The sequence below is a fragment of the Armigeres subalbatus genome, chromosome 1 (genome assembly GCF_024139115.2).
Source record: "Armigeres subalbatus isolate Guangzhou_Male chromosome 1, GZ_Asu_2, whole genome shotgun sequence".
NCBI lineage: Eukaryota > Metazoa > Arthropoda > Insecta > Diptera > Culicidae > Armigeres > Armigeres subalbatus.
Window position 1 is genome coordinate 80,243,018 of NC_085139.1, and position 72,089 is coordinate 80,315,106.

Genomic DNA, 72,089 nt, shown 5'->3' on the forward strand with positions numbered 1-72,089 from the left:
GACCAAATGTCATTCGACTAAATGTCATTCGACGAAATGTCTTTCGACGAAATGGTATAGATTCTACACAATTCAGGAATGTTGCTTCGTGTCATAAATATCAATCAAATAAGTCATACGCATGTTAGACCGGGAATGGGGTAAGAAACCCTATCACAATCTTGTTGACTTTATACTGAGACTAAAGAAAAAATTAGAAGGGTTGTGTACGAGACACGCGCATAGACGTTGGACAACGAAAGGACGTCGTTGCGATGTTTCTGTCGTAGCTAAGCGACTGTGCTTTGTACACTGAAGAAAATTCTTCTCGGATCAGTTTTCTTTTGTTGTAGAAAGTAGGTTTCGAAAAGAACCGATTTATTTTGAATAATGCGTCTCAAAACAGCAGCAAAACCAAACGAGAATCTGATTTCACTCGACTACTATTGATGCCATCCATGTCAATTAATTTTTGAAGCGCCTCCCTCCGACGCGCGCTCGTGATTCTGCTACCGACGGAAACATTCCGCTGTCGCCCTAGGATCTGTCGCCAAGCGATTATTTAGAGCAGTGATCCCCAAAGTGCGGCCCGCGAAGGATTTCAGAGAATACACTACATGTGGCCCATTGTTAGGCTTTATATGACCAAAGAAGCTTTTCATTGTGCACTATATTTCGTTGCATTCGGGTATTCTGTCAAGATTGCACCGTTGTTAATAAATGAAGCATGAATAGTGTTATCATCATGATTAATTAAATTGATCACTACATCAATATTATGTAGGCCAAGCCCGAAAACAAATATGCTTCATTTTTATTGCCCTGGGCTATACAAATAGCAAATGTGTGTTTTTTCTTAGTTAATGTGTTAAGTGTTGAACTTCATGAAAGATTAATGCTGCCTGTACACTGCTCCGGAAGAAGAAAGCTTCTACTCTTAAAAATAAGTTATTGTTCGACAAAATTCAACTGGAAAATTGCTGGATTATTAACTCCAGAAAACACGCTGACTATCACTTGTCATACCAACGTACTTTAAGCTAATATAGAATTTTTTTTAATTTTTTTTCCTATCTCCGATATTGTTGAAGAAAAGGTTTCAGAAATTGATCAATCAATTGATAGGAAAGCACAAAAGCAAGGCTCGGAATGCAGATTTATTTGATTTTTATTAAACACTGCTGGCATGATTACCTGGCTTCAAAAACACTTTGAAAACATGTTGTCGTTATTGGGAGCAAAATAAAATTTCCATAAAGAATTTTCCTTAAATAAAATTGCCAAAATATTTATTTTGTGTAAAATTTTGTAATTGTTCAAAACTATTAATTCATGGAAATTTTGTATTTTTTTCCATGGAATATTTAGATTTTTTCTATGGAAAATTCTTTTTTCATAATTTTTGCTTTTAAAAATGTTAATTTATTTTTGCTTTGTGGAAAATTCTCAATTGTTTGTGGAAATTTTATATTTATTTATTGCTCATACCCTGATTTCTTTATTGGCAATTATCTTATTTTTAATGGATTTTTTTTATTTTCTAGGAGGAATTTTTATTTAAGTCGTTGTCATTTGCCCGACAACCTATAGTGAACAATATATCCTTAAAAATAAATAAAAAAGGTCATATGATCATTTGGAAACAAACAGCTCAGAATATTTTCTGCTAACTGAACCGAAAAGATGGTGGTGCAAAAGAATTTTCTGGTATATCAAGTCTGAAAGAGCAGAAACGATCAGTCAGCTACGGCGATAAAACCTGCAGAATTGAATGTCCTTCCAAGTATGTTATTCGAAAAAGATTTACGGGAATAAAATATTTTGTTAAAATTTTATTTTATTTATAAAAATCATGTACTAAAATTCAATTTGAAATAAAAAAAAACAAATATTGTGAATATACTGCGGCGGCGGCCCGCTTCAACAGTACGAAATTACAATGCGGCCCTCAATAGTGAGTATGCTGGGGACCACTGATTTAGAGGTAGAGACATTATTGAAAATAATCGGTTCTTCTCAGGACCAACATTCTATACAAGGGAAGGTTGAGCTGAGACGAATTTTGTTCAAAGTGCATATCATTCCAATGTTATGGAAAGACTAATTTCATCAAACTTAGACGTACATATTCATGATTGAATTAGAAGCGGAAGTATAGATTAGATAGTTCTGTTAGAATATGGCAGGCATGACGAATGTTTTATAACAGTGGATTTGGAAGCGAACGAATGGCAATATTTGTGATGACATAAATCTTACGACCTTCCTTCTACCAAACTCCCGTATAAAGAGGGAAAGAAGAGTACCAGTGTGAATGCCGATATCTCTCCACTGGCTACAGGAAAACTGTTTTCCGCGCACCTGAGCTATTTTGTTCGCAACATTTAGACTATCAGTTGCTTGTTTCGTTACTATGGCGTCTGTGATGATCATGGCAGCGCTGGTGGATCATATTTCTGCATGCGAATGAACTTTTGCACCCTCTCGCTCTGATGCGCGCTTGTAATTCTACTACCGATGGAAACTTTCTGCGTTACCAAGCGATAATTAGTAGCACTTTGAAGAAAATATCCCTCGGTTTAACCTTTTCGTCTATAAAATTGTGGTTCTGGAAAGAACAATACAAAATCAAATAACAAAACAAAACCAAATTCGTCCCGGCATAACCTTCCCTTGTATAGTATGTTGGTAGTGAGAAGAAACGATTGATTTCCAATAATGCGCCTTGCTGACGCCGATGATAGTCACTAGATAGTTAGCCGCAGAACCGCAACAGATGCAGAAGCCACCGCCATCGACTCTGCGACCGCCATTGTTCTGTCCGCTCTCCGTGACCACTCACCGTGGATCCTCGAACAGAAATGACGCGCAAGCGCGAAACACGAGTCTATTTATACCCGGAGAAAATTTAAAGGTGGGTCAAAAGGCCCGTAGCTTACATCATTCTGATGTTCGTGTTGGGAATGCATGAACGGGTTGGTTGTTTCTAATATTTTTCCGGGTAGGACAGGGATTGAAATTTTCAATAGTTTATCGGAAATAATCAAAAGTTTCAATGAAACTGACAATGAGAGCTTCCGAGTCGATAAATCTGCAAAATTCATCGAAAGATAAAAGCTCTATTGATGTTCAAAATCTTACATGATTTCCTGACGGTTCCCACCATACTGGAATTTGTTCAAAAATACTACTAAACAACAGTAGGAGTATATTTGCATTTTTAAGATTACTTTTTAACCCTGTGATTCCTGTAATATTTGTGTGTGCGCAATATTGTCACCACTAAAATCGCAATGATAACAAAGAAGGAACATATTAAGATTAACAGCTATCGGAATAAACCCTGGAGGGAAGAAAAAAATTGCGTGGTCAGAACATTAACCACTTTCCCCACTACAAATTATGTGTGAGTAGTTTTAGCTCACTTCGCGCTTTTTTTTTCACAGTGAGAAATGAGAAATGAGGAGTTAGAAGTGAGGCGTCAAACTTCTCACTCCTAATTTATCACTTCTCGCTGTAAAAAGTGAGAAGCGCGAAGTAAGTAGTGAGACGTCTCACTGCTCACTACGCGCTCCTCATTTTTTACTATGAGAAGTGAGAAATGAGGAATGAGAATTGAGACGTCTCTCTTCTTACTCCTAATTTTTCACTTTTCAAAGGACCTATTCGGTCAAATGTCCTATTCGGCCAAATGATAATGACAATAAGCCCCGCCTGTTCATGCTATCATTATCAAATGGATAATGGATCCATAAACAGACTTCTGGATTTGAAATCCAGTGCGTATATTTTTTTTTCAAATGAAATCATAGTATAAATATAATAAAACAATATCACCAAGTTAATCCTTTTTCGATGAGTGACCTTTGTTGGTTTTAGCATATAAGGCCATGGGGACCTCCATCCCATAGGTGGCCAGGGTGTGGTTTTCGCCAAGTTAACAGCGTCTCTGAATGTAGTAGTTTTTCACATTTCAATCACTCCGAATCTCAACGATCCGTTTTTCACGCAGAAATGAACCAAAGCAGCTGAAAGTTTCTTGATTCGCACAAGTCACTTTAAACATATTTTAGAATCCTAAATTTAATTACTGGAAATTTTACACTACAGACAAAACAAATAATAAGGATGCTCATTATTCCTCTGGGAACTGCCATCAGCCGAAATTGAAAAAAATCTGGCAGTGAAAATTTTGGCATCCGCCCGTCGCGCGTGGCACACTACGATTTTTTATAAGCTAAGGACTAAAGAGAGGTGTCACAAAAACACTGAGGATGTAACAATGGACAAACGTCAAAAACGAAACACGAATCCATATAGGTGACAGCTTGTTGAAAAACTATGTAAAACACATATTCATAACCCCACACTCACGTTGAGATTGAACAAGAGTAGCCAAAGACAAGACACAGAGTACACTGTAAAAAACGCATAATGTGAATCCATATAGATGACAGACACAAAGTACATTGTAAAAAAACGCATAATGCGAATCCATACAGGTGACAATTTTGTTGAAAAACTAAGTAAAACACGTATCCATAACCCCACTCTTATTTAACCTCACGTTGAGGGAAAAATATATTAAGCTTGTTTAGTGGAATGTATTAAACCGTCTAAGACGAATTAAGTACTGTCCATTTAATTCCACCAGTTAATTTTCGTTATCTTTGCAGATACGTATTTCGACCACAACTGTGTGGTCGTCTTCAGTGTCTTGTACTTGACTCGACTTCCGACTTAAGTCGAGTCAAGTACAAGACACTGAAGACGACCACACAGTTGTGGTCGAAATACGTATCTGCAAAGATAACGAAAATTAACTAGTGGAATTAAATGGAGAGTACTTAATTCGTCTTAGACAGTTGAAGAGTAGCCGATTATCTCGGAGAAGCAAAAAGTCAGCTACGCCATAGCTCCGGTTAGCGCAGCGAGGGCTAAATACTGTGAAGGGGCCCTGGTGCTTCACAGGCTCCGTTTGCGGTTAGGTTCTGTTTTAGACCCCCCTAACCATTCATTCGTAGGCACGGTAAGCATAAAGCCGCATCACACCGAGAATTAGGGGTCACCTGTATAGTGGACTTTTACCACTGGAACAGGCAATCCGTAATGTTTTTCTCAGCCAGATAACAAGCTGCCGACACCACACGGCTGTCTAGGCTGTTCGTGGAGAGAAGTTGACATTGACTTCAACTCTAAATGTGGCCGAACAGACCCTTCCGGCCAAATGATCCTTTCGGCCAAATGACCCTTTCGGCCAAATGACCTTTCGATCAAATGACCCATTCGGCCAAACGACCCTTTCTGTCGAATGACTCTTTCGGCCAAATGACTTTCGGTCTAGTTACATTCGGCCAAACAACTTTCGGCCTAGTGGCATTCGGCAGAATGGATTTCGGTTGAATGGGTTTCGGACAAACGACCCTTCTCCGATTTTATTAATGCAAAAATTAACTTTTCGCCAAACCTCAAATGACAGCTCCAGCGGTATTAGGTATATAGTATTAGTGTGAACATTAAAATATATTTTTTACAATCCAATGGTGTGGTAAATACTGTAAAGTATGTACAATTCCAATTTTCGAGTGGATTTTTACATTTACCTCCTTTTTTCACTTCCCGCGGTGTACCTTAGCTTAAGAATTTTGAGTACCTCCAGAGCTACAGAAGGTCCCAAACATTCTTAGAAATCTAGAGATATTAAGGAATAATTCTAAACTAAAGGAGATTTTTCTCGAAATTCTTAAACATATTCGAAATTCTTCAACATATTCGCCAGTCTATATTTTTTATCCTGATGCATCGAAGGGATGTGCGAGTTTTTGATATCCTGATACCTAATACATATTACAACATGATTACATCATCAGAATTCTCCAATTCAGGAAATTTATAATTCTGATGGTGCGTTTAAGTTGATTTCAAATTCTTGCTTTAGTCCACAGTTTTGAAGATAAGCGTGTTAATCATATGTTTTCAGTAATACAGTGAACTCTCCCTTACTCGATATTGAAGCGACCATCGAGTTAGGGAGGTATCGAAATAGAGAACACATATATATTTTTCTTCCAAAATATCGAACACTGTTCATATTTTCTTTAAATTTCGTTTATTTGGTAAGCTTAGGCGTGTATAACACTTTACGGAGCCATGGTTCTATATGATATGTACAATCAGAATCATTTTATTATGAAGTTAGTAACAAAGGGGTAGAAGCCATCGTACTCGTGGTGATTCGAGGTTAGGTTTACAATGTTCAAGGATGGAAGGGGATTATGATTCGGAAATCAGGGAATCATCATAATTAAAGAATGTCAGCTGCTCATTTGGATATTTGGCGTCAGGCACGACTTTTCATAAATGTAGAAATATGACTTAGGTTCATTTGACAGAATACCAGTGCCGTTTGATCGAATAGTTTATATTGATTTCTTTATTAATTGAAGTGATGATGATGATGATGGTCCCACCACAAACCCCTACAAAGGTTTGAGCTAGGCAAGTTATCTTTTAGATAAATAATCAACATAAACATATTCGCCAAATAACAAAAAAAAAAGATCCGATTACACTGTCCATCGCTATACAGTAAAAAAAAACTGCAGTGAACTGAACACCAGTAGGTCTACAGAAATGCAAAACTTGTGATACCTTTCGCACAGATTTCAAAAGTTTCGCCGGGAACCGCTTTATAATTGATTACATCATAACAACAAAACGGCATTTTACAGCTCGGAAGTATCTTTCAGCATTTAATCTGACTTTCTACAACAAAACGCCCAAACTTGTGATACCTCTCCGTCGATATCAAAAGCTCGGCTTTGATCACGTATAAAGACAATCTATCAGCTAGCCAAGACCAGCCATTTATTTCCACTCATTACTAGTAATTCAAAATTCACTTTCATCTATCGCACAAACAGCTAAAAAATGTCAATGATTGGAATAAATAATAAACAACATATATCTATATTGCGTGCGCAAGGCTCAAACTTTTGTAGACTACACAAAAAAAATTCAATTCAAAATGACATCAACAATATAAAATCCTTCATTGAGGAATGACTTGTTAGACATAAATAGTGAAAAGTGAGAATGGAGAAGTGAGAAATGAAATGTTCGAAGTAAGCACTTTCCATCTCGCTTTTCACTTTCCACTACTTGCCCTTCTTACTTCTCAGTTCTAATTTCACTCTTCTCACTTCGCATTTCTTTCTTAGAATTTCTGACTTCTCACTTTTCACCATTCACTTCGCACTTCTCCATTTCTATTTTAACTTCGCATTTCTTACTTCGAATTTCTCACTTCTCACTTTTCAGTTTTCGCTTTTTTTTCAATTCTCATTTTTCACCTTTCACTTCTCACTTCTCAAACTTTCCATTTCTAACTTCTGACCTCTCACTTTTCACTTCTCAATTCTTACTTCCCCTTCACATTTCTTTCTTCTCACTTCTCACTTTTTACCATTAACTTTTCGCTTTTTGCATTTCGTTTCTCACTTTTTATTTCTCACAAACAATTCTTCGAATTTGTCACTTCTCAAATCATCTTTTTAACTTCTCACTTCTTACTTCTTACTTCTCACTTCTGACTTCTTACTTTTCACTTCTTATTTTTCACTTCTCACTCAACAGTTCTCACTTCTCAAATTTCTTACTTCTAACTTTTAGCTTCTAACTTCTCAATTCTTACTTCTCACTTTTCAATTCTCATTTCATATCTCTTACTTCTCACTTTTCACAAATTACTTTTCACTTTTTACTTCTCTTTTCTCATTTTTCATTTCTCACTTCTCCCTTCATACACTTCGAAATTTGTCACTCTCACTTCTTACCTTTCGTTTCTCACTTCTTGCTTTTTACTTTTCATTTTTACTTTTAACTTCTCATTTTTCACTTTTCACTTCTCAATTCTTGCTTCTCACTTCTCACTTTTCACTCCTCCCTTTTACTTGTTACTTTTGAATATTTACTTCCTATTTTCTATTATGAGATGTGCGAAATGTCTCATTCCTCACTTCTCCCAGTACATTTCATGTTATTCCTACTACTCATTACTTACAATATAAATTTTTTAACTTTTCGACCAAACGGCATCCGGCCAAATGGCCCGATATCGTATATATTGGGCATGGGAACTGATTCTGACAACATAGAGTTAGCAAGGTTAAAATGTTTTGGAAAATCTTCGACTTAAAGAATATCGAGTAAGGGAGATATCGACTTACAGAGGTAACCCAGTAGGCAAAATGCAAGAGCTTTGAATTTTATCGATTAAGAGAAAATATCAAAAAGTTACAGAACATCGAGTTAGAGAAAGTTTACTATATAAAGTTTTTTGTTTGTTTTTGGAACTAGGTAAAAAACCACGACCACGATAAACCACATAGGGGCACGGGGGGTTGAAAATCTTTAAAAACCTAATCACGTGGTTTTTGAATTCCCCCTTACGTTAAGGTCACTCCTGACGGAATCCAAGATTAAAAGTGCTCGCGTTTTCGGGGGCACACCACTCGATTCAGCGGCGGCGCACAACTGTCATTTTTGTTGATTTAGTTGCCTTATAACGAGGTTGTCTTTGACCTGTACCAGGCCAAAACGGTGTTATCCAAAATTTGGTACAGGAGTCCTATATAGTGAAATTGTCGAGTGCTAGTGAAAGATGTCATAAATTTCAATTTTGATTTTGGTCTTAAAAGTTTTAAAACCACATTGAACCTTTTTTTGGGGAAAATTTTTGTAATGCTCTAATGTAAGCTCTTTTAGTGGAATGTTATCAAATGTCATAAGACGAGTTTAGTGCTTCCCATTTAATCTTTGCAGATAAGTATTTCGACCTCAACTATGAGGCCGGCTTCAGTGTCTCATATGTGACTCAACTTCGAGACGAGACGGCCTTACAGTTGAGGTCGAGATACGTATCTGCAAAGATTACACAACGTGGTGTAATTAAATGAAAAGTACTAATCACGTCTTATGTTTTTTTTTTAATTTTCTTCATTACTCTTTTCAGTAACTTGGCATCAAACTTGCGCGAAACTTGCGGTTATCCAAGGGCTGACTCATTAGATTAGCACCATCGTAAACTAGCACCCATCATTGCCGCGTCATTCATCCAATCTAAAGTGTGAGGTCGAAGTGCTCCAGCCAGCAAGGACATGGGATCATACACGCATCATCCTGGGCAATATCCCACAACTAAATTGTACAGCCTCATATTATCCTCCGCACCAGACGACCCAAGCTGATCTGTGCTAAGCCAAGTCCGATCATAATCGAATCACACGCACGTTCTCCGTTCGCCCAAACCGTACGATACCGAGTCCCATCCAGTAACTAACCAACGTGCATCCATTTTCTACGAAGGCGGCGGTGTGTGTGTGTGTGGATCATCTTTTTTTCCGGACGCAAAACCACCCACCGTGCCATCATGGCCATGGCACAATTGCACTGCAATGGACGGATTCGAGTAATGACTACGCTTTTTCACTTTTTCCATTCATTCATATCGTTTGGCCCCGGCCGATCAGTGTGACTTGCACACACCCCTTCCATGTCGGGTATTCGCCATGCTTGCATAGCAGAGGCACCAGTAACGAGACGCTATTCAGAGAAGTGCCTCCTGTTGAGATTGCTTCCGATGCCATGCGTACCGCTTTAAAGATCAAACTAAAGAGGTTGGAATAGATGGAAATCGTGAAGAAGTATTATAATTATCAAACCTGCAGTGCTTTCATTAAGCAAAGAAAAATATTCATATTTTTCATATTTCTCGGGTACTTATTCAAAAGGACGTATGTGATTTTGTAAACAAAGATTCAAACGTCGATTTGTCCAATCTGACGACACTTCCAAGCAAACAATCACCATATCCAGATAGTGGAAGCCTTCGGCTACCTGTTGGTGGTGTTGGTTTGTATGGGAGTGTTATCAGATTGGACAAATCGATGTTTGAATCTTTGTTTACAAAATCACATACGTCCTTTTGAATAAGTACCTGAGATTTAGAACTAATCCCTTGATACCTTAAAATAATCCACCTAGTGGTGCCTTTTCGTCATTTTTTGTTGTTTCGATAGTTTGATTGAAGAATCTTAATAATGTCTTATCGATTTCTGGAATGAAATTGGTTTAAATAAAATCCTAAAATGTTTCACTGTATGTAACATTTTTTGTTTTCTCAATTATACATACACACTACACAAATTATTGTGATCGCTAACCGTGTATTATGATTCTTTAATGATACTAAAAGCACCCCAATCGATAATACTAGTCGTTGTAAAAGTATTTAATTGTGTATCATTGTGGTTATTCGATGCTCTGCGGCTCCTTGCTTTGTCTTCTTACGCGATTGACATTACATGCAACAGCCGGAATTCAATCGGCAGCGATATGGTGGTAAGTCTAAGCGACACTATCATTTCCCGAATTCAGTTGGAAATAGACCCAATTCAATAAAAAAAACGAACGGCGATGCATTTTCCACTGCTCCGGGTAATTTGACGATGTTGATGTGCACTGGAGAAGAACAAATCGGAGAAAGAAAATCCTTGTTGTCGCCGTCCACGAGCGGTTCCACTTGGTGACAAAGACCAAGCCTTGGTCTCCAAGCGCGAGTGCGACATAGACAGCGACGCTACTATAGTGAGTGAATGAATATGTGATAAGTATTTCCCTTTATTTGCACTTTGAATGCAGCTGCTATCAGCAAAAGCATTCTTTATGCCGACAGTCGGCTTCATCGTCGCGCTTTTGAAAGCGCGAGAAACTGAGATTGCGATGGCCTTCTGCACGCTGGGAAAATTGTGGATAGTGAGTCAAGCTGCTGCTGTTGCGTTCAGCTGAAAAGCGCTTGAGAATCAGAACTTTTTACTGGAAACTGGAACCATACACTCGTAGTGCAACGAAAGTCGTGATAAATGTCACTTGTCGAAGTTTCTTCTTCCAATATGTGTCCAGAAGCGCATTCGGTACCGATATTGAGGAAAGGATATTGCTTCGTGCGATAGCTTCAATTTCCATTTAATGTCATGCCTTTACTGATTGGTATGGTATTGGAACGGTGGTTATCGAAGTGCACAGTGAGACAAATTTCACTGAACTGAACGTTTTTCATCACGATCACAAAAAATTCAAATTTCAACTGATTTCCATCTTTTGACACGAAAGGTTCCTAGAATAAGCCCCTGGGGTGATTCATTCTATTTTATCTCTCTAGTGCCTCACTCAAGTATCACATCTACTACAATCAGTGGTGGTGAGAAGACGGAGCATGGAGTTGATTTCGTAATTATTGGTAAGCAGCAGCGTCGAATCATTAGATGCAGGCCGGTAAGTGATCACATCTGCTGGTTGAGAATTAAGGGCTATTTCTTCAACTACAGCTTAATCAATGCATTCTCATCAATCAATGAAAACCCGATGGCGTGAAGGACGAGTTCTATGAGCGCCTAAAAAAGATCAAATTCGTCACGCACCCTGTGAGTACCTGTTGGCTGGCCGAAAACGGGGCAGTTCAAACGGTGTTGGTCCCAAGGTGGAAATGGAAAGGATGCTATTTGAGGTTATCGACGAATTCATATATCCTCGAAACACTCGTTACATGTGATCAAGGATGTTATCGATCATTTAGTAATTTAGGTTCGATCATTTAGTAGTTTGTTAATAACTCACTCCATGTGCTGAATTTTAAAATTTGTTGTTTGGTTGACTTCTATTGCGAAGGTTTTTCTACAATTTTGCTATTAGACATAGTAAACAAAATGATGTAATATTTATTTATTTATTTAATGATCTATATAGTAACATAAATAACCTTTAAAGGTTTTCAAAGTATATGATACCATAACTATAACTAATTGCAGAATGCCATTGTACTCTAACTACTAAACTAAAAATGATGTAATTCTATTTTTAAACGAATGAAAATGTCTTTCAAGCCTACAATTTGACGGTAACTCGTTCCATAATTTGACCGCGCGGTGATGAAATGAATCCTTCAAGTAATTTGTGTAGTATCTCGAAACAATCAGTGACGGTGTTCTTGCTGAACGCGTATAAGTGAAAAAGTTTTCGAGATATTTAGGAGGGTTGTTAAGTATTTTAAACGTTTGTGTGCATGTTCTAATCTTAAGATGGTTAGAAAAACTGCATCCAAGAAGTAGATTGGCGTAATTTGATATGTGGTCAAACTTTCTTAAATTGAATACATATCTTGTAATAGTGTTAAATACTAGTGTCAGTTTTCTGAGGTTCCTTTGAGAAACAAGCCCAAATAGTACATCTCCGTAATCCAAAAGTGGTATAATTTGAGATCTAGCCATTTTTAGTCTAATATGTTGAGGGTGTAATGTCTTAATATTACTAAGTTATGGAGAGCGTTGTATACTTTACCACACACAGCATTAACTTGAGCATTCCAATTCATATTGCAATCAATGATAATTCCAAGGTTTTTAACTGTTTCAGAATATTCAATAATGTTATCCCCAACTTTTACCATCGGGGCATCTCGCACACACATACGTTTTGTACGGAAAATAATAGATTGGGTTTTCTTGGTGTTTAGTGTTAGTCCAAAATTATCACACCATCTGACCACATTATTAATGTCGATGTTCATTTTCCTAACTATTTCCGGAAGATCACTATGTTTGCCCGAAATATACAACTGGCAATCATCAGCGTATAAATGGAACTTACAAAATGATAGTGCAAGGGGTAGATCATTTATGTACATCGAGAATAGCAGGGGACCCAGTATAGACCCTTGAGGTACACCACATGATACCGATATTTTCTTAGACCGTTTGTTGTTAAATTCAACGAATTGGTGTCTTTCTGTTAAGTAGGAAAACATGAGGTTTACTGAAGGTTGATCCAGTTTAAAGTTTTGAAAAAGCTTATCACAAAGTAAGTGATGGTTAATTGAGTCAAATGCCTTACTAAAGTCTAATAACACCATTAAAGTTGCCATTTTGTTATCAAGCGCCTCTCGAATATCATTTTCAATTCTAATCAAGGCTGTAACTGTACTGCAAGTTTTGCGATATCCTGATTGAAGTGTACATAGCAAATTATGTTGCGTTAAATATTCATTAAGCTGATTAGAGAGAATGGATTCAAATACTTTCGATAAAGCGCAAAGAATACTTATAGGTCGATAGTCTTTCTCTGATTTAGGATTGTCCGTTTTTTCTATTGGTATTACCTTTGCAGTTTTCCAATCACTAGGACATCCGGAGCTAGTTATGCTAAAATTGAAAATATTGGTAATGTAGGGAAGAATAACCAGCAAAGACATTTTCAAGATTCTTAAAGAAAATTGATCATCTCCAATAGAATCACATGAAGCTTTAGCACCTAGAACCTCGTCATTGGTTACAGATTTAAATGAAAACGAGATTGAGATACTGAGTCATTCAGTGAGTCGTTGAATGTATGTGGCACGCAGTGTGAAGTGAAATGGCGATTTAGAGTTTCAGCACAGATATCTCCTCCACCTACTTTTGAATGTGTTTGTTTAGGTCCAAGTCTTTTAATATTTTTCCATAGTTGTAGGTCGCCGTGAAGATTAAATGTAAAGTATTCAAGTTTTGTGCGATCAATTTCGCGGTTTGCCAAGTTTCTCAATTTTTTTAAGTTATTCCATTTTTTAGCATCAGTTTTGTCACGTTTCCAACACTCGTAGGCATCGGAACGATTTTTAAAAATTCGTTTGATGTGATTCTTTATCCATGCATGGTTCGGGTCTTTTCCAAGTTTCTTTTTCAATGGAGCATGCTTATTGAGAACATGGGTAAATAGTTGATTGAAACAATCTAGCTTTTCGTTTACATTGATGCACTGGTAAATAGTATCAAAATTACAGTTTTTAAGGTCAGAAATAAATGATTCATTTTCAATACAATGATAATCTCGAGCCCAGTATTCTTCAGGAACTGCTTTTGGAAGCCTATATTCGAAATCAACGCAGATAATGGTCATGGTCACTTATTCCACCAATTGACGATTGATAAATGTTATTAATAAAGTTAGTACAATTTCCAATAATTAAGTCAATCGTAGATGAAGGGCAACCAGGTTTATGGCAGGTGGGAGAGGTTTCTAAAAGTTTGAATGACAATTCCTTCAATTGGTCATGTAGCTTACGAGTCTTCCGTGAGTTTTCAAGCATCATGTTAATGTTAAAATCACCCATAATCAAAATATTTGGTTCAGTAGCTGATATTTCAGAAATTAGATCGAAAACAATATCCAACTTTGAAACATTAATATCAGGTGGCTTGTAGATAACCCCACAGACTAAATTGACATGATTTAATTTTATAAATAAATAATCGATATCACTATCACAAACTGATTTTGAAATAATACTATACTTCAAATTCCGTTTCAAATAGATTGCAACGCCTCCCCCTCGAACTTTTTTCTTATTACGTCGGTCAGATCTGATAATATTGTATCCATTAATATGGACAGACGTGTTCGTGTGAGTTGATTTTAGCCACGATTCAACAACAGCAAAAACGTTTAACTCTGCATTTTCAAGTAGGGAACGATAATTATCTACATTACTAATCAAGCTTCTAGCATTATGGACACCAATTTTCAAAAAGTTTTTAGATTTTTTCTGAAGAATAGATTTTACCTGATCACCATTTAAAAAGTGAAAAGCTACATTTGAATCATAAATTGTGTCTTCACTGTTAGGTATAGGCAATAACTTAGTAGAAGAAAGTACATTGGCATTTCCACTGATATCCACTTCCATTATGTCGTAATTATCGGAACGGTTTGCTTCTCGTTTTTTGGTTCGAATTCGCGTACCTCGACGCCTTCCGGCCAGTAAAACTTGTCGTTAACGAATGGAACAAGATTATCGGAAACAGACACTTTGAATGAAATGAAAGAAAGCTCACTAATGTCCTTATTTCGAGGAACTAATTTCACACATTTCAACGAGGATTCTCCAACATTAATAGTCTCCCGTAAATATTCTACAATGTCATCTTCGGTTTGTTCCACATCAAAGGGGGTTACGTAGAACGACTTAAGGTGATCTGCAGTTAGGTTCCGTGTGTCCTGACGATGATTTCGGTTTACTACCCGCAGACGGCAGTTTTCGGTGATCACATTGTTAGTCCCAGAAGAAGAAGCAGCAGGTACAGCTCGTCTATTTGTTGCAGTTGTAGCCAGAGTAGAATTAGCGCCAGCACTGGTGCCGTCAGAAGCAATGTTTCTAGTTGCGGTATTAGCAGAAACTGTGGAAGTATATGGACGCTTAGCGGTTGATGTTGAGGAGGTGGTGGCGGTGGCAGTGGTGGTGGCAGTGGTGGTGGCGGTAGTGGCGGTGGCGGTGTTGGTGGCGGCGGCGTTATTCGTGGCGGGGGCATTGGGCGTTGTGTTGGCGTTTATATCGACATCACCTGACATGATAGCGGCAGTTGAGTTCGTGATGTTGTTATTTGGGAAAGTAACTCGACGGGGTGCAGTATCATCAATTTCATCACCAGCGGCATCATCAATCAAATCGGCGATAGACTCAACATCTTCACCAGATAGTGTCATGTTGGCGACATTCGAACGAAGCGACAAGTCCAAGTTGAAGCGATCGATGCTGTTATAAAACTCGGAATGATCTAGCATCGCTGGTCCCACCGAAGAAAAGTTTTGAGGTCTGGACGAAATATTGGAATCTCGTCTAATTCAGGTTGATATTGAAAGCAGGTGATAAAGTGTTTTCAAATTTTCGCCAAACTGTCCAATCCTAAGGACCATTGAATCGACTCGTAGCAATAAATCCCGCATCGTCTTCATTATCACAGATTCTGATTCATGATGCTAGGGTTGAAATTGACCCTACAGTTATCGCAGAACCACAGAAGACCAACGTTGGCTGTCCAAGCTTTAAAGTTGGCAGTGTTCAGACCCACGCAGCCCGAATGGGAAACTCCTCAACACAACACGCTGCACAGAACACTTCTATCAGATCGCCCAACATTCCTACCGCAGGCCTTGCATGCATCCATGATTTAAAAATTCGGTTCGATGGAAGAGATTCAAATTGGAATTGAATTTCTCTGCTGTAAAAATAATTGGAGCAATGACAAACCGATGGTATAAGAATAAATACACTGTCTGGCCGAATGCAAGCTTGCAATGCGTTCCCTTTATCCACACTGAAAGTTTCACTATATTACGTACCGTCGCTAAAGCCGGTATCAGACCAGAGTCCTGCACATCAATTACAATGTTTCGGTTTTGGGGACTACCGAACGCACCGAGACTCGGGACTCTATCCGACACAACAGCACCGCTTCACAGAAGCGTGCAATGCACAGAGCAAAACAAAATCAGGTGATAATGGTACTAGTCGACTGCGTTCACAAGTAACCAGCCAGACGTTGTGTATGTAAACGTACACCACCGCGATGCCACTACAACAATTAAATCTACCTCGATACTTTTCGTTGATTCCAGTTTGGCTCCTCCAGGTGAACAAATTTTAAAATCACTTTAACAATAAAGTTTTGGCAGAAACTGATTGATCTTCAGTTATGTTCTGATTCACGAGCTGAGCTTCGTCGTTTCCCGACAATGAACTGGTTTAATCGATACTGTAACTCGCAGAAAATCGCTAAAATTTCGGACGGTATCTCGAAAGGCCTCTAATCAACCGGATCGGAATGATCGGAATTTTATTGTTAGTTAGTAAAAGTTACTGCAGTAAATTGATTCTCCGTCCACAACCAAACAATTCAACTTTTAATCCAAAACACTGAACCTTTAGTGGGTTTCCGTCATCCAAAATAACCAAAATGTCAATGTAAATGTAAAAATAACATTGAAACTAAGTAAAAGCAAGTATTTCGAAAGAGCTGATGGTTCCTCTCCCATTTACTATAGAGCTGAACTTAGAAGAAGCTGTGATATAGCGTGCAGATACGTGGATACTTGGTATGGTGTGATTTTATCCGAATGAGTTCATCGCCCACCGAGACCGACTCGCAGAACGTCGTTCTAAACGACCCGAGGAGGTGAGCTCCGTGCTACTGATTTCCCTGATTTCGGTTTGCAAAGCTCGTCCGGAAGAGCCTCCGTCTTAACCTTACGAATTATCATCTGCTCAACGAGCTGCAGCTGCAGATAGGAATCTGGTGTGCCTTTCAACCGGCTGGACAGCGCAGGTTGTTCAGGAAACGTATCCAGAATGCGATCACTCGAATCACCCTAGTCGAAGTCGAAAATCTTTCTAGGTTGATGTCTCCAGGAACGTACCTCCGTTTCTTTACTTCCATCAAACCTTAAAGTTTCGCAACACTGTTTGCCTCATATAAACATATAATATGCATAGATATCATCTATACGTACACATTTGGAGGCCATATACGCACAAAAGAAATTAGTCGTCTTTCTTTATATGATTTTGTGTGAAGTAAAAAAAAAGCTATATATAACTACGTATATAAGTTCTTCTTACGTTTTTTATGTTTTCGTATGTACTAATTTATAATTTTACAACGTAACTTAGACGACTTTGAAGTAACAGTCTATTTATTGCATATTGCATTCTGCATGGCAATTTTTACATTTGTTGAAATACAGGCCGGACTCGATTATCCGGAGGCTCGATTAACCGGAGGCTCGATTAACCGGAGTACTATTTTTATCCATCTTACAAAAATAGAAATATTCTAGTAAAGATAGTGAGTGACTTTCTCGCTTTCCTAAGGGAGTGTTACAAATTCCGTAACGCTTTAGGGGAAATAAGGAAGTCAGACCAAGCGTTACGATCCGTACAAAAATCAGAAGGGTTATATACAAGATACGACCGCTCGACGTAAACTACGTAAAGCAGATCATAAGATAATAATTAATTTGCTTAGAGTTTAGAGTGATTGAATTGTGACTTTTCGCTCCCTATGCTTGAACGATAAAATTTGCTGTTTTGATGACCCTCCTAAATTTTCAACTGAATGAGTTGTAATTTAAATGAGTACGAGTAGTTTGAAGTTTGTATGGAAATCGCCCCGTATGTGAAAGATCTTTTCGTGAGGCGGCTTATTAACTATTCAGGGGACATCCCCGCGCAGGACACCTCCCAATACCGCACACTTCTTAAAATGATACTTGCAGAGCTCCCGTATGCTTCAACTTATTAAGTACAAAAGGAAGCTATTGAAAAGGCTTTAACGGCATGGGATATCAGATCTTCTTGTGGTAAGCTTCGTACAAAATTTGAAATTGAATAAAAATGCTTAAAATTTTAATGTTTCGCGTTACGTTACTTAGGTTTGAACCAACAATATTAAAATCAATCTAATGCATTCTGATTATGTGAAGATGGTCCATATTAGCCATATTTTAAATAATGATGATGATTTGTTAGCTGTACCATGTAATTGTAGTGTTCGGACATTGAGATTTTCCATAGCCATCTTTTACACCTGTTTTGTTACACTTACTTCAATTCAATTGTTTCTTCTTGCTGAGAAAACCACAGAAATTAGCAGAAACAAAATTGAAGAGGACATTCAAAAAGGTGAGAATTTGGATTAAGATGTAAAAAATTTAGCTGAAGAGTCAAATAATATCTACTAACAATTCTAGACCAACATTTGAAAAGGGCGTAACAGCCAAAATTTATTCCTTCTGATTCTTCGTCCACATATAATGCTTTATATCTAGAAAAAGAATCAGAAGGAATAAATTTTGGCTCTTACGCCCTTTTCAAATGTTGATCTAGAATTTTTAATATTTACAGCTTGAAGCACGTGAAAAATATGATTATTCTAAATGATGTCTTTACTCATGTAACAGGAACTTAGTCACATTTGAACAATATTTGAACATTTGATGCAATAGTGTCCGGTACTAGAAGACATTTTTCTGAACCGTGAAATTTTTCTCCAAAATTCATCGTAGTAAAACGTGTTCAAATGATCAAATATAGCTTGTATGAATCATCAATGACCATATTTTATGTATAAGGTATAAAAGGAAACATAATCCGGATAGTTAGAGTTTTTTGGTGAAATGTGTCCGGCACTGGAGGATCTCCCCCTAAATATAATCAACCCGAAGATTTCGAAGAATATTTCCCATTCTGTAAGACGGTTGTTGTTGCGAACCGATCGATTTCGTAAGCAAAGGTATAATGAAAACAAAAGTGCTCATTATTGATATGTTATTCTTTTACGTGCTCAATTGAATTTCCCACGATTTAGTATTTCCTTAAAAAAATTTCTTGCAAGCAGCAAATTGCTTCGCAACAAAAACGATTTACTCGCTCGCTAAATTTCCTATGTTGCCAACGTACTCATATATTTTTATATATTAATGAGCAACATTGCAAAACGGTTTTCCAAAAAAGTTACTGTTATCATAGTAATTCTCTAACTTCAAATCGCGTGTGCCAAGTCAAATTACTAATAAATCTGCTAAAAATTTGGGAAGTTCTATAAAGACAACTGATGCCACCCTTTAAGTATAGGGGAGCGAAAAAGTCCAAATTTGAACCACTCTTATGTGCATGATTGACTGCCACGGTTATTACTCTGTTTCTGCCAGGCCAGATGTAATTACAAAGAGAACCAACAGATGATATTTGAGAATAAAATAACCTTCAAACTTTTTAAACAGGTGACCCAAATTTAAGTAATACCGGCGCCGGAAGTGTCCGAATGCGGGCCAATTAATGAATGGGTAGGAATATGTTGACGTGATACTCTTATTAATAGAAGCCGACAAGTCATCTGCACTTCTACGAGTAACCATTGGGATGTTGGATATGGTCGGGATATGGGGTCGGGATGTGGCGAGGTTCGTTTTGGTAAACTTTTTTCTCCGTGTAATGTGTAGTTTTTCCGCAAATCATGTTCGATTTCACACCAATTCATTTGTGTTTCGAACAAAATTAGCGTAACTCAATATATGAAAATGGTTGATATGACAATTTAAATTTTTTATTTAAAAACCCCAAATTTATTATTCCGCAGTGGTGATGATGCCTTTACCTTCTCAGACCGTTGTGTGACTTTTGAAGTGTTATTTTAAAGGGGTGCTGCCTAAATAGTAAGATAATCTTGTTTATAGTTGATAATCAATTTTAATGATCACCTCTTGCTTACATCAACATGTCCAGCATCTGCAGCACTTTTTCATAAACACTACTTTTTGCTCCGACCGCGTTCATTGCTCTGGTTCTATTGTTGTACTTTTGGTGCGAATCACCGCACAAAAGTAGAGCGCAAGAACCAACAGCACCAGACGGCGGTCGTAACGAAACTCTGAAAAAAATTACTGGGTTGGTAAAGAATTGGAATTTTCAATATTTTACGTTGATGATCAATAGTTCCAATGGGCTTAAAAAATTGCTAGAGAGTTTCCGATTCGATTGATAATAAAATCTCGAAAATCCATTGAAAAATAAAGGAGCTATTAACGTTTGAAATCTTACATGATTTCGTGACGGTCTCGAATTTGGAATGTTCATTTGTCACCCTGTATTCGAGTCTTCCCCTTAGACGTAGTTTACGTCAAAAAATTAACCTTCCATAAGTTACGAAAGGGAGGGTGGGGTATCAAAATTACCAAATTCAGCGTTACGGATTTTGTGAAAGAACCATAAGGGAACGAAAATCAAGAACATTCATAATTGGGCATTTTATGAATTTCAATTCAAACCACCAATATTTTTTAAAGCATTCGTATGTACATTTTGAGTACAGCATTGACATTGTGATTCATGCCACCAAATGGTCCTTCGGAATATCCGGAATGGTTTCATTCATTAATAACGTAACGCTAAATTTGAAGATTTTGGACCTCCATCCTCCCCCTCGTATCGCTTTTCATATGAAAGGTTTAATTGATTTGTAACGCAAGGACTGACTCCTTTCCTCTCCTTCCAGCGTTACGTAATTTGTGAACAGCCTCAATATTTATACGAAAAATAATTATTTCACCAACGGTGGTCCATGTATGGATTAAAGCATCAGTTCTATATTCATAGTAATAACAAATGGCGCTGAAAACCCTTGTGTTCATGATGAAATGAAATGAAGAATCACTCGGTGGCCAAGGTGATCCATGCACAATGTCATGCTCAGAATGTCGGGCAATAACCGGGTGAAAATAGTTCCTGATAGGGATCCGCAGGGGTGCGCAGAAACCAAGGTGGATCGATTTGAGGTCCCTTCGTGAACTACAAAGTTGGCGACGTGTAACTACAGACCGAGCTGAATGTAGACGAATAATATGTATTGCAGAGGCCTTAGTTTGAATAAATAAAATGAAATGATTTCCAATGTTAGAATGTCAAATGGTGCTATGCGACGAAATCAATTATTTTTTGTTTGTCATATGTGAATAAGTACGTTTTGTGGAAGATATAAATTTAGAAAATGTATTGGAGGTAACCACTTTCCCTTCGATGGGACTCGAACCCATGACCCTACAGTACGCTAAACTGGTGCTTTAACCAACTGAGCTACGAAGGACCTACGTCGGCCTTCGCAACCTAGCGGCTACTGAACGAGATCGAAATTGGACGGATAGTCAAATCACTCGCAATCCATTTCTCAAGCCAACACTTCCACATGTGTATAGTACACTTCCACATTAGAGGAGCGTGAGTATTTAGCCACCAGACATTCTAAATACGCAAAAAAAACCTTGAATATTTCATACAATTTTTTGTTGAAAAATCGAAAAAGCTAAAAACTTTCATTGGAAAATTTGAAGAATTTCCTTCGATATTTCGAAATTGCTACCGTTGAAATTGTGAGTAAATTTCCTTAAAAATTTGAAAGATCTTCTTGTAAAACTTAAAAGAAAGGAAGACAGGATCTCCGTCTTTGACCAGAGGTCGTACAGATTGAATACTTAACACTTAGCATTAGACAACGGACAGGATATTCGCACAGCACCCAGTGAACCAGCGGAGCGTTTTCCACTTCACGAAATTTTTTTCACCTTACTATCACACTTAAAATAAATCGCCGAATTCGGCGATACATTTTACCGAAATCTCAACAGCAGATAAATAATTTCACTGATTTTCGGTGATTTTGACAGTTGAACAATGGAAAAATTACAAAAATCTGTAAAATTTACCGAACAGTTCTGCTGTTGAGATTTCGGTAAAATTTACCGAATACGGTGAAATGAGTTAAGTGTGAGGCGGGAATCAAACCCACACTCCATGGCTTACAAATACGCTTAGACGACTGTTGACATGACCACGAAGTCCACCAAGTGCAAATTCCAGAAATGTCCCGGGTAAATTAAAGAGAATTTCCTTTAGGAATCTCAAAGAATAACCTTTCAGAACAGAATTCCACGTTGAAATAAATGTTTTGAAGGGGAAAGGCCGTTTGTTGACCGAATATGTCATTAATCTGAAACTCGACTGGCATTTGGCCGAAATAGACATATGGCCGATAATGTCGTTCGGCCGAATAGGTCATTTGGCTGAAAAGTCGTCTAATCGAATAGGTCATTTAGCCAAAAAGGCCTAGATGGTCGTTTGGCATAAAAGGGCCATTTGGCCGTAATGAAGCCGAGCTGCCGAAAAAAATCTTTTGACCGAAAATGCTGCTTGGCCAGACGAGGTGACATACGGTCGAAAACGGTTTGGCCAAAAATGTCACTTGGCTGAAAGCGACGTACGGGTAAAAATCATACGGCTACACTGATAATTTGGCCGAAAAAAGTCAAATGACTTTCCATCGTATGATTTTCAACCAAACGACCCTTCATCTTTTGAAAATTTTCTCGTGGAATTTCCAAAGAATTACTTATGGACAACATAAAAAATTTCACGTGGCAATCCAAAGAAATTCCGAAAATAATTCAGTTGAAATTCCGTTGGAAACAGTTTTTGTGAACCTTAAAAAATAACAAAGAAAAATAACGGGAAATTCACGACTAGAAAAAATTCGAAGCATGCATGTCCGGTGGCAAACTTCTAAACAATTTCCAGTGAAAATTTCGTTGAAAGCTTTAGAGCATTTCCGGTTAAAAATTCGAAAAACGCGTAAGAATCTCCTGGGACAGTTCATTAGGAGCCGTACACTAATTTCGTAAGCATTTTTTTCTGGGTTTTTCAACCACCCCTCCCCCCATGTAAGATTTTTCCTATGCAAATATTTTTTATTTATATGGAACGTAAGAAAATGGAAGACCCCTCTCCCCCCATAAGTGCTTATGTAATTAGTGTACAACCCTTAGATTTTTCCGGCGAAATAAAAAGATTCTCCCGTTAATGTCTTAAAAATATTCTGAAAAAAAAAAACTTTACGTTACTAACGTAATAAATAAATCAGCAAGCCTTCGCCGACCATAATTATGACAAACGCCGCCGCTGACGATTATCGGATCGGCGCTGACCTCTAACGGTAGTTAGAACCCATGAACGGACCAACGGGATATTCTTTTAGATTTTATATAACTAGAATAAAGATAATTTGAGCAAAAGTTAAATTTTCAGCGACAACAAAAAATGGCTCGATTATCCGGAGGGTTCGATTATCCGGAGTGAAATTTTTTTCAACACTCCGGATAATCGTGTCCGGCCTGTATGTAAGCTGATGCCTTTCAGCGAAACGAGAAAAACATTGAAATTATGAGTATATAGAGTCAGCTGTTTATTTTAATTATACATCTTATTCTAAATTCCGGTCACACTCAGCTTCCACATTGCTACAAGAAATTGCACTTCACATAATAATATGTAAATTATTAACTTGATCTAATGCCATATCATGTTATTGTATACTGCATTATGTATGACTTATTACTATCATTTGGAAATTGATGTCCTCCCCCTGGGTGACGAAAATAACGGTGATACTCCATTAATGTTATAATCCGGTTAGTTCTTAATTCACCATTTATTTTTAGGAGACGTCAAGCCATTTGACGAACGGGTCGGGCCGAGTGCCGTTTGGCCGAATATATGAAAAAAAGTTCCCTTAGATTAAGAGTAGTGAAGAGTGAGAAATGAAAAGTGAGTAGTGAGAATTGTGAAATGGGAATGAGAAGTGAGTAGCGATAGGTGAGAACTGAGAAATGCGTAGTTCAAAGTGAGAAGTGTGAGGTGAAAAGTGAGAAGTGTGAGGTGAAAGTGAGAACCCGAGCAGCACAAGTCAGACAAAAATTGTAGCAGCAACTTGATTGTGACTAAATCTGGTCACATATGAGTTGCAGCAACCTGTGTGAAGCATGTGTGCTGCTAGGGAAGTTAGAAGTGTGAAGTGAGAAGTTAGGAATGAGAGGTTAGAAGTAAGAAGTGAGAAGTGTGAGGTGAAAAGTGAAAAGTGAAAAGTAAAAAAGTAAGAATGAAAACTCAAAAGTTGATAGTAAAAAGTGGGTCTCCAGCAGCCTTGCGAGCTAAGGCGTAAGATTGCCAATCCGGAGATGGCGAGTTCGATTCTCGGTCCAGTCTAGGATGTTTTCGGGTTGGAAACATTCTCGACACCCTGGACATAGTGTATCCATTGTACTTGCCATATAAAATACATATTCATGCAATGGCGGGCATATAAAAGCATTCAATTAATAACTGAGGAAATGCTAATAGTATACTAAGTTGAAAAGCAGGCCAAATTCCAGATGGAATGAAGAGCTATTTGAGAAGAAGAAGAAGAAGAAGAAGAAGAAGAAGAAGAATAAGAAGTGAAAGGTGAACTGAGAACTTCTTTTTTTTCTTTCTTCTTTTTTCTTTCTTTTCCTTTTTTTTCTTCCTTCGTCGTTCTTCATCCTTCTTTTTTCTTCCAACTCCCTTATTTCTTCGTTTATTGTTTATAATTCGTTACATCAACATAAGGATAATCATCATTAGGTCCAAATGATGATTAGCCTTATTAATACTAATAAAAGTCATGATAATGATAAGTTATTAAACATGGCAGAATGAACCCTGGTGGAATAACGACGAATCGTCTATAGGGAAAGATTAAACGAGATGGGGCAAACTCGTTGAATTCCTGTTGTAGACACATCAACGCTCCACGTTGTCCGTAATTCGTTCCTCGAAAATGTATCCTCAGCATTCCATTAAGGTTCCCCCAACCACACACGACAAGACAATGGCGACGCGATTCTATCGCTTAGCGACTGCGATTTTGTCGCCGTTGTTATGGAAGCGTAATGGAACATTGCCTGCAGTAACCTAACGATAGAATCGCGGCAACTAGTTGTCGCCGTCGTGGTGATGAAATCGCGTAGGTCTGGAGAAGCCTTTATTTCGCACTGCTCTGAGTCGAGCGATCAAGTTTACTGATTCCAGAAGTTCAATGCAGTCAATTCTTGGAGGGTGCAATGCAATGCAGTTGTAGTCTTTCAAGACTAATTAACCAAAGAGTAAAACGAATGAAGCGGGGTTGAACAGATTCAATTCTAGCCGTTCCGTTCTGATAAGGGCCGTACACTAATTCATAAGTAAATTTTCTTGGTTTTAAATCCCCTCACCCCTTCATCTGCACAGCCTTATGTGCCGACACCTTCCTAAAAAAAATTTAAATACTGATGGCAGTGAGATATTGTAAAAACAAGGCCGAATATATTCAATTACTCAACGCAAAGTAATTTAGGCAATCAACATAAATTAAAAATGTTGCATGTAGGAATTGTTGGGTTAATTTACTTTTCATCAATTTAAAAGTTATGTGAAATATCGCATACCCTTATCACGGTTTGGCGAAACCGTCGAAAACAGCTTAGTCAGATTTACTTAACTGGAGCGCGGTGGATTGACATGTTTAAACGTGCTCACATATTGGACAGTGCGCGATATAGCGGTACATAGTCGCGATCGTCATTGATGATGATGCATTGGTGCATATGTATAGGACACTAAGGAAAGAATTTGTTTAGGTGAGGAGCGCGGAATAATAACTTAGCCAAAATGATAGAGACAATAAGAGTCCTCATTGAATCTACATACACGTATACAGGCGTATTCATATAAAAATGTTTGTTGCCAAGTACGAAAAACAGAGAAAACATAATTTTATTCCTACCAATATAAACTTGAAAGGAAATATTGATATTGGGGTCTGAGTTGTTCGGAAAAGGAAAAGCCGACCCGAAGAGGTAATGATTCTTTTGGTAAAAAGGAATTTAATTCAAAGCCCTGCTGAAAGAAAGACAAAAATATTTATTGATTGATTTCTAAGACTATACTTAAAATCAAAGAGTAATACAAGCGGTAGCTGTTAATAGCTCGGCGGTATAATGCGCAGTTTTACAAAGAAGCCATGCTGAGTTAGAATACAGATTTTTAAGCGGTGGTTCTCACAACTCCGTTGGTTTAGTAGTACCATGCATTATGAAAACATTGGGACTTGTTGAACATTACTCTGTGAAACAGCAATGTTCAAGTTTAGGTATAAAGAAAGGCGTAGGACTTAGAGATACTCATTTTATACAAAAGATATATGAATTAATACATTAGTAAACTGAAGTAGCCACTTGAATGTGTACTCGAAATAAGAGAGTTTTAGAGAGTGGAAAGAGAACAGAATTTTCCCAAGAGAATTTCAAAGGGGACATCCAAAAAAGAGGGCAAAGTTTCGTAAAGTATGGAAGTCCAATATTAAGGCTGAATTAGCTAATTTATGACAAGAAATTAAATAACTATTGTACAAAATTGGAATAAAAAGGAAGTTGTTTCGGAATTTATGAATTTTTCAAATAAGCTGATTAAGCATTTCGTGCAAAATAACTTTAGGGAGCATCCATAAAGAATGCAAAGTTGAGTAATGAATGGAAGCTAAAAATTGAGGATATTTACGAAGTTGAAATTAAAACTATGTGCTGAACAGATAAATGTGGGATGAGGAAAATGATTACGTTATTTAAGGATTCTCAGACCTTTCGTGGGGTCCAAAGTCCAGTCTGATGCAATTCATGAAATCATTATGAAATTCAGAACTCGGATTGACTATAAATACCGTGCGCTTTTCCAAGCTCGGGGTCAGTCCCAAATATTCAGCAGCACCTTTATTTGAATCAGGGTTGTCCCTTAGACACCTCGACACTCGTGACTAGTGCACGAATCGAGATCTAAGTTTAAATTAATTAACTTCTTGAAAAAGATAAAAGTAAACAGTTAAATAGTCCGTCGCGGTAAAATCGAAAATCGGTGTTAGAGTCTCAGAATAAGTATCGATAAACAAAAAGTGTTAGTATCTCTAGGAAAGACATTTGTCATACGGTAAATAGTGTAAAAGTTTGTAAAAGGAAAATATTAGAGTTTATAATTATACGAAAGTGTTAATTGTAATGAGTGTAATGAATAAGTGCTTAAATGTAAAAGAAGTTTATAATTGTACAAACAAGTGATACATAAATAATAAAGTTTTATTCTAACCGTAATTGAGTGTTTGAACTAGAAAACCCGAAAGACCAGTGCTGCACCGTCAGCTTAGAACGCTTCATACTTCATTTGTGCGTGAACAATCCATCAAAAAAGGAAGTTTCGCTACATATGGTGACAGCGGTGGGATCCGCTGCGTGGGATACATAGTAAAAAAGAAGTTTCGCTTCACATGTTAAACTTTTTCCATACAATTTCAGCCAACCCAATCATACCGTAGCAATCATCGGACGTGGCAGGGAGATATTTTTGAACATCAAAGTTCATCCCGCCGGCGTTCTGATAATATATCAAACGCAAACGAGGTTAGAATCAGCTAACGGAGCTCTTTCTTCTTCCTTGATCTTCCTTTTTTCTTCGCTCTTCCTTCTTCCTTCTTCCTGCTTCCTTCATCCGTTTTCCTCTTTCTTCTTCCTTTTCCCATCTTCCTTCTTCGTTGTTACTTCTTATTTATTCTTTTTTCTTCCTTCTTCCTTCTCCCTTTTTCCTTCGTGTTTTTTTATTCACCGTTCTTCCTTAATCTTTCTTCCTAATCCGTTCTTTCTTTTTGCTTCCTTTTTCGTTCGTACTTCTTTCCTATTCCTTCTTTCGTGTTTCTTCTACTTTCTTGCTTGCTTTCTTGCAATGGGTGTTCCACTGAATGATCTTTTCGGCCAAACGACATTCGGTCAAACGGCATTCAGCCAAATGACCCTAAACCTTTTGGAACACCATAAATCGTGTTGCGTGAGAATATGTCCCTTCGTCGTGCCTTTCGTAGGGAAGTGGGGTAGCACGCCCATAGGGGTTAAAACGCGCCACCCTGAATAAGGTTAAATATCCCCATTTTGATTATTTTCAATAGTCTATACGATAAAGCAATGAAAAATATTGCCATTGGATACATATATTTCATGATTTTTCTCTAGTTATACATGAAAAACTCGAAAAAAACGATTTTTGCGTGTTTTGATGCAATTCTAGCTCGGTGGAATTTAGTCTTTCTGTCGCTGTTATACATTGATAAATTAATAATTGAGCCATGAGCCATGCTGCTTACTCGTGTTCTTTATGTTCCACACGAAATCGTCATCAAAAATGGTTTTAAAACGATTTTATGGGCCTTCAAACTTCTGAGGTCGGTGTGGGGCATTACGCCCATGCTCATTTCGTATGACCGAAACAGCTGAAACATTCGGTTAATTGCCTTAATGTAGGCAATTAAAATGAAAATCAGTACGATAAGCACATGCGCGTTTTACCCCATCCACTGGCGCATCTCACACCGCATGGTTTCACAATCATTTTTTCGGGTGCTTTTTAAAATCAAATTTCTGTGCAATAAAATGGACAATTAGATATCTGTTATCGGTAGTCAGTCGCAGATATGCTGTTCTTCAGTATGCGCTGATGAAAACTGGCTGAAATGGTGGTTTTCATTGATAAAGATGGCATTTTCCTTAACGTGGGCGTCCTACCCCCAGTTCCCCTACATCCATGTTTCTAGTTGAAATTTTGGACGCATTTTATGAACGCCCGGGCGGGTGTGTAAAAATGGCAATTAACTTCGATTGTACTGAAAATTATCGACAAAAGTTGTATTAGGATGTGGAATTGATTTTTATTAAATCACTCTAGAACTTATTCTTAGTAATGTTTCTTTATAAATCTTACGTTTGTTTGGAAGGCTCATTTGCCGTGAATCGTTACGAAGCCGAAATCAAGTTAAATAATACATTTCTTGATTCTTATACATAGTGTTAGTTTTGGGGAACCGAAAGACTCGCGGTTTGGTCGAGGTTAGGGAATACAATAATACAGTAGGAAAGGAAAGGATTTTAGGGTACTTAAGTAATTACGATGCTGATGATCACAAAGTTGACATTCCTCGCGATGTTTCACATCTGTAACGGGACAAACAAACTTTTTTTTTGGGAGATAACAACGAGAGGAAGACATACGGAAGGGATTAACGACAGACATTCAAATGTACAACAAGAGGAGGACATTCGTAATGGGGTATGACAGACAAGGGAATGGGCAGACAATGATTACAGTTTTACATCGGCAACTTTCAAAAATTGGTGGACCAGGGACATGTACTCGAGATCAAGGCCCGACAACACTTCCCTAATAGGCTTTGGTTGTTTTCCTCGGACCCGGAGATGTTCAGTTAGCGCAGATCTGGGGCCACGATGCTCCTCGCACGCCCACACGACATGATCGATGTCCTGATAATCCTCGCCGCAAACACAGAGATTTCCTTCCGAGAGCCCCACTCTGAAAAGATGTGCATTTAAAGTGTAGTGATTGGACATTAGACGACACATGGTTCGAATGAAGTCTCGTCCCATATTCAATTTTTTGAACCATGGACGCTTCGACACCTGCGGGCGAATTGAATACAGCCATCTACCCAACTCCCCATTTGTCCATTTCTGTTGCCAGCTGTTCAAGGTTTCCTGACGAACTAATGTGAAAAATTCATCGAAGGTGATTTTCCGATCGTAAATATCACCTTCCATAGCGCCCACCTTAGCCAAAGAGTCCGCTTTCTCATTTCCCGGGATCGAGCAATGAGAAGGGACCCAAGCCATGGTGATTGTGAATGACCGTTTCGATAGAGCACTCAAAGCTTTCTTTATCCCTTTAGGAGATACGCTGAGTGCTTCACCGGTTTCATTGACCGAACAGCCTCCAATGAACTTAGACTGTCGGTGAAGATGAAAAAGTGGTCAGGAGGCAGGGATGCGATTTGTTCGAGTGAATAGTGTATAGCTGCTAGCTCAGCAGTATACACGGAACTAGGCTCTTTGAGCTTAAAGTAGGCGCTATGAAAAACGTTGAAAACACCGAAACCAGTGGAGTCATCCATTTTTGACCCGTCAGTGAAAAAGCTTCTCTCCTCGCTAGCGTGCCCGTATTTGCTTGCAAATAATGGAGGTATGACCTCCGCTCGAAGAAAGTCTGGTATTCCATGAACCTCCTGCTTCATGGACAGATCAAAAGTAACAGAGGAACTGTAAGAGTCTAAGAAGTTAGCACGGATGGTGTCAACCGAAGATGGGCTTACCTCCAGCGTCATATACCAGTGGTAAATACTCATGAATCGAGATATACGGTTTTGTTCGAGCAGCTTCTCGAAATTGTCAATGACCAATGGATTGAGAACCTCACAACGTATGAGGAACCGGAGCGATAATTCCGCGAAACGATCTGTCAGAGGCAGTACTCCCGCAAGTACTTCCAAGCTCATTGTATGTGTCGAATTCATACATCCTAACGCGATACGGAGACAGCGGTATTGAATCCGCTGAAGCTTCAACATGTGTGTTTTAGCCGCGGACTGGAAACAGAAACTACCGTATTCGAGAACCGACAAAATGGTTGATCGATACAACGTCATAAGATCTTCGGGATGCGCTCCCGGTTATTGATCACATGAAGTTGATCCGTTTCTGGCATTTTTGTGTCAGATACACAATGGTGTATTCCGAGTCGAACCAGACCCCGAGGTATTTAGAAGAAATGCTATGAGTGATTGTCTTACCCAGCAGTTGGAGCAGGAACTTTGCCGGCTTATGTTTTTTTGAAAAGACAACCATCTCAGTTTTCTCCGGAGAGAATTCGATACCCAGCTTGGTAGCCCATGTGGACAAATTGTCCAGAGTATCTTGCAACGGTCCTTGCAGATCAACAGCGGTTGGCCCCGAAACGGATACAACACAATCATCTGCAAGCCCTCTTAACGAGCAAATCGGCACGACACATTCCTCAATGTCCCCAACGCAAAAATTTTAAAGTAGGGGCTTAAACATGAGCCCTGGGGGGGACCCATGTAGCTAGTTCGTAAAGTTGCCGAGTCACCATGAGAAAAACTCATACTCTTCTATGGCAACAAATTGTACAAATAATTATTCAAAATTGGTGATAGTCCACACGAGTGGAGTTTGTCGGATAAGACATCAACGCAAACTAAATCAGAAGCCCCTTAATGTCCAAAAACACTGAGCCCATTTGCTCTTTTTTAGCGAAAGTAAGCTGAATTTCTGAAGAAAGCAACGCAAGACAGTCGTTCGTTCCCTTGCCCCTGCGGAAACCAAATTGTGTATCTGACAAAAAACTATTCGATTCAACCCATTTGTCTAGCCGGAAAAGAATCATTTTCTCCAGCAACTTCCGAAGACAGGACAGCATCGCGATGGGGCGATACGAATTATAATCCGACGCGGGTTTTCCGGGCTTCTGGATGGCTATCACCCTCACTTGCCTCCAATCATCTGGAACAATATTGTACTCCAGTAACTGGTTGAACAAGTTCAATAAGCGCCTCTTCGCGACGTCTGGGAGGTTTTTAAGCAAATTGAACCTGATGCCTGGAGCGGAATTGTTACATGAAAGGTGGGCAAGCGAGAATTCAATCAACAAAAAGGGGCGATCCATATCATCCCTATCAGCAAAGGCATAACGTAGCTCTTGCTTCACCGGTACTGAATCCGGACAAACTTTATTTGCGAAGTCAAGTATCCACCGCGACGAGCTTTAACGATCTTCGTTAACGAACGACGCGTTGCGCATTCTACTCCCAATGGACCAGAGAGTTTTCATCGAGGTCTCGCGCGATAAACCTTCAACAAAAGTGCGTCAATATCTGCGTTTCTTTACTTTGACCAGTTTCTTGAACTGGATCTCAAACGCGATGTACCGTTTGTGAAGAACGATGGAACCGTGCTTCCGGAATTCTTTAAACGTGGGGGTTTTCTCACGGTAAAGTTGCGTACACTCGACATCCCACCACAGACTTGTGGTTTCCTACGAACTGAAGCTCCTGGCATCGGTCGGCGTTGTCCCTGAAGAACGATGTCAAAGATCAACTGGGATAGAAACTCGTACTCTTCTTGCGGGGAAATTGCTTCTATCGACATTAAGCCATCAATGATGGCCTCCGCATATGTGCCCCAATCGATGTGCTTCGTGAGGTCATATGAGAGGTCGATAGAAACAGATTGATTACGTCCATTGGAAATCTTGACTTCGATCGGCAAATGATCACTACCATGGGGATCTTGGACCACCTTCCAAGTACAGTCCAACGATAATGAGCTCGAACAAATGGAAAGATCTAGACGGCTATCTCTTGCTGGAGGAGCCACTCGTGTAACTTCTCCTGTATTCAAAATTGACATATTAAAGTCGTCAAAGAGGTCGTATATTATTGTTGAACCGTTGTCGTCGTACAGTTCCCACCAGCCTGTTCCGTGAGAGTTAAAATCTCCGGCTCGGGCATAACCGAGCAGATGTGCGAGAGATCTCTTCGAGATTTCGCGGTGTTTGGTGGAATATATATCAAGGCGATACTGAAGTCTTTTCCTCGTATAGTCACCTGACATATGACAGCTTCGGTGCCTAACATCGGTGTAAAATCGACCCTATAGAAGGAGCGCTGTTTTTTGATCCCTAAAAGCACCCCTTCATATGGATTTGCCCGACGGGGCGAATGATGTTAAAACCGGGAAAATGAAGGTTTACATCTGGTGTTAGCCATGTTTCACATAAAGCAAACACATCGAATTGTAATTTGTTAACTAAAAATTTAAAAATATCTAATTTTGGAAGAATACTTCGACAGTTCCACTGTAGAATAGAAATCATATTGGCCTTATCGACGAAGTTAGCCATCGAAGGATACAAATGACTCGAGGAGGGGCATTTTCGAAGCCAGCTGCTTCAGGAGAGGAGTCAGAATAGGAAGAACTGTTTTGACCATGTTCTTCACGGGGTCGGAAGCATCAAAGAAGTTGAGGATGAGCTCCACGATGCCAGAAAGTGTGAACATTGGAGCACTCGGAGGTCGTTCTGCTCGCTCTCTATGTTCTCTTTCCGACTGAGAAATCGCAAAAAATTGGGGCATCTGGGATTTTAGATGTTCCCGGAAGCGGTGGAAACTCTCGATCATCCCGATGTGAAACCACAAAAGTTGATCGTTTTTGAGTATTTCCTCCCGCTTTGAATTTGACCATGTTGGATTGGGGCTCACTTTGAGGCTGTTTTCTAGGCTTTTTCGAGGGTCGCTGGCTCTGTTTTATTCTCTTCCTCGTTGAGCCATTGAAAACAAAGGGAATCCCATTTCCAACCTCGGAGTCAGAGCTACCTTGATCGTCCAAAGGAAGAGACGAGTAGATGGTGTCAGAAACGACTGGAGAAGCGGCCTTCCTCAACATTTCGGCGTAACTTCGCCGAGAACGCTGCTGAAGAGACCGCTTCTGGTGGATTCGCTGCTGTATGTACGTTGGGCAAGCTTCAAGAGCATGTGGAGGGCTTTCGTTGCAATAGACACATTTCGGTGCCGCCTTACACATTCTTCTCTCCGCATGATGCTCAACGAGGTTTATTGCAGCAGTACTGAACGGTGTGGCCCAGCTGCTTGCAATTAACACAATTCATGACTTTCGGTACATACAACCGAACAGGTTGACGAGGTTTTCCAATCACCACGTAGGCAGGCAGCGTGGACCCGGAGAAGGTGACGCAGAACGAATCAGACGGTGAATAAATCCGCTTCTCTCCCTCCTGCGACACCGAATACATTTGTTTGCAATCCAGTATCGCAACAGGAGGCAAAAAAACGTCATTGAAACGACCGACACCTTGTTTCAAATCGTCGCACGTCATCACCACCCTCGCGATCTCACACACTGCTGACGGTAAATAGAACTTAGATTCGAGAGTGAAAAGTTCACTGGTGGCAATCTCGTTGGCCTGTTTGCAATCACTGACCGTGACGCGAAGCTTACTGGACCCAACCATGTCAATGGTCGTGACAGACGAAAATCGCTTTTCCAGATCTTTGCTGTTTTGGCTGATATTCAAGCGTTTTCCTTTGGGTCGAAAGAAAACAACGTACGGTCCAATAGAGTCGTACGGCCCATTGGCGTTGCTAATGTCCATTTTGTTTTGGCTCGCTACACCGGGATGCAACAAAACATTATTATTTACGGAGTACGATGTACCCCCGCCATCGTCGCCTTCGCGCATTGCGGATATAAAATGTCTCGCAGCAGCGAGGCACACACAATTAAACACTTATCACAGGGGAAGAGAAAAAAAATAACGAGCGAAAAAACAGGGGAAAATAGTGAGAGAAAAAAAAACAGACTTGGTTCAACTGATCAAAAAGACGGGAAAAAGGGGAATCAAAGAGAAGAGACTAAATAATATACTTAGCTTTCACACTACTGTGTCACCGTCTAGTGGTTGTGGCAGCACACACCGAACGGACGGTCACTCGCCCGAGGCGCGATTGAAGCCAACCACGCTGTATATGTTACTGTTCGTAACAAGAACAACACTGCAGCTTGGCGGGTGGTGGCGGGACGGTAGCGTCTGTGTTGGTCGAGGCGCACGATCACTGATGATGGTGGTGGCACTGTCGGCGTGGGGAGATGATGACTGCGCCCACGTGCCGATGGATGCCGAAGAATATTGCAAAAAACTACGATGATGCACTTTGCTGGTGGTAACTTATTTGCTACAAGTAAGCACCACTTTCACACTAGCACTTTGATTTAAAAGGCTTCGGTAAAAAACCTGCTCTTTAGGAAAAACCCGAAATATAAATCGACCGTACGCGGACTACGAACTGCCTCGCACGGATGCTCGACGTGGAATGAAAGGTTTCTTTCTTGTGGCCAGACTGCCGATTGAAGGCTCGTAGGAATTGTCGGGCCACTGAATTATCCAATATTTAAAATAGTGTATTCTAGGTTCGAAGCAAATCAATTTCACTCCATTTACGGCGAACGTAACACCTATGGTTTTTTGAACCTATCAAGGGTTTTAGGAATCGTACGAGATTTCTATATTAGTATGTCAGGGCTGAGCGTTGATGAACATCATTCGAAATGATTAAGACGTACATGGATATCTCGTGTAGGCCACCTTGCGAACAATATAGGTTACTGTTCCTGGACTTCATCTCATAGCTCATAGCTTCTAATTTTGTGATTTTTTTCAGCAGTTAGCATGCATGTTAACAAAAAGTAGCGACGAAATTGCTGTTGCACTCCGCAACATTATAATACTCCAATACTGCAAAGAACGAATTACGGTTTATACGTGCGATCGGTGGCTAGCAATGTTCTTTTTAAACAGATCTGGATAGTTTTTTTTTCAGTCAAAATTTTATTTTTTGATTGAAATTTCAATCATTTTTAAATGTACTCTATTTATCAAGATCATTGTCATTTTGTTTTCTAAATACAGTAAGCAACTTTAACAGTGTTTGTGAATCCGACACAGTAGGATGACTTAGCACTGTGTGGCATAGGTACCATTATAGTCACTGGTAGAAATATTTTAAAGGCAGTGGGTAAGGAGTTTTGAAATATTGTACCTGGATATGTATATAAATATCTGAACATCAATAATTCAATACTCATATATTCTACAGGCGCTGTAATTAGTTCCCACAAGTATAATACTGGTAGCTATTTTATTTGATTGAATTGATCCTTAGCTAACTTCTAGCTTGGCATTGGCTAAGTTCTACGAGCAGCGACAAGATGATGTTTTGGCTGGTTTTCTTAGTTAAATTGTGCTGGGTTGCAAGTGCTTTGACTGAATATCAAATGATCTGCACTACACCGGTTAAAGAGCCGGGAACATGTGTTTTAGTAAAGGAATGTAACTTCATTCGACGAGTGTTAGCAAAGTTGATCTTGAACGAAAACGATCTCCATTACATTGAAGCCAGTCGATGTGGAACATACGAAAATAAAGCGTTAGTATGCTGTCCAAAATCAACCGGTTCACCTCCCTACCATAATCGTGTCGATAGCATTGATAGTGACGACACTGGTAACCTGAGCGATCGACGAAAATTGTTACCCCTACCATCAGAATGTGGTGTTCAGTACGATGATCGAATCGTCGGAGGTGAACGTACAGGAATCGCTACTTACCCTTGGATTGCACGAATTCAACACGTCGATCAGCGTAATAATTCTGCGTTTCATTGCGCAGGTTCACTGATTAATCAACGGTATGTACTGACAGCAGCTCATTGCCTGGCCGGTGTTCCCCGAGGTTGGACCATAACAGCCGTTCGCCTTGGCGAATGGGATATTGAAACGAATCCGGACTGTGACGATAAGGAGTGCTATGACGAAGTTCAAGACATCGACGTCGAAAAACTGATTGTCCACGAAAACTTCGTTAATCAGCGTACCGAAGTGCACAATGACATTGGCCTTTTGCGCTTAGTTTCGCCGGCCAGATACTCTGAGACCGTCTCACCTATTTGTCTTCCCTTGGATAGAAGGTTCGAAAATCACCCTACGTATGGAGCTAAACTGTTCGTGACAGGATGGGGTCAAACAGAAGCTGACTTTGGAAGCCGCTTTAAAATGCACGTGTCCGTTCCGAGGGTTACTCTACAGCAATGTCGGAGAAAGTATCCGGCTGCCAATATTGATGAACGACAGATCTGTGCCGGCGGCCAGCCCGGGAAAGATTCCTGCAAGGGAGACTCGGGAGGCCCATTGATGGAAATTGTGTCATCCACTGGGCATCAAGCGCAACCAGCTTTCTACATGATGGGTGTGGTAAGTTATGGTAAAGAGTGCGGATTGGAGAATGTTCCAGGAGTTTATACAAAGGTTAATCGGTTCGCTGATTGGATTCTTAGTCACATTGAATCATAAATGAAGAATCTGTATAAATAAACAGAATTGTTCGGCTTCGTAACGTTTGGCAGCAAATGAACCGAATAAATTAATTGGAAAAAATAAAAAGATTTATATACTAGAAGTAATGTCGCGTTTCTTGCTTAAAAGTACTTACAGTTTTTATACAGGATTGAGCACCAAAAATCCATATCCTTGCAATCATTTTTACAATATTGATCAAGCTTCAAATCTGTCCTATTCATTATAGAATTTTATCCACAGTTCAAATGCAATGTGTTCCATTTCCATCTTTAAAACGCGACATCCGTCCCCGTCGTCGGACCCACCAATGCATTGGAAAACTTCAGAGAAGCTGAATAAAAATCACTGTCCATTTTCTCCGAGATAGCCTTGCCTTCTCCTCCGGCTCCTCCGGCAGAGACGCATCTGGAAATCCTCTTAGATTAATGCCCTCGCGAATGAGATGAAAGAAATCGGCACCATTGCACCAACCACCGAGGCCGTTGCTGCTGCATCTCATATGGCTGGAAAACAGAACGGAACGAGTGAAGTCCATTTCCTCCATTCGTCGTCGATTTCGAGTGCATAGACGGATGGTTGTTGAGCAGCGAAAAAAAAACACACTCCAGTTGCAACTTATGTGCATTTTTATCGCACTTGGCAGCGAGCGAGCGCGATTGCAAATATCCCTCGCATTCACGCGTAAACGTCGCGACTTCGATTAGAGAAGGAAGAGTCATGTCCCGCGGCGTCGATACAGCGTAGCGCGACGAAAAAGTGCGGCATAGCAGCGTCCAGTAGGTGGATACTCGTCTTTTTCTGCTGAATAGATCTTCATTTGGATAGATGCATATAACAGTACTTCCGAGCCGCCTAATGGATGGGTTTAGATGCATGGCGGCGATCCGAAGCAGTCAGCGAAATGCATTGCCATTTCTGCAATCCAAGATACGGATGAAGGTAAAAAATCAGCTTTGCTTTTTATTTTCACAAAGGACAGCTGTTCCCAAATGGGATTTGAATTTTTCACTTAATCACAATTGATTATAATTCTACACCGTTAGTTCTTACCAAAATTATTTTTTGATAAACTTCAATGGTAGGTAGATACAAAGAGTCAGCGATGTTTGGGAGTATTCGTTTCTGATAATTTCTTCGAATTGTAACCTTTTTGATACAGGGGGCATGGTCAAACCGGTCCTCCAACGATAATGTTGGGTATATCCAGACTAAGCATGTTGGCAGCTTCCATAGACTGGAGATAAGTGGGGGAGTTGATATCAATGCGCGTTCGTTCTTGTTGTCTCATGACGTATAGAATAATTTGTTCTTTTGCGTAGATGTCCAAAAGCAATATTCCAGAGTCAGATCTGGATCTAAATCTTCTTAATCTAACGTTGACATTATTTCTTCTGAGCAATCAGTTCGATTTTATTAATAAGGATTTTGAGAAAATCGAATCTACTTCTAGCCCAGGTGATTCGATTCATGCAAAGAAACAACGGATTCCGCCAATTGTGGTATCTGTTGCCGAGTTGTCTGGCTTTTGGAATGAAATCTCGAGCAACCTTCAGGGGATCAAGGTTTCATTTCAGATTGCTAGGAAGGGCGACTGCCGCATTTTGCCGGGATCCTTTGACGATCGCAAACGTCTTCTTCAGTATTTAACTGAGAAGCGCCATAAATTCTTCACATACGACGACAAAACTGAGCGATTCCCAAGTAACATTTCAAGTTTTATTCCGCTCTAGGAAAGGTTTTCAAGATCAATTTATAAGATCTAACAATAAAACCGAATAATACACGGCAACCTTCGGATGACCTCTATAAGAGTAAGATATTGCCAAGTGGCCCTCTCCAGATAACCACTATAAACCTATCATAAGAGCATTTAGAAACCTTTTTAAACCACCCGCAAAAAGGGAATTTGACTGCGGTTGCTGTCAAAATGTTGCCTTGAAAAAGAGAAACAAAACTTTACAGAAAATAATAACAAAATGGATTGTGATGGAAGTTATGATGATGACAACAAAATAATATTTGCTTTCAGGTTTGTTTTTCGATTTACTGCCATTGAAAATGAGGTGCGCGTCCGATTTCATGGTCAAAGCTGGAGAAAAAATAAGGTTGAACACCACGCGCCGGCAATATAACGTACCTCAGGGAAATATATTGAAAATATTTATTACCACATTATCTAAGATGTCTGCTAAATTGATTAGTACTTTTACCGAAATTATTAATAAGTAAAATTTGTTATCAGAAAAGGCATGATACGCGGTGAAAATTACGTTTAATCGTAAATTTCAGTGATATTTTTCACTGACTTCGAAATGCATTTCCATTTTCAATATGGTCATCATGGAATTTGATCAGAAAATTTTCGCTTTTTTTAAACACCGTCATAAACTCTTCGCAATGCAAACATTCTTATTGGGGTAATTCATTTGACCACATTATGACCAAAAATAGAAGCTTTATCCAAGCGTTGAGAATTAGATTTATTACGCTCTTTATCACAACCATAGATCTGCTCATATGGTCAACAAGCATTTGACGTTTGAAGCTTTTTTCAGCAGATTTATGAGAGGTTTATTGATAGCGATAAGAGCGCCAATAAAACTGAGCAATTAGCTTGGTGATTGCTGTCATAAGTCTGCAATAAGAATTAGATAAATCCAAGAAGCATGGAAATTGTTACTTGGGATTGTTCAAAGTCGTCTTGAAAGGTCTCCCCAGTGATGACAAATCACCGGATAAGATTAAAATTGAAATTTCTCAATTACTTGGATTTTCATCAGTCCATGTAATTAAGATGAAAAGAAATCACACACTGGTACTTCCCAGAGGGCATTTCTCAAGAATTTTATTTAGTTCATTTTAACAAAAGCGAACTAAATAATATGAAAAGTTTGGAAAAGGACTGTATAATGTCCCATGTCCGTGTTACATGGGAACAATTCCGCAGGCTGGGGAAATTTCCAAAACCCCACCCAGTGCCGTAAGTGCCAAAAGTGGGGTCATGGAACCAAACATTGTCACATGGATGCTAAATGCATGATTTGTGGTGGAACCTCTCACGCCAAGGACGCATGTCCTGTGGGAGAAGATTCCAATAAATTTAAATACGCATATTGTGGGGGCAATCATAAATCCAATTTCTGGAGATGCCCTTCACGTAAAAAAGTTTTGAATTCCCGTGCAAAATTGATGACGGGAAATTCCAATCGGATCCCAGATTTGACGGGTAGAAATTTTTCTAACGCTCAAAATTCGAAACCAGTTACCAGTCGAGCAATTCATACCCACCACAATTCACGAACAAATTTTGCTGCTCCTCAATGGGTAGCGAGCACTTCAGTAAATTCCAATTTTTCGAATGGACCTACGTATGCAAACATCGCTGCTGGTAGACAAAATTTCTATTCTCAAAATGAGGTTTATACCCATGACCCAAAGGGTCATGTTGCCGATTCAGGTAGGGTAAGGAAGATTATTATTCAACTTCCTAACAGTTCATAATGTGCATATTGCCATTATAACTGAAACATATTTAAAACCAGGACTATCCATTAAAAGGGATCCAAATTATTTTATCTACAGAAATGATCGTCTTGACAGCGCCTGTGGTGGGGTCGCCATTGTCATTAATAGACGTATCAAACATAAATTATTTTCTTCGTGCGAAAGCAAAGTTTTTGAAACCTTGGGAGTTTCTGTTGAAACAAATTTTGGACAATTTTCCTTCATAGCAGCCTACTTATCTTTTCAATGCAATGGGCAGCAAAAGAATTTGTTGAAAGCTGATCTTCAAATTCTAACTCGTAACAAAACAAAATTCTTCGTAATTGGTGACTTTAATGCCAAACACCGTTCATGGAATAATGCTCAATTTTTATTTGAAGATTGTTCTGCGGGATATTATACTATTCAATATTCCAATGGCCCTACTTGTTTTTCTTCCAGTCGAAATCCTTCGACAATTGATTAGTTTTAACGGAATCAAGTCAGCTGTGTGGCCAATTGGTAACTCATGCTGACTTTTGACTCTGATCACCTTCATGTGACATTTGAAATCTCTCAAGAAGCCATTTATAATACAATCAGCTCTACTTTTAATTATCATAGAGCTGATTGGGATTTATAAAACGTATATCGATAGGAATTTTGATGTTTATATTCCTCTCGATACAAAAAGTGATATTGATAATGGTCTCGTATCTTTGACAAATTTAATTGTCGAAGCCAGAGGCATTGCATTTCCTAAATGTGAAATTAAACTCAACTCCTTATTATTGACGATGATCTTCAGCTACTGATCCGTCTTAAAAATGTGAGAAGAAGTCAATACCAAAGAACTCGCGATCCCGCGTTGAAAGTTATTTGGCGAGATTTGCAAAATGAAATTAAAAAACGTTTCGCTATTCTGAGAAAAACCATAATGACTCGAAGTTGGATCCCAGTTCGAAACCCTTTAAGAAATTAACGAAAATTCTTAAAAAACCTTAAAAACCAATTCTAGCGCTTAAAGAGGGAAACAAAATGTTATTAACAAATGCCGAAAAGGCTCAAAAACTTGCTCAGCTGTTCGAGAGTGCCCATAATTTTATTTTAGGTCTCACTAGTCCAATTGAGGATCAGGTTACATGGAGCTTCGAAGACATTCTTAATCAATAGAATGTTTTTGATCCTTCGTTGGGAACTAATTTGGATGAAGTGAGATCTATTACTAAGAAAAATAAAATATGAAAGCCCCGGGTGATGATGGTATTTTCTACATACTTATCAAAAAACTTCCTGAGAGCTCTTTATCCTTTTTGGTTAATTTATTTAAATAGTTTGGATATTTTCTCCACTTACTTTCCCCGAATGCTTCCAAAACTCAGCTTATAATTTTCCCACATAAGCCGAGAGCTTCTTATTTGAAACCTTCTAGCAGACATATTGTCACTATGAATGGGGTTCCAATTAATTGGTCTAGCGAAGCTAAATATTTAGGACTTCTGCTAGATCTAAAATTAACTTTTAAAAATCACATTGAAGGCCTTCAAGCCAAATGTAACAAATATATTAAGTGTCTATATCCACTTATAAACAGAAAATCAAAACTTTGTCTTAAGAACAAACTTTTGATTTACAAACAAATTTTTAGACCTGCCATGTTGTATGCTGTGCCAATATGGACTAGTTGCTGCAATACCAGAAAGAAGGAACTTCAGAGGATTCAAAATAAAATTTTGAAAATGATTCTGAAGTTGCCTCCGTGGTATAGTACCAATGAACTTCATAGAATTTCTAATATTGAGACATTGCAACAAATGTCTAACAAAATAATTTCCAATTTTAGACAAAAATCGTTGCAATCTTCTATTGCAACGATTAGCTCCTTGTACCCTTAGTATAAATTAGGTTAGGTTTAGTTTAAGTTAAAAACATTGTAATTCCTACATGGTTCAATCAAACCAGAGGAAAAATCCTAACTGCCAGAGGCAATTGAAATGTATTAATAATAACTAAAAATGTAACATAGCAAATAAGGATGATAGTGTTGAGAAACCACGGAACACCTAGTCTAAGAGATAAATGCATGTATTAGATAATTAGCAAATAAAACTAGTTAAAAAAAAGTTCCCTACAGTTAGATACCAAGGAAACACATGGGGTCTAGTCAGCAGTTATGAGGCATTATGACGCCAAAATTAGCGTGTGACTAGCGGCCAACGACCCGCACGCCGGTCTTTTGAAGTTGCGTTTACCTTTAGCTTGTCCGGCATTCCACGCTTGGCACGATTCTTAGCGAGCAAGCTTACTGGCTAATTTGTATCGTCTGTGGGAATGAGATGCACGATTTTTAGGGATTTCGTGGATAAATTCTTTTGATGCTCGGGTTCGCAAATTTCAACTTCGTTGAATTTCACGAACTATGCAGACAATGTCTAAAATTTCGCGGTATCTGAGGATTTTCCCAACCCGGAATAGTTCACTTTGTTCCGCTCCGTGGAAGAGGCAAAAGCGGTCAATTTTGTTCCGTGCCGTAGTGTGTTTTGTAAGGTAAAAGTAACATAGTTTTTTTAGTAGGTTGTTAGCTAATATACGTTCTCTGTTTCCCTCTAGTCGAGCATAAGTTAGAAAAGCTCAATTCAGTCAGTTGATTGTATATTGTGTGTGCGTAGATCCGTGTTAAGAAAGGTAAATTGTGACATTTTTAAAATATTAGATAGCTCTCAAATATCGTGCGTGTGTACAATTAGGTCCGTGGCAGCATTAAATTGGCGAAGCCGACACACTACACCAATCCATTACGACCGTTTTTGACCCCACGCATCGGCTACAAAAGTTCCCGGGGTACACTTGGCCGCAGAAGGTTGCGTACCGTCATTTTCGCACCTTTGGCAGGCGAAGCCAAATCACCGTTAAGCAACAGCAGCAAATCAACATCAATCACGTTTGCATCGTACCTCCAACCGCATAGCAGTAGATCGCCGTTGTCGTCGTCATCATCGTCAGCAACTACCGACGGCGCCTCATCAATTTTGCTTTGCGCGCCAGGAGACGAACGGACGCTTGTACCGCGCCCATGCGTAAGCCCGCGCACCGAAGGAAGGAGTGAGTGACCACAACATCGACGCAATACGCCGTCCGTCGGCGTGAGCTTCTGGCCAGGAGTAGTGTGCAAAGCAGCTCCGGCCCCATCCGTAGGTCCTCCCCTAAATGACCAGCTAGTCTAAACAGTGAGTAATTAAATGCATGCATAATTGTTTGTGTCGTCCATGGCCATGTGACCCAGTAGAGGCACAACAATTTGTTTTTGTGAATACGTCAGTAGCCCTCTGAAGACGGCTCCTGTGTGGAGGAGAAGTTGTCGGAGTCAGCTGAAGGAGAAGAGTCACGTAGCCGGTGAAGAGAATGGCAAAGCAGAAATTGGAAGAGAGTGTACGCACGTAGAGATTAGGGAATTGCACGCGCACACAGATAGCTCAGAGGGAAACAGTGGGAAATGCTAGGCCGCCTAGGCGAATGCAGGGAAATGGAATAATTCCAATAAAACCCATGTAAACCTTGATTGGAGCCTCATGTATGGGAGGGATCAGAGCCGAAAGAAAAATCTCGATCGTAAGCGTTAGACCGGTTCAAATCTGCTATTTGAATGTATTTAGTTGATGTCTTGTGAAGAATTCTCGCTTAATTTTCAAAAGGACCTAAGTAACATTTTTTCATGAATTAATTTGAATAGCGCAATCAACAGAAAACACGAAAGCTTTTGATTGCAGTACTCAAATTAATTCATGAAAAAAATGTTACTTTGGTCCTTTTGAAAAGTTAAGCGAGAATTTATGTTGCTTCGCGGTCGTTTGTAGTTTGATAGTGAATATTCTGTTTGTTCACTGGGTAGTCAGCCCGATTATGACTTTTGAACCGCTTTCTAGTCTTGGACGGGGTGAAACGGGTAACTTTTTGGGGTTGGTCCGATGAGGAAAACCCCCGCCTGAATGACATTGGTTCCAGGCCGGATATCGGAAGAATTTATTTGGGAAATCTCTTGGAATTAGTTGTGTCCGCTCGGAAACGAGAAGTACGACGGACGTATGCAGGTTAGCCAGTCAGCTTTCTCCTTAAGAAAAGTGACCCTTCCCTAAGAAAGTCTCAACTGTAATTTTTCAAGCAACTCTTAACAATCAATATAACCCTGCAGCAAATCACCTACAAAACACGTTTGAAGAAGATCTAAGTTAATTAGTTTGCATCGGATCTCGTAGCTGGGTAGATTTAACGGATTTCTCCAATTAAGAAAACGGATAGCAAAACGGAGGAATTTACGTTGAATTGATTCGATGCGGTAAATATCATTTTGATACTCACGGACACTACACTACGGAACAATATTCTACTAAGGAACGCACTATTGAACAATACAAAGCTTTCAAACAGTATATGTCTCGGAATTGTTTGGCAAGACGAAAGATGAAACCTAGTTGCGAGGAGGCCTTTGTCACGATATAGGAGATATGATTCTTGAAAGTCAGCTTGGAATCTAACATTACTCCTAAATATTAAACAGTAGTTTCTCGGCGCAGTTCCGTATTGTTTAAATAATAGTCATGTTGATGGAGCGATTGCTTCCGGCCGAATGAATTTATGGAGCATTTAGTTACAATTGAAACGACACCAGTCTGCAAAAGCTTCCAGTTGCTGCTGCAGGAATATGGCGTCTTGTGGACTTTTGATCACGTAATACAGTTCCAAGTCGTCAGCAAACGACAAAGTAAAGCAACGTAGGATGAAATTGGCATCGTTTATGTACAGCAAGAAAAGGAACTTTTTTTTATTGAACGGCTACTCAGTCTTGCACTTATTACAACGAGTTTTTTTATTTACCCGACGTTTCGACACGGGGATTGTGTCTCCTAATGTTTCCCCTTGAAAATACACAATCCCCGTGTAGAAACGTCGGATAAATAAAAAACTCGTTGTAATAAGTGCAAGACTGAGTAGCCGTTCAATAAATGAAATTAAAACGTACAGTCGATTCATAATCAGTACCAATGAACTTCATAGAATTTCTAATACTGAGACATTGCAACAAGTGTCCAACAAAATAATTTCAAATTTTAGACAAAAATCGTTGCAATCTTCTATTGCAACGATTAACTCCTTGTACCCTTAGTATAAAAAAGGTTAAGTTTAGTTTAAGTAGAAAACATTGTACATAATTCCTACATGGCTCAATCAAACCAGAGGAAAAATTCTTACTGCCAGAGGCAATTGAAATGTATTAATAATAACTAAAACTGTAACATAGCAAATAAGGATGATAGTGTTAAGAAAACACGGAACACCTAGTCTAAGAGATGAATGGATGTATTAGATAATGAGCAAATTAAATTAGTTTTAAAAAATGCCCGTTGTAGTCATCGCACAAACTACGCGAAACTCGGACCCCTAAATCAAATGATGGCTGCTTATTATAAACATTGTAATGTTATGGGTTTCACACTACATCTAAGACTGAATTGAAACAATACTTTGGAGTCAGTAAATACTTTGTGTGTCTAGCCTAGCCTTCAAATCAAATTAAAGTTGTGTTTAGTAATTTAGAAACGGTGATTCATATTTTAAGGTCAAACTTGTATCAAAACGGTCTACAAACATGATTGACGGCAATAAATAAATAAATGAGCGTAGACCCTGTGAAGATCTGGGCAAAAGCAAAGTCGTTCGGGACAAAAAGGTGTTTTTATTTTAGTCGGCTTAAGAACATTCAATGATCCCTGGGGTTTTGTTTGATTTCATCCTTTTGCGAACCGTTTGCACATATTTGAACATATTTTCAATCAATAGACCTTGCTGCAGCTCGAGAAACACTGCATCTTCATCCAGTCTTGCTAACCCCAAAACAATTTTCATTCCTTCGCGGTCCCGTAAAGCACACAGCTGGCTATATATATGCTCAAAGCTGAAAGTTCTGTTTCGTTGCCAGTAACCATTCGGACGACCAGAAAAATGCATTTTTGCATATGTGTATCATCCAAACCGTGCATCAGCACCGTACCGTAGCTGCCAAAGTCGTTGCCATCGTCATCCACTTTTAGCCCATTTCATCTGAGAAACTAGTCCTGGATCCATGCCTACGCGAGACATTTTTTGTTGCCTGCAGCTACCCGCCTGCCTCCATATCGCGAGAGAAATGCATTAGCGACAGACACGGCTCGCAGGGGGTTTGATCGCGAAAACGACGAACGTTACGATAGAATGAAAACTCGCGTGGCAAGATAGAGCGCATGATGATGATAAAGCAGAAAAAAATAGAATTTCCTGGTGCGGGAAAGATGCCGCATTTTTGGCGTTCCTTCCTACCTTTGTTTTGCCACATGTCATCGCGCGGCAGCCATCACGTTTTAATCGAAGCCAGGATTGCCATCGTGTGTGCACTTTTTCCCGCGCGTGCCACTTGCACTCCCCGGTCGACGGCTGATACCTTTTATATGATTAAAGAAAGGGGTCAATGCGTTCACAACTTTCCGCGGGGTTAGCCAAATATCGCGTTTAATGGCAATTAGTTACATACACGTTCGGCTATCCTATCGGTGTTATTTCAGGTCCACCAGATGGATGCATAGTGCAGGAACTGGTTTAGCGTGAGTTCATTTGCATATGACCGGGGAACAGGGTAGGGTTGTATGACAAAGGGCAAGATTCGACGAGATCTGTCAGTTCTTCGGGTCATTAGAGTCGCGCGATTTTATGCAGGATCATTCATATGCTTGGCATACTGGATTTTACAACATTTTTGTGCATTTCTAGGACACAGATTGTTTTTGGGATTATCCAGCTATCCATATGTGCCGTACACGGTGTTTAATTCGTGATTTTTGTACCAATCCATAGAATTTAAAGGACTGCATAATTCGTTCTCAGCTGCCAATGAACGACAATAAACAAGAGGCCTAAACCTCACAACTAGGCTAGATGTACCAGTCGTGGCTATAGCACCAGTTGTCGCTCTAGTGCTTTATATGCCAAATGGCCAATCAAATCACAGCAAACCAAATTCTTATCGATAAAGCATATTCATATGATATGATAACACCTTTGATCTCCTCTAAAACAAGCAACGTTATTTTTGGCAACCGACCCGGCAAGGAAATAAGGACTATGATTGATAACTCGGTACCTGGAATGTAAGGATCCTTAATGAACCTGAACAATTGAGCCTTCTGGCTCGTGAACTACAGAAGGTTGGAGTGAACGTGGCCACTATTCAAGAAGTCCGATGGCCTAGATCCGGAGAACGTGAATTCCGAGCCGTGGATCCCACGACCAATACTGCATTCAAAAATAACATCTATCACAGCGGCGGCGGAAAAGCAGATGGAATTGGTTTCGTAGTGATTGTCAAGCAGATGAAGCGAGTGGAAACCCATTAGCGAACGAATCTGTGTGTTGAGGATACGGGACAAATTCTTCAATTACAGCTTAATCAACGTTTACGCACCGACAAACGATAAATCCGACGACGTGAAAGACACGTTTTATGAATGTCTTGATAAAGCCTATGAAGAGTGCCCAAAGCATGACGTGAAAATTGTTATCGGAGACGCCAACGCTCAGGTCGGTAAAGAGGACTTTTTCCGTCCCATAATCGGTAGGGAGAGCCTTCACTCCGCTACCAATGACAACTGCCTACGGCTAGTAAACTACGCTGCTGCCAGATGGATGGCCATCAGTAGTACCTACTTTGCACGAAAGGGTATCCGAAAGCACACCTGGAGACACCCTAATGGTGAAACTTTCAACCAGATAGACCATGTTCTGGTGGATGGGCGCCATTTCATTCAGAGGTCCGAACATTGACTCTGATCACTACCTCGTTGTCAGCAAAATTCGGTTGTCAACTGTATCGAACGAAAGATCACAGCGAACGATGCGTTACAATATCCAGCGATTGTCGGCGGAAGGAGTATCGGCTGAGTACCGCCAGAACGTTAGCGACAACATCAACGATCTATGGGAGTCGATCCATGGAGCGGTGAGCACAACAGCACGAGAAGTGGTAGGCACTGCACAGAGGCGACCCAGGACGGGTTGGTTCGATGTGGAGTGTCAGAGAGTGACAGACGAGAAGAACGTTGCCAGAAGCCGGATGTCAGGTACCCGATCGAATAGAGATCGGTACAAGGAAGCAAGAGCAGCCGAAAAACGAACCACAGGAAGAAAAAAGAGTACGAAGAACAAGTTATTAGTGAGGCGCAGGAAAAAATGGAGCAGAACGATATGCGGAGGTTTTATGAGTCTGTGAATGGCGTTCGGAGAAAGACAGCACCATCTCTCGTCATGTGCATGCCATGTGGCTGTGGCATGTGCATGTGGCTGCCAGGTGGAAGCAACACTTCGAGACTTTGTTTAATAGTGGAAGTGACGGTGCATCGGTGAACAGAATAAATAATAGTAACTATGGACAAGCTGTAGAGTCGCCTGAAGTGAAGTTCTGCACCATATTATATCGAAAATATGGGAAGACGAGGAAATGCCTGCTAGCTGGTTGGACGGCCTCATTTGCCCTCTCTTTAAGAAAGGGCACAGGCTGGAGTACGCTAATTACCGAGGAATAACCCTCCTTAATTCGGCGTACAAAATTATGTCCCGTATTCTGTTCAACAGATTGAGACCGCTTGAAGAGTTCTTCGTCGGCGAATACCAAGCAGGTTTCCGCCGATCAACGACGGATCAAATGAAAATCAAAGTGAGCCGCGATTGAAGGAAGTTGTGAAAAAAATGATTGTCAGAAAATCCTAAAGAAAAATCCGCTCAATAAATCACAAAATCAAAAACGAAATTATGTTGGATCGAACTCTTAGCAGAACTATGGCTATTGGTGGAATTAGTTGGACGTCTGACATATTTTTTTCTACGTTGGGCCCAGTCGTGAAATGAATGTGCCGATTAAACGCTCGGGCTCGAAGATTTTCCAATACGCAAGAAACTTCCACCTGGAATGATTTTTATACATGTGACATTGCACTTCCTGGGGCGGACCAGCGAAGCTTTCAGCATAATGTAGGATTGGTATTTACTGGCATCAAGCGGTGGATCATCGGAAGATTAAAAACTTGATCACATTCGTCTTCACCTATGTAGTTCAGGAGGTCTAAGTAATTTTCATTCAAAATTATTCCGGTGAGATCTAATCATTATAGTTTTGCGCTGACAAACGTTTTTTTAAGTTTGAATAGTTTTAACAGACATAAAATCGTTCAGTATCATCTCTCATTCTTCTGCATAGTTCTATCTCAATGAAACTATTTAAAACTAACTTTACTTAAAATTATTTTACCAATGTAATTTTGCGAATGGATTTCTTCAAAACTAACTGTGTGTTTTCTTTTTTTGCTTTTAGATTCTATGCTTTTGCGCTTTTGCTTATATGAATAATTTTACGTTTCACTCACTTTTTTGTTATACCTTATTCGAATTTCCACCGCATCTTAAAGCACCTAAATAATTTAGGCTATCAATTACTATTATTAGCTCATAACCACTCAATTCGTTCCTCAAGCCCTGAACACGATAAAACGGTAACGGGCGGCGGCTGAATTTGACTATGTCCACATATTATTTGTCAAATCCTACTAGATCGCCGGCATTAGAATTATTTTACGTTCAATATTCTTATTTTCTTTTGCCGATTTCAATAATCAAATCTCGCTTAACTTTTAAAAAGGACCTAAACATTTTTTTTTATGAATTAATTTGAACAGCGCAATCAACAGAACAACATGAAAGATTTTGATTGCAGTACATACTCAAATCAATTCATGAAGAAAAAAAAAATACTTAGGTCCTTTTGAAAAGTTAAGCGAGAAATGTATAAATTGTGACATTTATGCGAATTATCTGTTAATGATAAAAGTCTTCTACATTAAATTCAGTCTATTACGTTAATAAAACTTTGTTCAGCTATTTTGATCACAGTTTTCTTATACATAACAACGCTATTAATTGCGCCAGACGTCATGTACCATCCATGGCTAATACATTGCACTCAAGGATCATATGATCAAAGCGAAAATGTTTTTCAAATAAACCTTAATTTCTGGGTTTTTTTTTCACCCAACATATGAAATCTACATTCAAATGACATTTCTTAAAATATATGTGTAACTCCGCCAGACAACATTTATGGTTTCAATATTAGGATTCTTTTTTTATTTGACGTTATTGAATATTTTAGATGTTTACTGATTTTGTTGTCCCTGGCCATTATTTCGCGAACACTTTGAAAGTTAGCATTGTATCTGATGGCTTCATATTGGAAGGTAATATCAGAGTCAATATTTTCCTTACTATGTTGATGTTCTTTGTTTTTATTTTGTTTAAAGTCCATTAGCGGCTAACAACAATTGTACGATTTTAACACTTTACAAACCGTTGTAGCACTTTTGTACCATAGTGAATGTCCGATTAGGATTTTCCATACGTTGACAATATTTATCGTTTATTAAATTACCATTTCTAAGCAACATACTCGTCAGTCTTGAATAAATAGCACCATTCATTGTATTTAAAACATTCATGATGCTTGAAATAGATTCATTTTTTTTTAAAATAAATTCATTATGAAAAAATACATCTCAGTATGTAAATTCAAAGTTGAACGGAAAATACTACACATGCTACGAATGGTTCACTAGTATTCAATCTCATTGATCCATCTGCGCATCACATGTTCTAACAGCTGTCGGATCATTACCAAAATTCATTTCAACTCTTAGTTTTTGTTCAATTTCTGATCGATATCTAATCCATTTCAACTGGCCACATCAATTCTAAATACAGTTGATTTATTCTTATCACGGTCATACATCGTTTGGTTTCTGCGCATCTACAAATGATGAGAAAAATATTCATATATATTCGATTTTTAACAAAAACTCTCATGTTATTGTATTTGATACTGCCTTCCATCTTCTCATATCATCTTTTCAGGATTCAAAAATTATGTAGTTCAACAAATTAATCAATTGAAATGGGTTCGTTTCCCTGATTAAACCAGAATATTCTTCGACGGACGGTTTTCCATCTCCGAGCAACAATTCGTTTCAAAACATACTGGTGATGAAGAAAAGATTTCGAGTTTTTGGTGAGAAAATTCCATATATTATAAATTTACATTATATCAATTTGAAACTATATGATTATATAAAAAAAACCATCAGGGCACCCGATTGAAGCGATTTTGGATAGGAAGAGTGGAATCGCCAACTTCCTGTTGTTAACATCTCGTGGATAAAGGGCGGGCTCTTCTCCCCATCTATTGGGTCAATCTGGGAAACGAGGGCTAGATTATATTATTGTTTGTACGAACTTTTTTCTGGAAGGATATTCTCTATTCATCCCGTGGATTCGCATAAGTGTCTCTGCTAATGGAACCACCCCACCCATTTTTGGCCCTTCATACAGGAGTTTGATGAAATACAAACAATAGTATAATCATGATCAAATCGTTTGTCAGATATGGCCAGTGCTATCGGCAGGAGCCTTGCTACAATAGATGGTAGTATCATCATCATCATCATCATCATCAACGATGGATCAAATGTTTACCCCGAGACAAATCCTTGATAAATTCCGGGAGCACATCATCTGTTTATTGATTTCAAGGCGGCGTACGATTCAGTGAAACGGAATGAATTATGGCAAATTATGCTTGAACATGGTTTTCCGGCGAAACTGATACGGCTGATTCGTATAACGTTGGACGGATCGAAATCAAGTGTAAGGGTTGCGGATGAAATATCGACGTCATTTGTTACCTTAGATGGATTAAAGCAGGGTGATGCACTCTCGAATCTACTGTTCAATATAGCGCTCGAGGGAGCGATTAGGAGAGCTGGTGTGCAAAGAAGCGATACCATTATCACAAGATCGCATATGCTCCTGGGATTTGCGAACGATATCGATATTATCGGAAGAAGCTTTTGTGCCTTTTAAGAGGGAGACAGCGAGGATTGGACTCACGATCAATACCAGCAAAACGAGGTACATGGTCGCTGGCAATCAACGTGGGTTCATTAGTGGTGGTGGTAGCGAAATGGTGCTGGATGGTGAAAAATTTGAAGTGGTAGAAGAATTTGTGTATCTTGGAACATTAGTGACGTGCGATAATGATGTTACCCGCGAGGTGAAAAGGCGTATTGCAGCTGCAAATAGGGCTTATTACGGACTTCGTAACCAGCTTAAGTCCCGTAGTCTGCAAACGAAAACAAAACTCGCGCTGTATACTACTCTGATTCTTCCGGTGGCTTTATACGGCCATGAGACATGGACGTTAAAGGAGGCTGATCGGAGAGCTCTCGGAGTGTTTGAGCGTAAGGTGCTGCGGACAATACTCGGCGGTAAACAGGAGAACGGTATCTGGAGGCGTCGCATAAATCACGAATTGTACCAGGTGTATAAAGGGCTGGATATTATTAAGCTTATACAACACGGCAGACTATGGTGGACTGGTCACTTTGTTCGTATGCCGTAAGAACGTCAAGCGAAGATAATATTTAGTAGAGAACCCGGAAGAGGCCGCAGGCTTCGTGGAAGGCCGCGTACACGATGGCTTTTTGCAATTGAAGAGGACCTGAGGGCGCTCAATGTTCAGGGCGACCTGAAGCGATTGGCCCAGGATCGAGGCCAGTGGAGAAGGATACTCCATTCGGCGTAGGTTCATCGAAGAGCTGTAGTCCATCAAGGAAAGGAACGGTTGTTCTAAAAAACCCACAGACTGAAAAGCCAAAACCACAAAAATACTCAAACATAAGCAGTCGAACTCTCAATCTGCTAACTATCGTGAGTATAAAGAGCGATTATAGATTTCAGATTTATAAATTTCTTAATCGTGCATGCTGCCATGCTGGCATATACTACAATAAACTTGTTGTGATGATGAACCCGTTATTTGAATCCGCAGTGTTCTGGAATAAGGCCTTCGTTCGGTTCAGGGCTCCACATCAAGTAACGCAGATGGCTCTGATAGAAAGGGCTCAACGGTATTTTGTGCGATTTGTTCTACGTAAACTGCCATGAAACAATCGGGCCAGTCTATCTCCATACAAGGATTCTTATTTTCAATTAATATACGAAAATCATCGTTGGACCAAAGGCGTGTCTTCCTGCAACGGTTGTCAGGCATCGACGTACCTACTGAGCGGCCGAAACGATTCAGGGCACCTGTTCGAGCAGGCGACTTTATACGCTCCAGCACGAGCTGTGTTGGCATCGCACCATTTTTGGACAAAATCATCCACTAGATAAATGTTCTGACTTCTGGGTGGATTAGATGATTTTGGTTTTAAAATCAGTAGGAAGTTCCGGTCCTGGGCCTAGATGCGGTTTTCGTTCATAACTTTTGTTCAATTAAATATTATGCAATGATATGAACACCAATGGAAAGTTGAAGCTTAGCTAGAGGTGAGCGCCGATCCGAAAATTAGCGGCAGAGTTCGTAAAAATTCTGGTCTGGTATCTTTTGAATTTCGCCTACCACAAACTACTGATGAAATTTAGCCAGAATTAATAAAAAAAATCATTCGGAAAATATGATCGGATTTTCAACGGGAACTGCTATAATGTTTCCAGAATTCGTTTGCATTTCCAAAGGAAGTTTTTTGGAATTCTCATGGAAAATGTTTGGAATTGCATATTGCAGCCCTGAAACCTTTTCTTGCCTCCACAAAAGCCTTTATCCGAACGCTGCATATTGGTCCTACCGGACTACTTGCAGCAGTATGACGTCAATTTTGGTTACTCCGTGGCCGATCTTCTGTCCGAAAGCTTACTCGACGGTACTTGAACTAGTTCCTAGTCAAGTCGTCGAAAATCCAACAATTAATGAACAATCTCCCAGAGGAACGAGTCAACGTTGCTGCGCCATTCGAGTGTTAACTACGCCGGTCCTGTAACAAACAACATCACACGAGCTACATGAATTGTACCGACAACTCCAAGAGGACATACATCGTCGAGGCATTAACAATGTGTGTGGCGTACACAATGACCTGTACACTATGTTTGGTTAAACTTTAAATTGTCAGTAATATTTGATGTTATATCATTATACTTTTCTCTACATCCTTCTCCTCTGGTACTCTTAAGCACTGACACATAACAAATAAATAGTAGGTACTTAATGAATATTAAAATATTCCAGGATATGGTTGGCATGCTCTGAAAAGATAAAAAAAAATCTCACATCAATGGGAATATTTATGGAAACAAAACTTATCGACGATAATTCTATATTTTTTCACATAAATTAAAACCACTTACGAACCGTTCATTGAGTAACACAATTAACTGAGTTCCAAGTACTCTCCCGTCACGTTAGAATAATCAATTATGCATCAAAATACTAATAGGGTAACGGTACCAATAGTGGAGGTATTAGTAGATCCACAAAAGTAAATATTTTTTAAAAATTGATAATTATGGAAAATTTACAGCTTTACTATCTTAGTCAATAGATAAACTAATAAATTTGCTAACAAAAATGAGATAGATGTCATTTAACATCAATAATTACCAAATATTGCTTGCGCCACTATGGGTACACTGTTCCTTTAGTGGCGGTAAAAATTAATTTTGGTTCCCATAGTGGTGCTATCCATTGGTTTCTTATGAGACTCGCCACTATTGGTACAGTTGCACCACTATAGGTGCAAGGGAGTCAATTTTGTTAAGGAAAATCATTGTTTTCAATAGTTTTTCAAGTGAAATCTTAAGATAAGTTGCATTTACCAGGATATTTGAAGCACGACGCATCAACTGAAACCATCGTAAAGTGTATAAATATGACAAATCTCATCCAAACCCCACTACCTCCACTATTGGTGCTACCTCCACTAAGGGTACGGTTACCCTAATATCATTTTTTTAAATTGCCATTTTCATATTCTCATTTACACAAAAAATACCCGCAAATCTAAGTAGAGAGCTTTCCAGGCTCTAGACCGTCAATTTTGGATCAAAATCAGAAAAATGTTTTCAACCTTTTGCTCATTTTGTAACTTACATGTTCTAACTCTACACACAAAGCAACAGCTGATCTAAGTCATGCCGCTCAAGGGAAGAGCTTGCATCAAAATAAAAATAAAATGTTTTGAACCTTTCGCTAACTTAGTAACTTACATATTCTAACTCTTTACACAAAACAACAGCTGACCTTAGTCATGTACTGTTCGGAGGATGGCTTTCTCAGTCTGAAGTATCAAAACGATGGTTTAGTTACTTGCCCGACGTTTCGGCCGATGGGTTGTGGCCTTTTCAAGGGTCGCTAAAACATGTAATTACATTTAACATGAATACATATAACATAAAACATAAATGTTGAACTCACTATAGTCTATCGTCTATCGTAAATTATTGTAAACCACGTTCGATCAGTGGTAGATAGGGTGCTTTTCATGCTTGCCTGAATGTTGAGTTAATGAGTGATTACAATTTGAAATGTGTGGTAAATTATGTAACTTACTATTTGTAAATTTTTGAAAAAATGGTTTAAAAACTGGGTTTGTTTGTTAACATACAACAACTGTAACTGCTATTTCAAAATGGTAGGCACATTAATAATGGGTAATGGTCATCGTTGATGGTTGTGTGTCGTGATCATTATTTTGGGTAATTTGATCATGGTTGCATGCAACATTTGGCATATTGATATTGTTCTGATGTGTGAGTGTTGGAAATGTATTAGAAATGTGTCATATTTCCTACAACACCAATACTGTTAACCATCGTACAGATGTGCAAGGTCTCAGTACCACTTACGCTGGTATGTTGCACACTATACAAAAGCCGACATTAAGAAGAACACTCACACATCCGAACAATATCAATATGCCAAATGTTGCATGCAACCATGATCAAATTACCCAAAATAATGATCACGACACACAACCATCAACGATGACCATTACCCATTATTAATGTGCCTACCATTTTGAAATAGCAGTTACAGTTGTTGTATGTTAACAAACAAACCCAGTTTTTAAACCATTTTTTCAAAAATTTACAAATAGTAAGTTACATAATTTACCACACATTTCAAATTGTAATCACTCATTAACTCAACATTCAGGCAAGCATGAAAAGCACCCTATCTACCACTGATCGAACGTGGTTTACAATAATTTACGATAGACGATAGACTATAGTGAGTTCAACATTTATGTTTTATGTTATATGTATTCATGTTATATGTTAAATGTAATTACATGTTTTAGCGATCCTTGAAAAAGGCCACAACCCATCGGCCGAAACATCGGGCAAGTAACTAAACCATCGTTTTGATACTTCAGACTGAGAAAGCCATCCTCCGAACAGTACATCCCATCCAGTCGAAAAACACCCTTCTTAGTCATGTAGTCATGAGGAAAGCTTATCAAGCTCTAAAATGTCAATCTTGCATCAAAACCAGAAAAATGTCTTCAACCTTTTCTTCATTTTATAACTTACATATTCTAACGCCTCACACAAAACAGCAGCTGACCTTAGTCATGTAGTCATGAGCACAGCTAATCAAGCTCTAGAATGTCTACCTTGCATCGAAATTGGAAAAATGCTCTCAACTTTTTGCTCATTTAGTAACTTACATTTTCCAATTCATCAAATTAAGCAACAGCTGATCCTAGTCATGCAGTCATGGGGAGAGCTTACTATGCTCTACAATGTAATATAAAAATAATAATAATATAAATAAAAATAGAAATAAAAAAATAAAAATGTCTTCATCCTTTTTGCTTATTCAGTAACATACATATTCTAATTCATTTGTGTGCACATCCTTTATTCCGCAACCAACAAGAATGGTCTTGACTCTTGGTTAAACAACAAATACGAAAAGCTACAATAGGCTGGCCAATGAATGAATTACGATAACAATATAACTCTGAACTGGACAAAGAAGGAAAAATTTGAGGAAGGCAACGAATGTATTCGCTGTGTAAAAGAATTGCATTTCTTAATGTTAGAGATACTGGAGGAACATTTCCGGAATATTGACGAAGATGGAACTCCGCTATACGGTCGGTTATTATGTAACACGACATATGGTGGTCTATGTTAAGTAAGTTATGATCATTGAATCTGATCAGGTAGAAGTGTTAAACAGTTGATACTATTCTAATGACAGCAATTGCTGTTTTTGTGACAAACTCATTGGAGGAAGCAAGTAACGCCATTCTGAAAACAACTTTTAATCATAAAACTCATCAAATTTCTTCCATGACCTGATATAACGATGCGCGTCCATTTCAATCTACAGTATTCCATTTTACTGCAGGGCATCTACGAAAATAATTAAAATGAAATGAACCAGCGTTCGTCTCCCCTGCCTGTCCTAATGAAATTAGTTACATCGGAGAAAAGGAGCTCCTGCGAAACGTTTCCATCGTAACGAATCTAATTCCATTTCCAGAGATTGCACTCATCCTTCGCTCAAGTCCTTTGCGTTCATGGAACCGTGAAGCGAAAGAAATAATTAAATATGGCGACGTAGAAACGCTCTACTCGACATCTCATACCTTCGCCAGTCTTCCTTCCTCGGCGTCCACTATTCTCATCTTTCCTATCCGTGCGCTGCAAAGCAATAAAATAAAATCCACAAGAAACTGTACTCCTGTGCGCTTGCTTGCGTTTTCTTCCCTGGCCCCCGCACTAACCGACCACTTTTTACCCTTAGCTCTGGACTATAGCAATCTTCTATCAACGTCACGTGTAGCCGTGAGCTTATGCATAAAACATGCCAGATATAATCCCTTGTACCGCCGCCGCTTTCCTGCCGCACATCATGGCCGCAGCCCGCCTGGAACAAGTGGAGGAAGTCCCGTCCGGAGGGTGCGCGCGATTAGAGCAAGCAGGACAAGAAATGGGAAACGTCCAAGCTACCAACTGGCTGGCACGGCATTTGTTGGGTACGTAAGACAAGAAAAGTAACACATCTCGAATTAGAGTGTTCCAAACAATAAAAATAAGGACAGGTAAGGTCATACTTATGAAGCATTAAAAATACGTTTTTATATTCATTATTTAACAGATTTAAGAGATGTAAATTTAAAAGCAGTTAATTAACCGAGCTCGAACGGAAGTCCCAAATTAAAAAAAAAACCTGGATCCATATAAGATAAATAACTGGAATCTTTATAAGTCTAGAAGACACCATGCTGAGGGTGACCTGGCTCAATTTCCAGTCCGTCTAGGAAATTTTCTCGACTTTCTTGGATATAAAAGTATCAATCGTGTTAACCTCATGATTTATGAGTGCAAAATAGTAACTTTGCTTAGAAACCTTGCAGTAACTGTGGAAGTGGAACTTAATAATTTTTGTTCTACGAAGCGGCAATGCCCCAGTCCCAGTTGGGGATGTTATGCCAAAGAAGAAGAAGAAGAAGAAGACCCTGTTTGTATCCTCATAGACAGGTATTTGTATTTGAATCTCAGGTGCACAGTCATCTTCATAATCTCTCCCGTTGGTTTATACATAGGAAAAACACAACATTCAAAACATTTAGTAATCGGTTTTTAGATAGTTCATCCACAAATCTTCTCTACAAATGATAGAGATAAAGCTGATCAATCCCCTTCATTTCCTCTATATCTTTTGTTATCATGATTTTCCTTACTTCACTAGGGCTCTACATTATTATTTTAGGACACCCTATCCACGATGCAAACACAATCATTCCCAGCAGAGTAGATGTTCACTCGCCACCCACCCGAACCAACTGTTCTTCATTGGACGGTGGTGTACAAAATGAGCTGTGGAAGTACTTCTCCGGACCTTTGCTGATGGTGCACCAACGCTTTACTAGTGAGGGAACGGGAGCTTCCTAGTCTCTAGCCAGTTAGAATAACTTGCACACACACATATCCGTAATGGTAACCTTTCTGGCAAGCTACACAGCTACACCAGGCGAGCCTTTTGGGGAAGGTTGGAGTCACTCGTTTTTGCTGGGCTGAATCGGAAGGAGTTCTTAGGGTAGCGTTGATGATCGTGGTCAAGCTGAATTGGACGGCAGCAATTTGGCGTTTTTTTTCGTTTACTTAAGTTTCTGATTAGCTCACCTGGTTTGGGCATATAAAGTATAAAAAGATGTAGGGGAACTGCTCCTGGAATCCATCTCATGGCTCCGATATTCATCCCATTAAAAACAAAGCAATGGAAAGCAATATGATTTGTTTCTTATTTTTGTTATGTTGACAAAAAGAAGCGACGAAATTGCTGCTGTATTTCTTTGTTTCGCGATGAGATGAACATATGTTCAGTGAGATGGAGATCGGGACAGTTCCCTAGATCGTTTCAGGACAACTTCACTAGAAGTCTGGTATTTGATACTAATTTACTTATGGCATTTTGGTCTAGTTTTAGAAATCAGTGTCGTGCCAAATCATTCTCAGAAGATAAAATTGCAATTTTTGTTGGGGAATTTTCAAATGAAAAAAGTAGGCAAGTTGTCACCAGCGATAACTTCTAAAATGTTTCAATCCAACACAGCAAAAAAAAATTTGTAATATCACATCAGATTTGATGCACATCATCGCCGTTGTAAATAGCATGTATTATTACATCTGTTTTGTGTAACAAAAAGTGACGTAATTGGCATTTTTTCGTCGAAATAAAACGGTGTAAAACGTAATATTTTCGACGTAATGACAAAACGACGTAATAACCTGCCAGCAGAAACCTTGCTTTCGGCAGCTGGGTTAGGGGTGTTCTAGAATTTTCTTTCATTCTTCAAAAATACAATTCTGAGAAATGTTATATTTTATTTCTAATAATGGTGCACGTCAATATACAATATGATAACAAATTATTGATTTTCGTTTCAATTTACAGTATTTTGTCACAATGTTTCTTTGCAAAAAGTGTGAAAAAAAATGAAATGCTTTGTTTTTTGATTATCGAGTTTTCAAGAATTTTATTCTAAGATTTTAAGTTTTTTAGACTTAACGTTTAGGTTTAGTATTTTAATATTTTTGGATTTTCAGTGGACCCCGATAAAAATATTGTCGCCATGGCATGATAGATCACATCCAGCCAGCGACGTTGGCGTGGATTTATTTTATACATTAAACTTTTGTCATTGTTAGAAATTCTTCGGAAATTCCTCCAAACACACCTTCGAAAATTCTCTCGCAAATTCCTTCAGAAACTTTTCAGGAATCACTTGTCATAAGACGAGCTTGTACAATTCCATTGAATTCCACCATTAATTGTATCTTGACAGATACGTATTTCGACCTCAACAGTTAGGCCGTCTTCAATGTCAAGTCAAGTACGAGTCACTAAAGACGGCCTTACTGTTGAGGTCGAAATACGTATCTGTCAAGATACAATTAAGTGGTGGAATTCAATGGGATTGTACAAGCTCGTCTTATGACAAGTGAAGACATTCCACTAAAAAGCTCAAAATAATTTTCTTAAACAAAATTTCCAGGAATGCTTTCAAAAATTCTTCGAGGAATTCCTTCAGCAATTTCTTTATCAGCTCTTCCCGAAATTCCTCCAGAATTCCTCCAGAAAGTCCTCCGGGAATTCCACCAGAAACTCCTTCAGGATTTCCACCGCAAATTCCTCTAGGAGCGCCTCTAAATATCCCTCCAGGATTTCCTTGGGAAATTCTTCCAGAGGTTCTTCCGGAAATGCGTACAGGAGCACTAACGGAAAGTCCACCAGGGAATCATCCAAAAATTCCTCCCGAACTTCTTCCTGGAGTTCCTCCGGAAATTACTCTAAAAACTGCCTCGGAAATACCTCCAAAAATTCCTCCACAAGTTTCTTCAGAAATTCCTCGAGAAACTCCTCCAGGAAATTCACTCGGAAATTTCGCTAAGAGTTCATCCGGAAATTTCTCCAGGATTTCCTTCGAAAATTCATAAAGGAATTTCTCCGGAAATTCGTACAAGAGTTATTTCGGAAAATCTGCCCGGAATTCCCTCGTAAATTCGAAAGTTACTCCCAAAACTGCTTCCAAAATACCTCCGCGAGTACCTCCAGGAATTACTCCAGAAGTTTCTTCGGAAATTCTTCCAAGAATTCTTCCTGTCATTCCTTCTGGATTTCTTGCGGAAATTCCTCCAAGAGTTGCTTCTAAAATTCCTCCAGGAATTCAGATTTATTTCCGGCAATTCCTCCAAGAGTTCCTCCAAAAGCTCCTTCACGAATTATTCCAGGAGTTCCTCCTGAAAATTTTCCAGGGGTTTCTTTGGAAATTTCTCAAGAAGTTCCTCCGGAAATTACTTCAGACATTGATTTCAAAATACTTAGGTAAGTACCTCTAGGATTGTATAGGAAATTCTTTCAAAAATTCTTCCAGTAATTCCTCCTGGAGTTCTTCCGGAAATTTCTCCACGAGTTCATTCGACAATATTTCCTGGAATTCCTCCCAAAATTCCCCCAGCAAGTCTTCCGAAAAGTTCTTCACGAGTTCCTATGGAAATTTATCTTAAAACTCCCTATGAACTTCTTCTATGAGTTCTTCCACAATTCCTCCAGAAGTTCCATCAGATTACATCTCTGAGAATACATCTAAGAATTACTCCATAAATTCCTCAGTAGCTTCTACGGAGGTTCCTTCAAGAGTTTTTTTTCGGAAATTCCTCCACGAGTTTCTCCTGAAAATTCGGCAGGAACTCTCCGGAAATTCCACCAGGAAATCCTCCAGAAATTCTTCCATATTTCCAGAAATTCCTGCAGAATTTCCTCCGGAAAGTCCTTAAGAAATTGTTCCGGAAAATACTCCACGAGTTTCTTCTAAAATTCCTCCAGGACTTTCTTCCCGAAATTCTTCCAAAAGATCCCCCGAAAAGTCCTTTAGGATTTCCTACAGAAATTTCTCTAAAGACTCCTTCGAAATATCCTTAAGGAGATCTAGCAAAATTCCTCCAGGAGTTCCTTCAGAAATTTCTCCGAAAATGCCTCCAAGAATTACTCCAAAAATTCCTTCAGTGGCTTATACGAAAATTTTATCAGGAGTTCCTTCGGAAATTACTCCAAGTATAATCCATAAGTTTCTCTGGAAAACTCGGCAGGAACTTCTCCAGAAATTCCCTTAGGAATTCCTCCAGATATTTCTCCAAGAGTTCTTCCGGATATTCCTCCAGAAATACCTCTTCGAGATTTTTTTCCGGAAATTCCTCCAGGAATTCCTCCAAAAGGTGTTTCACAAATTATTCCAGGAGTTGCTCCTGAAAATCTTCCAGAAGTTTCTTAGGAAATTCCTCATTGAGTTCCCCCGAAAGTTACTTCAGAAACTGATTCCGAAATACTTAGCTGAGTACCTCCAGATGCTCCAGGTATTTTATAGGAAATTCTTGCGTTAATTCCTCCTGGAATTCTTCCGGAAATGCCTCCAAAAGTTCATTCGACAATTCCTCTTGGAATTCCTCCCCAATTTCCTCCAGGAGATGCTCCGAAAAGTTCCTCGCGAGTTCCTACGGAAATTTCTCGAAAAACTCCTTAGGAATTTCCTTAAGGAACTCTTCCACAATTCCTCCACGATTTCTCTCAGAAATTTCCTCGGGTATACCTCTAAGATTTACTCTTTAAATTCCTTCAGTAGCTTCTACAGAGATTCCTTCTATAGTTTTTTTTATCGGAAATTCCTACAAGAATTATCCATGAGTTTCTCCAGGAAATTCGGCAGGAGCTTCCCCGGAAATTCCTTTAGGAATCTCTCCAGAAATGCCTCCATGAGCTCTTCCAGATATTCCTCCGAAAATTCCTTCAAGAATTCGTACAAAAATTTCTCTACAAACACATTCGAAATGTCTTTGAGGAGTCCTTGCAAAATTCACCCAGGAATTCCTTCAGAAATTCCTCCGAAAATACCTCCAGAAGTTCCATTGCAAATTTCTCCAAGAATTATACAGGAAACACTTCAGCAATTCATCAGAAAACTCCTCCAAAACTCCTAAAGATTTTCTTTCGTAAAATCCATTCCGGAAAATTCTGCAGGAACTCCTCCAGCAATTCCTTCAGGAATTTTTCGAATATACCTGCAGAAGTTCCTCCGAAACTCTTGAAGAAATGTTTCTGGGAATTTCCTTGGAAGGTCTTTTCAAGCATTATTCCAAGAGTTTCTCCTGAAAATCTTCCAGGAGCTTCGGCCGAAATTCCTCAAGGATTTCCTTCGGAAGTAACTTCAGAAACTGTTTTACAAATACCTCGGCAAGTACCTCCAAGAATTCTCCAGAAGTTTCTTCGGAAGTTTCTCCTGAAGTTTTTCAGGAAATTCATTCCAGAATTCTTCCAGTAATTCCTCGAAGAACTCTTCCGGGAATTCCTCCAGAATTTTCTTCGAAAATTCCTTCAGGAGTTCATTCGAGCATTCCTCTTGGGATTCCTCCCGAGTATCATCCATGATATCCTCCAAAAAGTTCCTCGCGAGTTCATACGGAAATTTCATTAAAAACTACTTCGGCATATCCTTAAGGAGTTTTTCCATAATTCCTCCAGAAGTGCCTTCAGAAATTCTGAAAATACCTTTGAGAATTACTTCGATAATTCCTTCAGTAGCTTCTACAGAAATTTCTTCAAGAGTTCTTTCGGAAATTCCTCCATAAATCATCATTGAGTTTCTCCGGAAAATTCGGTAGGAACTCCCCCGGAAATACTTTCAGGAACTCTTTTGGATATTCCTCCAGAATAAGCGCAGAAGTTTCTCTGGAAACTCTTCAAGTATTTTTTTCGGAAATTTCTCCAGGAGTTCCTCTAGAAGATCCTTCAAGAATTATTCCGAAAGTTCCTTTTGAAAATCTTCCAGGAGTTTCTTCGGAAATCCTCTGGAAATAGTTCTAGTACCTCCTGCGAATATTCCTTTGGAAATTCCTCCAGGAGTACTCCTCCAGCAGTTCCTCGGGCACGTCCGGCAGATCCCCAGATTTTTTTTCAGGAGTTGCTAAGAAATACCTGCACAAGTTCCTCCGAAAAGTCGTTAAGAAATTGTTCCGTAAAATGTTCATTAAACAATTCCTCCTAAATTCAAAATTTTTAATTCAAAATTTTAAATTTAGAAGAAATTGTTTAATGAACATTTTACGGAACAATTTCTTAAGGACTTTTCGGAAGAACTTCTGCAGGTATTTCTGGAGGAATATCTGAAAGAGCTCGTGTGGGAATTTCTGGAGGGATTCCTGAGGGAATTTCCGGTGGAGTTCCTGCCAAATTTTCCGGAGAAACACATTGATAATTCTTGTAGGAGATTCAAAAAAACTCTTGAAGGAATCTCCGTAGAAGCTACTGAAGGAATTTAAGGGGTAATTTGTACAGGTATTCTCGAAGAAATGTCTGAAGAAACACCTGGAGGAATTGTTGAAGAACTCTAACTCCTTCAAGAAATTCCTGAGGAGTTTTTTGAGAAATTTCCGTAGGAGCTCGTGAGGAACTTTTAGGAGCATCTCCTGGAAGAAATTCAGGAGGAATTCCAAGAGGAATTGTTGAATGAACTTCCGAAGGAATTTCCGAAAGAATTCCAGAAGGAATTACTGGGAGAATTCTTAAAGAATTTACAATACAATACTCGTGGAACACCTGGAGGAACTTAGCTAAGTATTTCAGAATCAGTTTCTGAAGTAACTTTTCGAGGAACTCAATGAGGAATATCCGAGAGAACTCTAGGAGAAATATCTGGAGGAATTTCTGGAGAAGTTCTTGTCGAGTTTTCCAGAAAAACTCATGGATTATACTTGGAGAAATTTCCGAAGGATCTCCTGAAGGACTTTTCGGAGAAACTTCTGATGCAATTTCGGGAGAGAGTTCAGGAGGAATTGTTGAATGAGCACATGGAAGAATTTGAAAAGAAACTCCTGCAAGATTTTCCGGAACAATTTATTGAAGAGGTATTTTTGAGGAATATCTGAAAAAGCTCATGTAGGAACTTTTGGAGGCATTCCTGAAGGAATTTCGAAAGAGCTCCTGCTAAATTTCCTGGATAATTCTTGGAGGAATTTCCGAAAAAATCCTGAACAAGGAGTTAGCTGGAATATCGAGAGGAATTTACGGGGGAACTTCGGCAGATTTCCGAAGTATTCCTTTATGAGTTTTCGAAGGAACACCTGAAGGAATCGCCGAAGGAACTTCTTGAGAAATTTCTGGAAGAACACTTGACGAAATTTCCGGATGAACTCCTGATGGTATTAAAATTTGAATTTTAAATTTCAGCGTTAAGTTTTTTAATATTTTTTTTTTTCTATATTTAATTCCAATTTTTTTTTTAATTTTTAATTTTATTCGTTTAGACCCTATTTTTTTTAACTTTAGGTTTAAAAATTATGATTTTTTATTTATTATTTGTAATTTTAAATTAATTTTTAGTTTTGGTATTTTTTAAAATGATTTAGATTTTTTTAATTTTTTTTTTTTTAATTTAGGGGTCATACACTTATTACGTAAGCATTACGAACCCCTCTCCACCAAGTAAGATTTTCCAATAAACATTATGTTTTGTTTATATAGAGCGTAAGAAAATGTACCTCCCCCCATACGTGCTGACGTAATAAGTGTACGACCCCTTACTCCCTTTAATTTATAATGTTTATTTCATGCTTTAACTTATTATGTGTAATTTGCAATGTTCGGTTTTTAATTCCGGATATTCCTTTTCTATTATTTAATTTCAAATTTAAATTATTTTTATTGTAAATTTTAAATTTATATTTTAAATTATTCATTTTAAATTTTAAAGTATTATTTCCAATTTCTTATATACTTTTTGCTTATTTTATTTTGAGTAATTGAATGAGTTTTTAATATAGCATTCTATGCTTTGGTTCTGAAACATCACCTTAAAATCGACCATTAATTATTTTACGAGGGCTAAACAGCCATTTGGCGCTCATCTCACTTTATACTGCTATAGTTGCCGCATTATTCGTTCTATTATTCTTCTGCTATTCATGCATTGCAAAATCCTTACTTCCTCTAATCTTCTGAACAGATATACTAATCTTGTTTTGCTGCCATTCTGTCTCCAATAAAAATTAAATTAATAATAAACTGGTCAATATCGGCCGAGATAGTTGTTTCCGTCGATCACAGCTAAAAAGCCTCACCTGTATTCACTATGATCCTTTCCAAGCGTTCATTTCATCCTGGACGGGACTTCAACCGGCATCCTCCTTCAACACCAGAACAAATGAACATATAAGGCCATGATCCCGACATTTTGGTTCAGTATGGAATACACATTTCACATCCGAGGAACGATGACAATTTTATATCTGCGAATAATAATATTGTCTACAAATATTTGCCGGGTGATCGGAAACGTCAGAAACTTACCTGCAGAATTCCATTTGGTGCCGGTTTGCCGCGGGTAGCAACGTATCTACCGACTCATTCTTTATTTTTTCTCCGCTCCACTGCATTCTTTTGGTTGTTTGCGGTTCATATTCAGCAAGGTCTTCTGAAAAATGTTGTTAAAATTTGTACCGTATGGGTAGATATGAAACATCAAGCCAAACTCACCAGTGAAAAGATTTAGTCTCCATCCGGGACTGAAAAGACACTGTTCCTTATCTTCATTAGAAACTTTATTTAAAATCGAAAAGCAAATAAAACAAATTTTAAATATTCCACGAGCACAGATTTTTGATGCGAGTGGAATGAAGAGAAAATTAGACTGACAGTTAGCGGGAAGCTTGCTTTGTTGACATTCTGCAGCATATTTTATGAGGTGATATCACTAATTTTGATGGCAATATTACGTAAATTTTGTGTTTTTCAACTATTTGGGCGTAATATTAAATATTATTCTGGGCGATCGTGATGTGCATCATTTAGGATGTATTAAAATATGGTATTGCGTAGGTAATTTTATGTTGGATGCATGTAACAGAAAAATAAATTTTCTCAATCCAGTAATGCGGAGAGAAATGTAATAAAGAGTCAATGTGACGTAAAATAACTCATTACGTCAATTTTTAAGATACGTTTCAGGAGGTTACGTCGCCGCATATTATTTTTTTTTTTTGCTGTGAATCCAATAATAAGGCCGTAACAAATATTTATTAGAATAATGTCCAACTGGGGGGGGTTGGTTTTTGGATTTTGTGACAATAAATACGCAAGGTATACAACAATTGATCATGGAAACTGTGAATGGGTCAACAATCTTTTGGATGTGTTGATTCTTAGCAACGGGGAAGGGTCGTTTGCCCGAAACCTTTTCGGCGGAAAGCCATTTTGCCGATTACCACTAGGGGGCCGTCCAGAAACCACGTGGTCATGTGGGGGGGGAGGGGGGTTTGGAAAATGACCACGATAAGCCACATGGGGGGAGGGGGGTGTTGCTCTCGAACCACTTGGTCTTTTTTTATACGAAAAGCTTTTGGGGAATAACAATGGCGGTGTAAAAATACAAATCATTAAACGCAAAGCGCATCTTAGGACCGATGCCCACGTAGCGTCTTTTCAACTCAGCGTTGAAAAGACGTAGGTGTGCATCAAAAATAACCGGTAACCCAGCGTCGGTCGCAACGCCGATGCAAACCGACGTTATTTGAACATTTTAGCCTTAGCCTATTTCCAAAAAAAAAACGAAAAAACAGGTTGCGATTCAGTCTCAATTTCCACAAAAAAATGGGAAAATATTTTTAAAAAAATCCGCCACGCCACCGCCGCAGATGGTTTTTGGCATTACGCCGCCGACACTTTTGCATTAGCGGACTGCAGCTACAATTTTGAAAAATGTTCATGTTTTTACAATAATCCAAGAAAAAACTTCAAAAGAATTTCTTGTGGATATTCAGGAAAAATCCAGTAAAGAAATTTCCTGTAAAAACTTTGACATTACTTCATACAATCCTGATAAAGTGCTGGCATTCCGAATGATTTTTGAACAATTCTCTCTGAAAAATTTTGCTTGGAAATTTTGCTACAAATTGTTAATGAAAAAAAAAACAAAACATCTCCAGCGTAAATTCCGAAAAAAATTCAACAATAATAAATTAGCACTTGTAGAAGTAAAAATTGCAATTGTGAAATAAGAATTTTCCATAAAGAAATCAAAATGTTCCACGAAAAAAATACAAAATTTTAATGAATAAATCAATATTAGCAATAACCAATTACAAAATTTTTCATAAAATAAATATTTTTTTCTCCACATAATCTCTATAAATAAAAATGAGTTGAGATTTCCTTCCTGATGATTTAACTCGCGAACGGGTTGACCGATTTGCAAGATTTTTCCCTAATCGATTCGTTTTGGGATCCGCAAGGTTTGTATATAGGGACACGGTAGATATTTCCGTCCATCGTCGTAGGAACTAAAACCAACGAAAGCAACGTACATTTGCTAGAACTTCACTATAGCAGAGCGTTTCTCCTGAGCTTACGATTTGGAACGGATGAGTTTGGCAAAAAAGTGTCTTTTTTATTGGTTTTCGAGACTATGACGGAAAAACGAAAATAACTGCCCTGTCCCTACAAAAAGTGGTTGAATTTAACGGGGAAAGGTGAAAAATTATTAAAATACAATTTTGGGTCAGCTATTGTGGAAAACAAAACAAACGCACGAAAATTGATCTAGAGTGCGGTTCTGCAAATAGTTCATTGTGACATTTGCAACACCTGAGCAATGCTGGGTTTCTTTCGCATCAATAAAGAGCAATAAAAACTAAGAAAATAAGGAAGAAAATCAATCAAATTGATAAAATTTTCAATGAACTTCAAACGCTTTTAAAGAAGGGGTAATCTATGGAAAAATGCTAAATTTTATTGCTTTTTTATTATTATTATTATTTATTCAGACTAAGGCCGAAGTGGTCTGTGCGGTATATAAGAGTCTTCTCCATTCGGCTCGGTCCATGGCTACACGTCGCCAGCCACGCAGTCTACGAAGGGTCCGCAAGTCATCTTCCACCTGATCGATCCACCTTGCCCGCTGCGCACCTCGCCTTCTTGTGCCCGTCGGATCGTTGTCCAGAACCATTTTCACCGGGTTATTGTCCGACATTCTGGCTACGTTCCCGGCCCACCGCAGTTGTCCGATTTTCGCAGTGTGAACGATGGATGGTTCTCCCAACAGCTGATGCAACTCGTGGTTCATTCGCCTCCTCCACGTACCGTCCGCCATCTGCACCCCACCATAGATAGTGCGCGTCGGTCCTCCACGAGCATCGTCCAGGTCTCGTGTCCGTAGAGAACTACCGGTCTAATGAGCGTTTTGTAGATAGTCAGTTTGGTGGCGAACTCTATTCGATCGGAGCGTCTTACGGAGTCAAAGTATGTACGATGTCCAGCCACTATGCGTCTCCGAATTTCTCTGCTGGTATCATTTCCGGCAGTCACCAGTGAGCCCAAGTACACAAATTCTTCTACCACCTCGATTTTGTCACCACCAATGCCAACTCGCGGTGGGTGGCTCACATTGTCTTCTCTTGAACCTCTTCCTATCATGTACTTCGTCTTCGACGTGTTGATGACTAGTCCGATCCGCTTGGCTTCCCTCTTTAGTCTGATGTGGGCTTCCTCCATCTTCTCAAAGTTACGTGCCATAATCAGTGTTGGTAAAATCACTCATAAATCTCAATCAACGAGCGCTCCCATGCGATAAAAATCGTCTGCGATTTTAAAGGAATGCATCACGCTTGAATTTTTCATGCTAAAACGCATCATTTCACTCATTTGCCAAAAAATCATTTTGGTTCAAAAACGCATTTGAAATCAATTTGCGTGCAATTTTTCGCTTATACATAAAAGAGTATCTAATATTTTATACGACAAACGTCTATTCACTGTTTTTAACGAAGGAGAACAAAAGAAAACCTACGATGATTCAAATGGATGATTCAACTCATCCATGAGTTTTTAGATGCTGAGTTGGGTGCGTTTCAACTCACGCTTGATTTGAATCATCCATGAGTTTTGAGGTATTGAGTTTTTACCAACACTGGCCATAATATCTATGTCGTTGGCGAAGCCAAATAGCTGGACGGACTTATTGAAAATTGTACCACTCGTGTTAATCCCTGCTCTTCGTATTACCCCTTTCAAAGCGATGTTGAATAGCAGACACGAAAGACCATCACCTTGCCGTAACCCTCTGCGGGTTTCTAAGGGACTCGAGAATGCCCCTGAAACTCGAACTACGCACATCACCCGATCCATCGTCGCTTTGATCAACCGTGTCAGTTTATCCGGAAATCCGTTTTCGTGCATTAGCTGCCATAGCTAGTCCTAATCGATTGTATCATATTTCTTTTTTATATTCTTAAATAGAAAATTTCTTTTTTTTTTCAATGCTCTTTATTGATTTTTTCGTGGAAAGGTGGTAAAAAAAATATTTATTTAGTTGAAAATTTTGTAATTATTTTTTTCTAATATTGATTTATGTATGAAATGTTTGTATTTTTTCCGTGGATCATTTTGATTTCTTTATGGAAAATTCTTCTTTTATGTTAGCAGTTTTTGGGTTTAAACGTGTTAATTTATTTTTGTTTTGTGGAAAATTCTTAATTGTTTATGGAAATTTTGCATTGTTTGTAGAAAATTTAATATTTTTTATTGCTAATACCATGATTTCTTTATTGGAAATTTCCTATTTGTTATGGAATTTTTTTTTAAATTTGTTAGGCTGAGTTTTCATTTCAGTCAATATCGTATTTTAGAACATCGATTCATGGAAGGTCTATTGTAGCTTGTGAAATTAATAAATGAAATCGCATCGGCTCAATGGACCTGCTTGGATGCTTAGCGATGCACGGATACATCGTTCAGGACTTGATTGATTGGGTCGTTTCAAAACTCCGTAATATCATGTCTTAGGAAATTTTGTTTCTTGTCATGATTTCTGATACTTTCGAGGATATGTACTTCAGAGCAGTTTGGCCTATGACACCCGAAAAAAGTACGACTTTTTAGTTCTTTTTATACTAGTTTTGGCAAGGTCGAGTGGAAAACCCTAAATATGTACGTTAAATCCATGTAAAAATATCGTCCTGAGAGGGTTAAATACCAAACTGTAACAATAAATTCTAGAGTAACCCAAAAGTAACCCAAAGGTATTTAAGACTGTAGATATAAAAAGAAAGCTTGCATTTTAAGCCAGAACTGTATAATTCAGGCAAAGGAATATTAAGGATATTGTGTTACGGTTCTGATTAGAATCATAGAATCTTGGCATAATTAAGAGATTTTTGAGATTCTGAATAAAACTTGTATGCCCTTAGAAAAACCTTCAGTTCAGTACAGATGCTTCGCTGAGGTTAATATATCTTAAGAATTTCCAGTAAATACCTCCAGAGCTACGGAATGAGCTTGAGCTTGATTGACTGCTCGTAGTTGCTACTCCATTATGACCAGATCAGCTGTTCTTGCACAGGGAACCAACAGACGTTTGCTTGGGACTAGCACACATCTTCAATGTACAAGTACTGGTGATCTCATTTGTTAGGTCATACTGGCGCCTGCCACGTCAGAATGCAAGTCAATATAGGGAAGGGGGAGGAAATGATGATGCAATCACTCGCCCACTACAAGCCGAATATACCTCTGCACTTGCCACGAGTTCATG

The 72,089-nt window shown here is 38.9% G+C and overlaps 2 protein-coding genes across 2 annotated transcripts; one reads left to right on the plus strand and one right to left on the minus strand.

Annotated features, from left to right (window-relative positions):
* Nucleotides 1–14,754: 14,754 nt before the first annotated feature.
* On the minus strand, nucleotides 14,755–34,381 carry LOC134206293 (uncharacterized). The gene is made up of 3 exons (XM_062681997.1): nucleotides 34,251–34,381; nucleotides 15,495–15,685; nucleotides 14,755–15,410 (listed from the first exon to the last, which is right to left on the minus strand). The coding sequence occupies exons 1-3, from the start codon at nucleotides 34,379–34,381 to the stop codon at nucleotides 14,755–14,757; spliced, it is 978 nt and encodes a 325-aa protein (XP_062537981.1).
* A 1,448-nt stretch (nucleotides 34,382–35,829) lies between these two features.
* On the plus strand, nucleotides 35,830–37,153 carry LOC134213811 (CLIP domain-containing serine protease B4-like). Its single transcript, XM_062693208.1, has one exon. It carries the CDS (start codon nucleotides 35,908–35,910, stop codon nucleotides 37,045–37,047), a length of 1,140 nt encoding a protein of 379 aa, XP_062549192.1. The 5' UTR covers nucleotides 35,830–35,907; the 3' UTR covers nucleotides 37,048–37,153.
* The last annotated feature ends 34,936 nt before the right edge of the window (nucleotides 37,154–72,089 follow it).

Coding starts and splice junctions, on each gene's coding strand:
- LOC134206293 (XM_062681997.1), bottom strand. CDS start 34,381: ATGCGCGAAGGCGACGATGGCGGGGGTACATCGTACTCCGTAAATAAT. Junction 15,686..34,250: donor CCGTACGACTCTATTGGACC/GTACGTTGTTTT, acceptor AACCTGAATTAG/ACGAGATTCCAATATTTCGT. Junction 15,411..15,494: donor TTTGATTGATGATGCCGCTG/GTGATGAAATTG, acceptor CTATCATGTCAG/GTGATGTCGATATAAACGCC.
- LOC134213811 (XM_062693208.1), top strand. CDS start 35,908: ATGATGTTTTGGCTGGTTTTCTTAGTTAAATTGTGCTGGGTTGCAAGT.